The 63,833-nt window shown below is 42.2% G+C and overlaps 1 protein-coding gene across 1 annotated transcript; it reads right to left on the bottom strand.

Moving 5' to 3' along the window:
- Positions 1–3,373: 3,373 nt before the first annotated feature.
- Positions 3,374–32,968, bottom strand: LOC123067877 (nascent polypeptide-associated complex subunit alpha-like protein 1). The gene is made up of 5 exons (XM_044490479.1): positions 32,793–32,968; positions 28,826–28,913; positions 7,932–7,990; positions 3,809–3,935; positions 3,374–3,709 (listed from the first exon to the last, which is right to left on the bottom strand). The coding sequence occupies exons 1-5, from the start codon at positions 32,966–32,968 to the stop codon at positions 3,374–3,376; spliced, it is 786 nt and encodes a 261-aa protein (XP_044346414.1).
- Between the last annotated feature and the right edge of the window lie 30,865 nt (positions 32,969–63,833).

The raw sequence follows: 63,833 nt of genomic DNA, 5'->3' as shown, positions 1-63,833 counted from the left end.
CAGCAAAAACGGTTCTCGCCGTGACTATCGCAACATGGAAGTGGTCGGTTCCAGCATTTGGCTGGACGGTTGCAGCATCCATCTTTGCTGCAGCCGTCGCCGATTCCAGCCCGGTTTTAGCACGGCATCGCGACTCGCACTCCTGCACTCTTGTCAGCTGTAGCACAAATCATCACGGGCAGTAGCTTTTTGGTGCGCCTGTTGCACCATTTGCGGCGACTGCCATCACGGCTCGCACTCGGTTGTAGCACAAATTGCCGCCGGTTGTATCTTTTTGTGTCGTCGGTGATACCTATTTATGTTGTCGGTTGAAGATTTTGCGTGCCCCTGACGCTCACAGCCTTGACGGTGATGACGGTGGTTTGCAGCACCTAGCCTCGCCGCCCCCATGCCGGCTACAGGTTCACAGCTCACCGTCACCGGCGACAGCTTCAAGCCGCTTTGCACGCAGCATAATAAACGCCTCCTGTGGCTGCGGTCCCCCACAAGCGTCGCCGTCTGGCATGCTTCCTACGGAGACGCGAAAACCTTGGGTGAGACGCGTCCCATGGTGCTCGAGCACAGCTGGGAGGAGACACAAGCCATGGCTGGCTGGTATGTGGAGAGAAAAGGTGAGAGATGAGAGGAAAAAAGGGTACTACTATACGACTAAAACGAGTCGACCAGAAAAACTCGGGTGAAGATAAGGGAAGGAAAAGCGATGCGGAGTCGACCACAACGCGCGTGTGCGGGATGACCAGCCAAAAACTCAGCCGGTCGACCGGGCGCAATCATTTATCAAAGAAGAAACAACAAATTTGCATGAATCCATCGGACCAAAACACCCGAGTTTTTTTGGTCCACTTGTTAAGAGGATGGTGGTATTCCCAACCCACCAGGTTCAAGTCCTAGTGTTCACATTATATACTACATTTATTTCAGGATTTCCGCATGATGCGTGTTCAATGGGAGGAGACGTTCCTATCGACTACGAGGTGCCTCCGATGACTTCGTCAATCTCAAGATGATATGTCGGGTCGGTCTTTCGAAGGTACTCATATGGGTAGTGTGTGTGTTTATAGGGGTGAGTATACTTGCGTATATATGAGCGTTTGCGTTTGTACTATGTTCTAAAAAAAATTGTTACCGTTAAGTTAGAACATTGGTAGAAACACGAATTGCGGTCGACGTATTATTATGAGCGTGGCCGAAACACACTGAAGGACGGGTGGCCTAGTCGCGGGCGGGCGGGCGTGGCGTGCATTGGCAGTGGCCCAGGTTGGGCTGTTGGGAGCCGCGTGAAGCAAGGCACCGAGTGGGAAGTCGGCTGCGAGCAAATTTATCTGACAGGAGCAATGGAGTGTGAGATTTGTTTGAAAAACAAAAGAGTAGTCTGCACATGGTGATGGTATTTACGTGGCATGGATAGCAACATGAAAGGCAATGACATTGGGAGTTGTGAGGCACATGCTTGGTGAACCACGAGACTACCGGAAATTATTTTCTTTAGGATGTGTTGCTAATTGCACGTGTGTTTTCTATCAGTTTGCTGGCAGGTCTACGACGTGCGCATCAGGTTTCGGGAGCCTGGAGTGCGTGGCAGGGATTATGCATACACAGGGCGTCAAGCAATGCACGAAGATGTGCGGGCGGACAAGACGCAGGGTGGAGCATGGTTGCAGTCGGATAATTTCGGCTGGGTCGGACTGGATTGTCTAATGGATCGACGGGGATGTCGGTCAAAGCAGAAGACGACGGTGATTTCGGCAAGGACGACATAGGAGCGTGATGCTGATGGTGACCGACTTCTGGGGCGTGGAAACACGTGGTGCAGGCTTGAGGGCTTGTGCGGCTTCAACAAACTATTGCGCGGGGTTGATTCAAGACGGTGCACATGAGAGCTTGGAGTTGACAGGGCGCGGGAGGGTGGCACGTACAACCACCATGGAGTCATGTTGAAGGTGGAGCTGCAGTCCGGCGGAAGACTTCACTCTGTGCTGATGGAGGCGCTACGGTGTAAGAATTCAGAGAGTCGAAGCCTATTTCAGCGGGATAGCGAGAGACACGTGGATCAGACTGGGTACCAGTGGTCTGATGGAGACGTGATACTCGGCATCGGTCGGTGATGATCGGTGGTTCTCTGCAGTGGGGGTTGAGGCAGTGGGGGCTAGCTACCCGGGAGACTCGACCAGGACAGCAGAGGCTCGATGCGGTGATAGCGGCGAGGCGTGCAGTAAGCACGGGACACAGCGACAGACCAAGACACTGGTGGTCAAACATATGGTCAGACAAAGTGTGCAAGGGTGCTGAAGCAGTGTTGACGAGTACCAGATTCAAGTTGGTGACTCGGTCTATCGGTGCTAGTTGATGGACAGGAGTTGACCATGGAGAATCTGAGAAAGTGACGGAAAGCCTGAAATTGTCAAAAGCTGAGAGAGTACATGGCTGTATATTCTATGGTGTTCAGCGCACATGGCAAAGTGCGGATGACAAGTACAGAAGGAGGCGGAGTGCTATAGCTGTGGGACATGTCAGAGACTATCCGGGAAAAAGGATGAGACAACTGTGAATTTGACTCAGGGTGACACAGGGCGACGGTGAAATTCCTTCAAGTTTCAGACAGACGGTCAAGAAAGAGCGGTGATGTTGAGTTCAGGTAACTCTTGTATGTGACATCCAATATGTGAGTTGTTCATTTTCACACAGGTAAGTTATCGGTGTGTGATGGCGTTGAACGGAAACTCCGAAAGTTGGGAGCACAAAGTAGAGTAATGAAAAACTTAATTTTGCTCGTGTTGACTGTGGTCAAGAAGCACAAAGTAGAGTAATGAAAAACTTAATTTTGCTCGTGTTGACTGTGGTCAAGAAAAGGAGGGACTACAAGTTGCAGGTGGAGTTACATGGAGTTTGGGAGTAGCAGCGGTGCTCATGGCATATCTCAAGTCCAATGTACAAGGAGGTTCGATGCATGGATGAATTCAAGGTGGTGAAGAATATTCTACAAGGTGGAGTTTGTTAGAATTGTGTCGAATATTATTGTACAAGGTAGGTTACAGTTGGACTTGGTTTTGGACTGTGTGTAGACAGGGTAAGAGTTGTGTCATAATAGGACACCTATATCCTAGGCCTCTCATATATATCGGATGTAGACACACGATGTAACCTATACCAACACAATAGCACCGGAACGCAGGGGAGGCCAGCGACATGTGCCGGTGTCCAGGGCGACCGGGTGCGGTATTGTGACGGTGTCACGGGGAGGAGCGCCCGTAGTCAGGCCCCGGGGATGTAGCCATATCGGTGAACCTCGTTAACAAATCTCGGTGTCGTGCTTGTGTGATTGCTTGGTCCTCGGTAGATCGACGGGGCGCCTTGGATTTATTCTAACACCTACCTAGTTAGTCAACTCCATGATGGCGCTGACGATGTCGCCGCCCGCAGCCTTGAGCACCTTCACGGCCCTGGATCTCGGCATGGAGGCCTGCGTCATCATGAGCTCAACATCTTTCTTGTCGACACCAGTCTCATCGACCTCCTCGTCGTCATGGGCTGCTGCCACGGACGGCTCGCCCTTCGAGATGATGCTGCTCAGGCTCGGCGCCTTGAACTGCTCCGCCGCTTGTGTCTGCAGCTGAGTGCTCAGGTCCTCAATCTTGGCCTCCCCGAACATGACGTAGGTATCTGACTTTGAGCTCTTGAAGCCATCTGGCTTGGAGAGGACAAACATAACCTGCAATTGTGTGGAGAAGTTAAGAAAATGCAACAACCAACAGCATATAATTATGCTATGCTACAGGGAACAATGGCATGAAGTGGCAAAGATGCTCACGCTCTTGTTCTTCTTGATAGTTACACGGCTCACACCAGTAATGGCCTTCATGCCAAGCTTCTCCATGGCTTTCCTGCTTTTCTTCTCACTCCTACTCTGCCTAGATCTTCCACTAGCATCACCTCCTAGACCCAGAAAGCACAGATGCATAATGTCAGATTTTCAACATTTTGCACAAGACCAGAATTCTACAACTTAGACATAGTTCACTTCATGGATTTTTACCTGTAATCATTGGAAATGGCAACTGTAACATTCATACAACACTTAACTTTTCTCAAGCAAGACTAAACAAAAAATGTGACTGCAATCAAGCCTTCTTGTTGCACATTATCATTTTTTGAATTTTGAACAAGATATCCCTCTTAGGGTAAGGTACAAAGCATTAGCTACTTGTATAATGGAAATTCCAGCATCACTTCATACTTATGCATTGAAATGGTTTACCTAGTAAGATTATACTTGCAAAAGCAAGATTTTACATTCATGACTTGTTCCTATATCAAAGTAAATGCTATAGTTGAACATTCATGTGTATGTCATGCAGGTTGAAATTGATACAAAATTGATACAAGGTGCCACCTCAGCATGGTTTTCATGTCAATGGGTAGAGTGCAATATACTTGTGTTACAAACCTCTTCTTAAATGCTCTTCATGGGATAACTTCTGTTTCTTCATGATCAGTGCGCTCCTCACCAATTTCTCATCTTTCAGAGTTGATATGAGATTATGTATGTATTTGATGGTTGTTTTTGCATTGAAGAATTTGTTATTTTCTTCACCAAGCTAGACCCATCTCGATAGTAGCTACTTCTTTCCAATCAATCCTCTAGTGACCCAAGGGTTTAAATATGTTCTCTTTTCATATAGTTTTGTTGTTGTCTCCCACTGTATTGACGGGCCTATATTCTTAAGTGGTGTCATAGTAAAAGATCACGCTATTAGTATTTCGAATTGCTCCAGAGAGATTAGAGTGTCTTGGCCCACAGATTGATACTTTTTCTCGATCTTTTGAATTTTATCGTAATACTTTTGACATTGTCCCCTTGATTGGAAGGTTGATCCCATATATTCTTGATAGTCTACTAGATGTTGAAGCCAGTAGTTTTCTGAATAGAATTAAATTAGATATGAATGTGACTATCTAGATGAAATTAGGAGTATGATCAGAGGTGGTTTTGGCCAATGTGATAGCCCAGGTATTAGGGTAAGCAATAGTCCAAGCTTATGAAGAAAGGACAAATTCAAACGCTCAAACATAGGGATGTCTTGCATATTGCTCCAATTATAGCTTGTTCCCTTTGAAGGGATTTCGACAATGCTTAGGTGATTAATGGTAGCATTGAAGTACATCATGCCTTGAATGTTGCCCCTTCTCCATTTTTATTATCATGGTATCTGATGAACTTGAATTCTGTTGCAATGATCCAGCCTTTTGTCATCCAACTATTAAATGTTTTGGAACGAGTCCATAAATGCTTATCTTTCTTTCAATTGGAAGGGTCCATAAGCATTTGTTAAGATCGAAGGGTCTGCTAAGTTAATGGAAGTGAACGAAATAGATAAAAAAGAAATCATTCTGAAGAATCTTCTCCCTTGAAAATACTATCATTCCATACAATTACCAACCCCCTAAGGCCACTACTAAAGGCAAGATTTTTTGATCTCCAGGGACAGTTTCAACTATCTTTGGTAAAAGTTTTCTCTTTATTTCCTGATACACAAAATTACGCACCGTTTCTTCAATTTTATTTGATATAGCAGTTCACATTTTGTCATAGTTAGTTCCCCTAATATTCATCATTAATATTTTCCATTTGTATTTATTATACCGAGTGAAATCCATACACTACTAGGGAAAAGCCTAGTAGTAGCGCGGGGTCCGGCGCTACTGATAAGGCACTACTGCTAACATGTATCAGCAGCGCGTGTTGACCAACGCTACTGCTATACATGGCTAGCAGCAGCGAGCTTTAGCGCAACGCGCTACTGCTAATATTTGCAGCGCTTTTATCTAGGGCGCGCTACTGCTAAGTTTATTCCCCTCGCCACTGTTAGTTTTATTAGTTTTTGTTTTTTTCTACATATTTGTTTTATATTTGAACATGCTTTATACAATAATCTTTAGCATATCATACACATACAAATGTAATCATAGCATCAAATCATGTCATCATCATAATCATCATCCAACACAAAGTGGTCTCTTGTCATCATCTCGAAAATAGCAATACAAGTCTTGATTACTTGCAACTACATCGTCATCCATCTAAACAATGATATACGCGAGAAGATCTATCACTATGAGTGAGAGCAGAACTATGCAGTACATGAGTTTGTATCCCTCTCTCGCACTAGCGTGAACCTAAACTAACTATTGGTTGTCACTCGGAAATCGGAAACCGGTACACCTGGGCCTGACACTCTGGCCACTCGTCGTATACTCCTGGCATAACACTTCTTCGCCATCGATGATCTATGCACCTACATCGTCACATGAGTCGATGACAACATATATAGTTGAGCAACAGAAAGAGATAGATTTGGCAAAAATAGAAGCAACATATCATAAGCATAAATAACAAAGTTCATCGTACCCAAAATGCCCTAAATAGAGTGATCTTCGCTAGTCGAGGAGGACGGTTTAATTACATGATGAATAAAGTTTCGTCGTGCATAACTCAAAGTTTCGTCATACAGAAAGTATGGACTAAACGGACACATTGTCATATATCGACAATCACTCAAACATGTCGTGCCATCCATCCAAGTCGGGGAGATAGTCCCCGAGCTTAGTGAAAGGCTTCAGGTCGAGACACTAAGCGGCTACGCGTGTTCGGACGTCTTCCAGCGACATTTGCCCTTCCTCGTAGAACATCCCTATTTTTTCGAGGACCTCCTTCATGATGATTTGGACAAGTTCACACTGGATGTGATAGAACTCAGCTCGAAGTCGATGATCCGGGATATCTCCTACGTTCTTTGCCCGTTGCAGAATATGGGCATCCCCGGATGTAGGTGACATGTGAAGGTTCTGCTGATCCCGTCTGTACTCCAGCATGTGGTGTAGGACATAGAATCCATCACTAAGAGTATCACTTGGTTGCTGGATGCAGCAGAAGTCGGTCTTATGGCCGAAGGCGGGCCTGCCGTTCCTAGTCTTCTTGGTCTTGATCTCTCCACCCCGTACGCCATAGAAAAAGATAGCACTGTCGAGAACAGACTTGATGTGGGTATAATACTTTTTATTCATGTTCTTCGACGAGTCCAAGTAAAGAACGTGGGAGTATCGGGGGTAAAGGATAATGAGGACGGCGCGCCCGTGGTTGCGCAAAATAAGTACACCTCAAATTAATTAGCCTCCACCGTGCAAATGAATGATTGAAATCGAAGGAAGGATATCCGCGCGGATGACTTATAGGGGATGATAAGGCACGAGAATCGTCTCCTTGTACTTATTGGCGACCATGAAATCGACGATGTAGTCCCTCGCGTATTCACAGTGCTCTGCACAGACAACCAAGAAGCCCTCGTGCATGAAGTACGGGTCAGCGACACAGATATAAGGTATTTGCTCAATCCCGATGATGTAGTCCATGTACAAGGCATAAAGGCGAACAAACATAAAATCCATCTTCTTCAAGTGAAACATTTCGAAGATGTAATCGAATCGAAGGAAGAACTTCTCCGCGGGGAATGTGTCAACGTACAACCTTTGTCGCGGCACGTTAACCACGTAGAGTAGGTATCATGTATTTTCTGAGGCGATTAGGCTTTTCTCTCTCCGCATCACATCGCATGAAGTCTCCTTAGATTGTCATGTATGGCCTCTACCGATGCCTTAGGTAGGATTGGTTCACGGGGATATGGTATTTTGCCGCACCTGGGACAGGTATACGGTCTTCAACCCGAGGCTGCGGAGGCGGCTGGATCATAGAAGTAGCTTTATTGTTGCCTTTCCTCGCTCTCTTCCTATGCTTCTTTGGTGCAAGGTCGTCTACAGTATGTTCAGCCTCCGGAGGCGGCAATTCAGGCACCGACTCATGACGCTCAAACCTTGAGTAGTCATACTACTGATCCATCAATCCTCCGTCATCATAGGCGCCAGTATTGAGATACTGTTGAGTGTCATCCTCATCCTCAGCCTCATCTATGGTGACATCATCAGCGACTAATGGAGCCTCTTCCTCACCTTGTCCGCTATCACCCAGCACGACAGGCGACGCTAATTGGGTAGGTGGGGTGTTGATGCTCATACCTTGATGAGGCCACGTGGTCGTGGGTGTGCTCCCGGCCGCCTCCAGAAGAAGCAGACTCTTTTGCCACAACAGGACCCATGTCTTGCAATCGCCAAGCCACCTCGGGGTCTTGTCGTCATCCCCCCTAGTATCGATGGAGCCAAATTCTTGTGGCCTAGTTTGACACTGGCCACGGAAACCTTGAAGACGTCAGGGGGGGATTGGCCGGCTGTGGAACAATTGTTCCTTCGGCTTCATTATCGCCTTCCCCATGTTCACCTTCTGGCCGTTGATGTCGTACAATATGGTGCATGGGGCGTCGGACTGCAAAGACATGTCTGCGCATGAGACATCCGAAAGGCAATGGAAATGGGAGATTATGCATTTATTGAAGAGGGCCGGTGTGACAGGTACCATGAGGGCGTCGAGCTCGGCCAAAGACAAAGCACCGCCGAGCACGTCCGAGATGAAGGACGGGCTGCTATGAGCAGGTGCGGGAGCCGGTGCAGGAGAAGGTGTTGGTGTAGGAGCATGTGCTGGTGCAGGTGCTGGTGCAACGCTAGTCGAGCTGCTCCGAAAGAAGTTGGCAAGGGGAAAGTCCGCTGCATTTTTATTTGGATTTTGTCTGTTCCAACTAACGACAGCCAGAACCAAGACACCATACGAATCTGTAATCGCCTGTTTTGTGGCAGCTACCGCTGTTGCGACTGTCTCAGCTGATTTCTTCTCAGCCACAATCTCAACCTTCTTGTTGATGTTTTCTTCAGTTAACCTCCGTCTTTCCTTTCTCTCCTCCGTGGTCTCATGGTAGTACTTCTTCCACGTGGCGCCGTCTCCGACATCGTGCACGCGTCCATACGACGGCCGAGTGTCCATCGGGAGTCATTTCAATATGTTCAATGCCCAGTTGAATGGGGTGTCCCACTTGGGCCTCGCCAACGCCTCAGACGGCTAGTCGCTTTCGGCCGCAATCCTATGCTGCTCTCTCTGCAAAAGGAACAAGGATCATTTACAAATATGACTAAACATGCAATCGAATTGATCAGAAACTAAAATTACCAGCAGTCTCCTAAACTCCGTCGTGACCGGGTCCATCTCGAAAACCTTCTTGACTGGGTCCCAATGGTACCGGCCCCTGAGGACATAACGCTCCTGTGGGACGGTGAACTCCGCCAAGGGGTCTGGGATGCCCAGACTTTCGTGTTTCGCGTCCTCCTTGTCCCATATGGACCTCTTCCCCGTGTAACCATGGCCTCCAGGTGGTGGCATCCCAGGTTCCTCTCTTGAAGACCCTTGATGTACTTCGACTTTTCTTTTGCAGCTTCGGCATCGCAAGCCGCCTTGAATATTTCAAACTGCTCTTCCGTGATTGTCAGATTATCCTTTACAATCTTGGAGTAGGGTTCCTTTTTGTTGATGATCCGATGTTTCACCATTACTTTCCAGACGGCTAACGCGTCGCTAAACTTGGTCATGGCCCATTTTTTTATCTTCTTCATTGTCGGGTCTTTCTCTGGCTCAGTATATTGGATTTCATCCCGGCCCAGGAACAAGAATATCTGGTGCAGCAGGGTTAGGAGGGAGTGCTTCATATTTCGTATCTTCTTTAGTGCCTCATCGTTGATTGTGGCGCACGTCCGTATGATGCAGCCTATTTGATTGTCGTAGCACGAGCACGCTTCCACAGGCAGTTTTGGCTCAAAATTGCCGTCGTCCACCTCTGTGACCACTAGTCTAGTAGTGAGGAGCTGGTTTGAGCGTCCACATCTCCTCTTCTGTTTCGGTTCTTTGGCTTTGCCAGTCTCGGTGTTGGTATGGGTCTCAACGCCAGTATCGGCGCCGGTCTCGATGTCGGTCTCGGATATGATAAGTGGGCCCAGCAATAACAATCGTTGATCGTCAGCAAGGTTGAAAAATTTGACTGCCGCCAGGTAGACATCGTCGCGATCACCAGAACCCTGTCCTTCATTGTTGCTAGCCATGTTTCCTACGATTAAATCTAGTCAATTAATTCTAGACCTAATAAATTGAATAATGACATAAAAAGGGCCTATGTTTTGCAGGAACGTTGTTCCTTCACGGTGCGGCAAATCCCAGGCACTCGATATGTCCTAGTTTGTAGCACAAGTCATCCCGAAATTCACGGAAAATTTCGGCATGACCTTTGCTAAAAAGTGGACAAATCGAGCACCTGAAATTTGCCGGAACAGAAATGACAACATTCCGGCAAAACATAGGCCACCCGGCTTCATTCCCTAGAAACAACAAAAGGCCATTGGGACACAATCGAACCACTTCAATGTTGCATATAATAGGACCACTTAAGAACATGTGCATGAGCAACTACAATAGTAGATAAACATGAGCAAACACAATTGAGGAATTTTCATATATCGACCACTTCTAATTTGCCCAAATTACGAACCCTAGAACTCAAATTATGAACCTAGAACTCAAATTATGTCCTAAATTTTTGTCCTAATAAAAATTCACTAAAAATTAAGAACCTACTGGACTTGCAGCACTAATAGAAGTTTATATTTTTATATTGATTTTTCTCTAGACTAAATCCTACTACCCTAGTTAACATCTAGTTAAACCTTCCTTTCCTAACATTTGTAATTAAAAAGTACAGCCCTAACCCTACTGCCCTAGTCAAGCATATACAATTTTTTCCTAAAAATTATATTTAGTTAACTATTGAACTAAATTTTACTCTAAACTAAACCCTACTGCCCTAATTAACATCTAGTTAAACAAACTAAATTCAAAAACTAAACCCTACTAAACTAATTAACTTCTACATTATCTACTACTTAACATCTATTATTACCTTAACTAAAAAACATCTACTATTAACCCTACTGCCCTAGTTAACTAGTACCACCACAACTACTAATTAACATCTACCACTACTACTTAAAAACATTATCTATGAACCCTACTACTAATTAACATCTACTACTACTACTAATTAATATGGCAGGAAGAACAGACAGAGAGAGAGAGGAGAGGTGGGGGGCTTACAGAGAGGGGAGAGACGGTGGCGGGGAGGTGCTCGCCAACGGAGGCAGGGGCGGCGAGGGCGCGCGGCTCCATTGGCGGCAACGGAGGCAGTGGCGGGAAGGACCGGACGAGGGAAGCAGTGGCGGCGAGGGCGCATGGCTCCGGTGGCGGCGAGGATGCACGGCTCCGGTGGCGGCAACAACGACGAGCAAGCAGGGGCGGCGAGGGAGAGGCAGTGATGGAGGATATCGATGGGGAATTGGGGGAAGGATGCTACCTCTTGAGCACTGTGTTGGATTTCCTCGAAGAGGAGAGGATGATGCAGTAAAGTAGCGTAAGCATTTCCCTCAGTTTTTGAGAACCAAGGTATCAATCCAGTAGGAGACCACGCACAAGTCCCTCGTACCTACACAAAATGATAGCAACTCGCAACCAACGCTTAGGGGTTGTCAATCCGTTCAGGTCACTTACGAGAGTGAGATCTGATAGAGATAATATTTTTGGTATTTTTGATAGATAGATGCAAAGTAAAAAAGTAAAGGCAAAGTAAAAACAAAGCAAGTAAATAAAGTGATATCGATTGATATGATGAGAATAGACCCGGGGGCCATAGGTTTCACTAGTGGCTTCTCTCGAGAGCATAAGTATTCTACGGTGGGTGAACAAATTACTGTTGAGCAATTGACAGAATTGAGCATAGTTATGAGTATATCTAGGCGATGATCATGTATATAGGCATCACATCCAAAACAAGTAGATCGAAACGATTCTGCATCTACTACTATTACTCCACTCATCGACCGCTATCCAGCATGCATCTAGAGTATTAAGTAAAAAACAGAGTAACGCCGTAAGCAAGATGACATGATGTAGAGGGATAAATTCATGCAATATGATAAAAACCCCATCTTGTTATCCTCGATGGCAACAATACAATACGTGCCTTGCAACTCTTTCTGTCACCGAGTAAGGACACCGCAAGACTGAACCCAAAGCTAAGCACTTCTCCCATTGCAAGAACTACCAATCTAGTTGGCCAAACCAAATAAGATAATTCGAAGAGACTTGCAAAGATAACTCAATCATACATAAAAGAATTCAGAGAAGAATCAAATATTTTCCATAGATAATACTGGATCATAAACCCACAATTCATCGGTCTCAACAAACACACCGCAAAAAGAAGATTACATCAAATAGATCTCCACGAGAGAGGGGGAGAACATTGTATTGAGATCCAAAAAGAGAGAAGAAGCCATCTAGCTACTAGCTATGGACCCGAAGGTCTGAAGTAAACTACTCACACTTCATCGGAGGGGCTATGGTGATGATGTAGAAGCCCTCCGTGGTGGATGCCCCCTCCGGTGGAGCTCCGAAACAGGCCCCAAGATGGGATCTCGTGGATACAGAAAGTTGCGGCGGTGGAATTAGGTTTTTGGCTCCTGTTCTGATCGTTCGGGGATACGTAGGTATATATAGGAGGAAGGAGTACGTCGGTGAAGCTCTGAGGGGCCCACGAGGTAGGGGGGCGCGCCCTCCACCCTCGTGACCGCCTCTGGCGCTTCTTGGAGTAGGGTCCAAGTCTCCTGGGTCACGTTCGGTTGGAAAATCACGATCTCGAAGGTTTCATTCTGTTTGGACTCCGTTTGATATTCTGTTTCTTCGAAATACTAAAAAAAGGCAAAAAACAGCAATTCTGGGCTGGGCCTCCAGTTAATAGGTTAGTCCCAAAAATAATATAAAAGTGGAAAATAAAGCCTAATATAGTCCAAAATAGTAGATAAAGTAGCATGGAGCAATCAAAAAATATAGATACGTTGGAGACGTATCAAGCATCCCCAAGCTTAATTCCTGCTCGTCCTCGAGTAGGTAAATGATAAAAAAGAATTTTTGATGCGGAGTGATACTTTGGCATAATTTCAATGTAAATCTTCTTAATTGTGATATGAATATTCAGATCCGAAAGATTCAAGACAAAAGTTCATATTGACACAAAAATAATAATACTTCAAGCATACTAATCAAAGCAATCATGTCTTCTCAAAATAGCATGGCAAAAGAAAGTTCATCCCTACAAAATCATATAGTTAGGCTATGCTTCATTTTCGTCACACAAAGATGTTCCCAACTTCTATACCCCCGATGACAAGCCAAGCAATTGTTTCATACTTAAATAATCTCAAAAAAATTCAACCTTCACACAATACATGAGCGTGAGCCATGGATATAGCACTATGGGTGGAATAGAATATGATGATGGGGAGAAGACAAAAAAGGAGAAAGTCTCACGTTGACGAGGCTAATCAACGGGCTATGGAGATGCCCATCAATTGATATCAACATGAGGAGTAGGGATTGCCATGCAACGGATGCACTAGAGCTATCAATGCTCAACAAAAGAAAACTAGTGGGTGTGCATCCAACTTGCTTGCTCACGAAGACCTAGGGCATTTTGAGGAAGCCCATCGTAGGAATATACAAGCCAAGTTCTATAATGAAAAATTCCCACTAGTATATGAAAGTGATAACACATGAGACTCACTACATGAAAAGCATGGTGCTACTTTGAAGCACAATATATGAGACTCACTACATGAAGAACGAGGTGCTACTTTGAAGCACAATATATGAGACTCACTACATGAAGAACGAGGTGCTACTTTGAAGCACAAGTGTGGAAAAAGAGATAGTAGCATTGCCCTTCTCTTTTCTTTTTTTTGGGCCTTTTTTTGGCCTTTCTTTTTTTTATCTGAGCAATGCTCTAATCATGATGATCACCACACTTCTATAAATTACAACACAAGGATTACAACTCGAAACTTAGAACAAGATATGACTCTATATGAATGCCTCCGGCGGTGTACCGGGATGGTGCAATGAATCAAGAGAGACATGTATAAAAATAATGCTTGGTGGCTTTGCCACAAATACGATGTCAACTACAAGATCATGCAATGGCAATATGACAAAAGTAATGCATGTCATGATGATGATGGTGGAAGTTGCATGGCAATATATCTCGGAATGGCTATGGAAATGTCATAATAGGTAGGTATGGTGGCTGTTTTGAGGAAGATACAAGGAGGTTTATGTGTGATAGAGTGTATCGTATCACGGGGTTTGGATGCACCGGAGAAGTTTGCACCAACTCTCAAGGTGAGAAAGGGCAATGCACGGTACCGAAGAGGCTAGCAATGGCAGAAAATGAGAGTGCGTATAATCCATGGACTCAACATTAGTCAAAAGAACTCATATACTTATTGCAAAAATTTACAAGTCATCAAAAATTCAAGTACTACGCGCATGCTCCTAGGGGGGTAGATTTGTAGGAAAAGACCATCGCTCGTCCCCGACCGCCACTCATAAGGATGCACAAGCCAGGTACACTTCATGTTTCAAATTTGTTACATAACTTTAACCATACGTGCATGCTACGGGATTTGCAAACTTCAACACAAGTATTTCTCAAATTCATAATCACCCAACTAGCATGACTATGATATTATCACCTCCATATCTCAAAACAATTATCAAGCATCAAACTTATCTTAGTATTCAACGCACTCAAAAGAAAGTTTCACATATCTTGAACACCAAGTATATTAACATTAAGCAAATTACCATGCTATTAACGACCCTCAAAATAATCTAAGTGAAGCATGAGAGATCAAGTTTCTTTAAAACAAATCCACCACCGTGCTCTAAAAGATCTAAGTGAAGTACTAGAGCAAAAAATTATCACGCTCAAAAAGATATAAGTGAAGCACTATGAGCAAATTATCAAGCTCAAAAGATATAAGCGAAGCACATAGAGTATTCTATCAAATTCCAAATCATATATGGCTCTCTCAAAAAGGTGTGTACAGCAAGGATGATTGTGGTAAACTAACAAGAAAATACACAAATAATACAAGACGCTCCAAGCAAAACACATATCATGTTGGTGAATAAAAATATAGCTCCAAGTAAATTATCGATGGAAGTGGACGAAAGAGGGGATGCCTTCCGGGGCATCCCCAAGCTTTGAATTTTTGGTGACCTTGGATTATCTTGGGGGTGCCATGGTCATCCCCAAGCCTAGGCTCTTGCCACTCCTTGTTCCATAATCCATCAAAAGAATTCACCCAAAACTTGAAAACTTCACAACACAAAACTCAATAGAAATCTCGTGAGCTCCGTTAGAGAAAGAAAACAAAAGACTACTTCAAGGTACTGTAATGAACTCATTCTTTATTTGAATTGGTGTTAAACCTACTGTATACCAACTTCTTTATGGTTTATAAACTATTTTACTATCCACAGATTCATCAAAATAAGCAAACAACACACGCAAAACAGAATCTGTCAAAAACAGAACAGTCTGTAGTAATCTGTAACTAACGCAAACTTCTGGAACTCTAAAAATTCCAACCAAAATAGGAAGTACTGTACAATTTGTTTATTGATCAGCAGAAAAAAGAACCAATGCAAAATCATGCTCCTGTGATTTATTGAATTATTTCTCGGTAACGCAAAGTTTCGGTTTTTCAGCAGAATCAAATCAACTATCATCATAGCTTATCCTATAGGTTCTACTTGGCACAAACACTAATTAAAACATTAAACCACATCCAAACAGAAGGTAGATGGATTATTTATTGCTAACCAGCAAGGATAAATATTGGGTTGCCTCCCAACAAGCGCTTTTCTTTAAAGCCTTTTTAGCTAGGCATTGAGATTTCAATGATGCTCACAAGAAAGACAAGAATTGAGGCACAAAGAGAGCATCATAAAACATGTGACAAACACACTTAAGTCTAACATACTTCCTATGCATAGGCATCTTATAGGCAAACAAATTATCATGGCAAGCAAAAACTACCATATGCAAGGAAGTGGAAAGGAACAATAGCAATCTCAACATAACGAGAGGTAATTTAGTAACATGAAAATTTCTATAACCATATTTTCCTCTCTCATAATAATTACATGTGGGATCATAAGCAAATTCAACAAAATAGCTATCACAAAGTATATTCTCAACACGATCCCCATGCATGCAAAATTGACACTCTTCCAAAATAGTGGGATTAACATTAATTAAAGTCATGACCTTTCCGAACCCACTTTTATCAAAAATATCATAAGATTGAACATACTCCAAATATGTGGAATCTAAAGTTGACACTCTTCCAAACCCACTTTCAATATTATTGCAAACACTATTATCAATCTCATATTCATCATGGGGCTTAAATAAATTTTCAAGATCATAAGAAGAATCACCCCAATCATGATCATTGCAACAAGTAGTAGACATAGCAAAACTAGCATCCCCAACTTAGGGTTTTGCATCTTATTAGCACAATTGACATCAAAAGAATTTATAATAAAGTCATTGCAATCATGCTTTTTATTCAAAGATCTATCATGAGTCGCTTCACGGACTTTATTTAAAGATAATCTAGTGCATCCAAATCACTAGGAATTGGTTTATCATAATTGGATCTCTTAAAAAGATTGCCAAGCAGATCAGGATCCATAGATATTGGCTTCTTTATTTAGGAATAAATAAGCATCTAATCCAACACACGAGCAAACAAAAGGCAAAGGGAAAAGGAGGAGGAGATTGGGAAAGAGAGGGCAAATAAAACGGCAAGGGTGAAGTGGGGGAGAGGAAAACGAGAGGCAAATGGAAAATAATGTAATGCGAGAGATAGGGATTGTGATGGGTACTTGGTATGTTGACTTTTGCATAGGCCTCCCCAGCAACGGCGCCAGAAATTCTTCTTGCTACCTCTTGAGCACTGCGTTGGATTTCCCTGAAGAGGAGAGGATGATGTAGTAAAGTAGCATAAGTATTTCCCTCAGTTTTTGAGAACCAAGGTATCAATCCAATAGGATACCACGCACAAGTCCCTCGTACCTACACAAAACAATAGCAACTCGCAACCAATGCTTAGGGTTGTCAATCCCTTCACGGTCACTTACGAGAGTGAGATCTGATAGAGATAATATTTTTGGTATTTTTGATAGATAGATGCAAAGTAAAAAGTAAAGGCAAAGTAAAAACAAAGCAAGTAAATAAAGTGATATAGATTGATATGATGAGAATAGACCCGGGGGCCATAGGTTTCACTAGTGGCTTCTCTTGAGAGCATAAGTATTCTACGGTGGGTGAACAGATTACTGTTGAGCAATTGACAGAATTGAGCATAGTTATGAGTATATCTAGGCGATGATCATGTATATAGGCATCACGTCCAAAACAAGTAGATCGAAACGATTCTGCATCTACTACTATTACTCCACTCATCAACCGCTATCCAGCATGCATCTAGAGTATTAAGTAAAAACAGAGTAACGTCGTAAGCAAGATGACATGATGTAGAGGGATAAATTCATGCAATATGATAAAAACCCCATCTTGTTATCCTCGATGGCAACAATACAATACGTGCCTTGCAACTCTTTCTGTCACTGAGTAAGGACACCGCAAGATTGAACCCAAAGCTAAGCACTTCTCCCATTGCAAGAACTACCAATCTAGTTGGCCCAAACCAAATAAGATAATTCAAAGAGACTTGCAAAGATAACTCAATCATACATAAAAGAATTCAGAGAAGAATCAAATATTTTCCATAGATAATACTGGATCATAAACCCATAATTCATCGGTCTCAACAAACACACCGCAAAAAGAAGATTACATCAAATAGATCTCCATGAGAGAGGGGGAGAACATTGTATTGAGATCCAAAAAGAGAGAAGAAGCCATCTAGCTACTAGCTATGGACCCGAAGGTCTGAAGTAAACTACTCACACTTCATCGGAGGGGCTATGGTGATGATGTAGAAGCCCTCCGTGGTGGATGCCCCCTCGGGCGGAGCTCCGGAACAGGCCCCAAGATGGGATCTCGTGTCTACAGAAAGTTGCGGCGGTGGAATTAGGTTTTTGGCTCCTGTTCTGATCGTTCGGGTATACGTAGGTATATATAGGAGGAAGGAGTACGTCAGTGGAGCTCCGAGGGGCCCACGAGGTAGGGGGTGCGCCCTCCACCCTCGTGACCGCCTCTGGCGCTTCTTGGAGTAGGGTCCAAGTCTCCTGGGACACGTTCGGTTGGAAAATCACGATCCCGAAGGTTTCATTCCGTTTGGACTCCGTTTGATATTCTGTTTCTTCGAAATACTGAAAAAGGCAAAAAACAGCAATTCTGGTTGGGCCTCCGGTTAATAGGTTAGTCCCAAAAATAATATAAAAGTGGAAAATAAAGCCCAATATAGTCCAAAACAGTAGATAAAGTAGCATGGAGCAATCAAAAAATACAGATACGTTGGAGACGTATCAAGCATCCCCATGCTTAATTCCTGCTCGTCCTCGAGTAGGTAAATGATAAAAAAGAATTTTTGATGCGGAGTGATACTTTGGCATAATTTCAATGTAAATCTTCTTAATTGTGATATGAATATTCAGATCCGAAAGATTCAAGACAAAAGTTCATATTGACACAAAAATAATAATACTTCAAGCATACTAATCAAAGCAATCATATCTTCTCAAAATAGCATGGCAAAAGAAAGGTCATCCCTACAAAATCATATAGTTGGGCTATGCTTCATTTTCGTCACACAAAGATGTTCCCAACTTCTATACCCCCAATGACAAGCCAAGCAATTGTTTCATACTTAAATAATCTCAAACTTTGAAGCACAATAACACATGAGACTCACTACATGAAAAGCATGGTGCTATTTTGAAGCACAATATATGAGACTCACTACATGAAGAACGAGGAACGAGGCGCCCTCCACCCTCGTGACCGCCTCTGGCGCTTCTTGGAGTAGGGTCCAAGTCTCATGGGTCATGTTCGGTTGGAAAATCACGATTCCGAAGGTTTCATTCCGTTTGGACTGCATTTGATATTCTGTTTCTTCGAAATATTGAAAAAGGCAAAAAACAGCAATTCTGGGCTGGGCCTCCGGTTAATAGGTTAGTCCCAAAAATAATATAAAAGTGGAAAATAAAGCCCAATATAGTCCAAAACAGTAGATAAAGTAGCATGGAGCAATCAAAAATTATAGATACGTTGGAGACGAATCAAAGGACATAGCAAAATTTGGCGCCCGCGCGGGGTTAAGTCAAAGTATCAGTAGCGCTAGTAGGAAAAACATGCTATAGCTAAGTTAGCTATAGCGGTTTCTACCAGAGCGCGCGACTGCTATTGGAAGCAGTTATTTATTTTCCTTTTTCTTTTCCTTTTATCTATGGAACGTAGCTATAGCACGGGCTTATGGGACGCGCTACTGCTATGCCTTTCTCCTTTATTTTTCTTTTTTTTGTTTATCTTTACATTTTATTTTTTTCATTTCTCTTTTTTCTACTTCTTTCATTTCAATTATTTTTCTATTTGTTTCCATTTTATTTTCTTCTTTAGCAGTAGCGCTCTTTGCAAGAAACGCACTGCTACAACGCGCATAGTGGTAGCGCACTTTCTGCGGCATCGCTACTACTATTCCTAGCCTATCGCCAACAGGATGGGAACTATACTGGTAGCAACTTTCTAGCGGACGTGCTACTGCTATAACTATATTTATAGCGTGTTATACAGAAACGCGCTACTACCTTGAAACAGTAGCGCCCTGTTTTAACCTACGCTACTGCTATACCTCTGTATATATGTTTTCCCTAGTAGTGATACTTTCTCATAAACAACCATATAGTAGATAGTGTTGTCCAAAAAAAATTCCCATGCATTGCCCAGCTTAAAATTTTGCCATAAATTATCGATTAAAACATTTGATATAGTCCATATATTGATAACTAGCATTGCTGAATAATCAACCACATAATCATATAGGATCTAAAGAGTCTTGAGTTATTACAACCACGATAATACAAAATGAACAGACACAAACTAAGTTCTTAACGCAACTATGAACCTAAGAACTTGAGTCCTCATGTAGTCTTAAGTTCTCCCCCTTTTGTCCTAGTCCCCATCTTTCTACACCTTCATTTGCTTCCTGTGATTCATGTTCTTCAGTTGTGTCCTTGGGGGCATCTTGCAAAAGTAAGTGTTAAGTTTTTAGCTACTTTACATGGTAGGGGAGGGGGTCAACTAAGCAAGGCAGGCAGTTTCTATCCACACAACTCTTATGTCTGAAGCCTTTATTTTGAGACTTGATTCTTGAACTTCTTATTAATTCGGTATCAATTGGGGGGGCCTTGTTCCTTCTTGAGTTATTACAGCCACGATAATACAAAATGAACAGACACAAACTAAGTTCTTAACGCAACTATGAACCCAAGAACTTGAGTCCTCATGTAGTCTTCAGTTTTCCCCCCTTTTGACCTAGCTCCCATCTTTCTACACCTTCATTTGCTTCATGTGCTTCATGTTCAATTTCTCTACATTTGTGTCCTTGGGCAAAAGTAAGTGTTAAGAATTTTAGCCACTTTACATGGTAGGGGAGGGGGTCAACTGAGCAAGGCATGCAGATTCTATGCATGCAAATCTTATGTCTGAAGCCTTTATTTTGAGACTGGATTCTTGAACTTTTTCTTAACTCGATATCAATTAGGGGGGTGGGCATGGGCTTGTTCCCTCTTTTACAGTAAACATGAATGGTACTGGTGGAGGAAGCATGCTCAATTATGAGACCTTCAGGCATTGTTTTCTTCCCCCATGGGTTATAGAAGGGTTATATATCAACTTTATTAGGCTCCTTAGACAAAGACTAAAACTCATAGTATGGCTTCATTGTAAAGGACCATGAATTGAGTTTAACAAAATCATTGAAGTGGTTGTATTCTTGATTCCAACTATCATTTCCCATAATTTATTTTCCATGAATTTTTCGCATGGTCAAGCTTTTATGATCATAGGAGGGAAACTAAGAGAAAGTTTACTCATTCAAATGGTATTTTAATTACCTGATCAAATGGAGAAGACGTAGAAAAGTGATATTTCCAAAAAAAAATCATGTACTTTCCCCATCAAGACCCCCGCCATGGCCAGGAGACTAATATCTTCATAAAAATAAGAGCTAAATCAGTTTGGCTGTGTTAAGTGCTAATTGTGGTACAATTCTGAATTTTTGCAAGAAAGTAGTATCAAGCATATGTGCTTCTTGGACTTCCTGGGACACCTCAATTGTATTATCCAAATTTAAATGTTCAATCCAAGTTGTGGGGCCCTGTTGGACTAGCTTGTACTTGTTTGATCGGCTGAAACTGAAAAGTTGGCACTTCAGTTCGATTAAGTTCAGGTTGTTGAGAGTCGGACAGGGTATCTAGAGGAGTTAGAATTGGCTGAAATGATGGTTATGGGGGGGAATTAAGATCCAGTCCATCTGATATGACATGTTGAGTATTCAACTAGTCTTCTTCCAGTAGTTGTTAGAGAGATTCAATCAGTTGAAACAGTGGTTGAGGCATGTGCAATTTTCATGATGTATCTCTTTTGGATCAATCTCATGTTGCAAGTGAACCATTTGGAAGCATTGTTCAGGGGGGAGGAAGGACCAAGTTAAGATTTGGGAGCTCTTAGAAAAAGTGTTAGTTTCTTGTGGGGCACCTCCAACAATGGAACTAATAAATCCATTGCTAGCTTCAGTAAGAGCCGAAGATAGTGTCAAACTGCTATGGACCTCCCGGTCAAGCTATTAATCAATGTTGATGTCTAATGGTACCAAAAGATCATTCATCCATAGGAACTAACTATTATGTAGCTCTTGATTAATATTTTAATTCAGAGGCATAGCGCAATGTCCCCAGCTCATCCTCCTCCGTTTCTCCCTCGTCTCTTCCACTGTTTATACATTTGAAATTGGCTAGATCTGGTGTGATACATTGACATTATCAATTCCTTGTTGCTGAGGTGCATTAACTTGAGCCAAAGGTAGCATTTCAATCATATGATTCTCTTGATTGAGATGAAAATGAGCCTGATCTAGTCTTGGGCGAGGATTTCCATCAATTTGGATGGGATCTTTATTCGGTGGACCACCACCCATAATTTCTTCTTGCGTGATGACTAAAGGGCAGGTCCATGAGTCACTAATAACCATACCTCTCTCTAATAACTAGAATGGCGGGAATATCAGATAACTTTGCTACTGTGATTTTAACCAGTGCAAACCCAGTACTTTTTGCTCTATCCTAGAGAAGGAGATTCCAAAAGCTACGCAAAGAATGAGCCAGTTTGGATATGGCTTTCTTATCAAAAGGAAAACCAACTACTAGCCTACTACCAGCCAAGATTCCTTGTTTAGAGTTAAATTTATCAAGTTCAGGTCGATCTATTATGCTTCTCAAAGATGATAAAGACATCATCACACTGGTATCGTTTGTTCTGAAGGATTGTAACACTGGCTGGACATTTCCAAAGTTTTCTTATTGCGATTCGGATAGCAAATTCGACCAAAGACAAATCTGGATTGCAATCTAGGTAGATCAGGATCCGGGGACGAAGGAGATCTAATATTTTGATCCAACAGATATGATCGAGGAGATCTAATAGGTTCACCATAGGATTTTTTTGCAGGAAAATGACCTACCAGAGTCCATTCTTGATCTTGCTCTTGGAGATGTCAAGTATATTCCAGAATTCAACTCGGACCTTCATTTCCCAAAACCCAAAATCTGAGGCTGAATTCAGGATCGTGAATACTATCTCTGTTGCAGTTGGCGAAACCAACTTCCTTTGAAGAAACGAAGAATTTAGAAGTCCAATTTTGTAGTTGTGAAACATTGAACAAAGGAAAATGACCTCCAAAGAATGCAGGGAGAATTGTGCCAATCGATTCCTTGGTGAGTCTGATATTATATCTTTCAAACTCTACGATGCAGAAGAATTCTATGAGTCCTTCTACAACATAGTAGTTGACTAAGAGATGGAGATTGCGCTAGATGCGGTCCACAAAAGACTGGGCAATATTGACCTTGTGACCCAAGGGGGGCATGGCTATGTGGTGGGTGAGGAGAAGTGGAGTGGCTGCCCCAGAAGGCTGTGGTTATCGGTGTCGGAGTAGCAGGCGGCGAGGATGGTGGTCGTCATAGGCAAAAGTGGCCTATGGAGGGGGGTTATGTGGCGAGGGCTAGGCGAGGGCAAGGGCTTTGTTCCCAGTCGTCTCTTCTCGTGAACTTCTTTTTCTTTAAGATTTTTTATTGTTCTACCTAGTATATTAATTTCACTTTAAAGTTAATTAACCTAGGGATAAGTTTTACAACCTAGCAGGGTTTGAAAAGTGAGAACATAGGGTACAAAGAAGAAACAAAGAACTAGGCTATTATATCAATGGAAACAAGGGTGAATGTCATTTGTAATCTTGGATGCCACCTGTGACTCTAAGGAGTGGGAGGTGTTGTCGCTGAATATTCCAGCATTTCGCTCCTATAATATTCAGTGGGGTTATGTATTTTAGTATTGGCCGAATGCACCATCTCTTAAAAGCTTGGTAATTGAGTATTGAGTGTAGAGGCTAGGGTGATCAGGGACAATGAAATAAAGCACACATGTGTAGCCAAACCTCTTTGGACAAAGAGAAATAAATGTTCAGATACAAAGTAGACTCTAGGGCTTGGTCCCAATCATAATGGATGGGTAGCTAATGCAATCACCAACATACATACGTGTAAGCATGATTGGACCTTATAAAGGATGCACTACTCTCCTTAGTCTCCTTGTAGCCTCTAATTATGTTATCAGGTTAGTACAAGTACCCAAAGAAACACAAACAAGGTCGAGGATCCCGGGAGAGATAGTGGAGTGACAATAAAGATGGGTTGGATCAATGCAATCCACTATGAAATATGAATGGGGTGCATCTGGAAACACACAATCTCTAGAAAAACATATGGGCATAGAAGGATACAATATTCTCGTATTTGCGGGGAGGGTAGTTAGGGACAATAGTAATGTACTTGCTGAGGAGATAAGATATCAGTACATATCCGGCGAAACTACACCACCGTAGACCACACAGTAACTGAAAAAGGTGTACGAAGAGGAATTTCACTGTGTAAAAACTAGATCAATTTTGCCTCTTTTCCTCCTCAACTGGCTCAACTATAACCCACTCACCTCACGAGGAGCTAGGGTAGGACCTAGATTTTATATTACACAAGCGAAAGGGCCAAGGGAGAGACCGGAGACTTGGGAAATATACATACATCGCTAAAGGCCTTCGCATCACGGGTCACGAGGGGGTCACGGTGCCTAGCTGGCCGAGCCACTGGAGGCGAGACAAACGGGCATCGAGAGGGAAGATGTGAGAGGGCCAGAAGTGAACAAGCAAAGTCTGACAGAGTCACTCGTGTAGTCTCCGCATGTAGGAAGCGCCTCCCTGCACATCATGATGCCCTTTGATATCCAGTATGGATTGCAGAAGGTTCCCGTACTTTTTCCCTAAGGAGTGACCCTGGGTTATCGAACCCATGAGACGGTGTGCACTAGTCGAAGACTCTGATAAGTTACTGCTAACAAATTAAATTCCATTTTACCAATCGGACCTCTAAAAACCTTTTAGATGTAAGTACTAGTATTAAAAATGGCATGGGTACGAGGTCTTACTCACACAACCTTATATTTGTGCTCGGGATCTTAATTTTATTAAACCGTGCTCTGGAAGAAAACCTCTATGGTGTGCTTCAGACATGAAGATGCAGGGGTCTGTCCAAAGTATGTCTTGACCAGTGCGCGGCATGCATCAAGAGTCAGTTGTCCAACCGATGGCCCTTATTGCTGCATTAGGAATAAACATTAACATAAATGCCTTGGGAGTTTAGTGGCTACACCTCATTCATCCCCAAGTAATAGATTTCCTCTACCGTGCTAACCCCTTTTCTCACTTCTATTCAGGAAAGTGTTCCACGTACTCCTCGCTCTTTACCTTCTCCTTGATCGATCTACATGATCTTGGGTACATGTGGGGCCTTAGAATGAAAACAAGACAAGACACAATTCCATTGCAACTGGACACATACAAATAACGTCAATCATATGAAGTCATTCCCACGATCCTTGACACAAATACATTGGGTTGCGAGGCCGTGCTTAAACCCATTCGCCTACTAAATTCCTCACACATGGCGATCGAATCGCAAGATGAAGTTATTGAAGATGACATAAAGATGAATGATTGATAGATAATATGTCTTACAATAGTTGCCGGTTGCGATATGCCGGTTAAAAGTATGACTAACTCGGAGATGGATGAGTACAATGATGGTGGTGGTGGATATGAAGATGAGATGGAAAATGATGGCAACTAGGGGCGGAATGGAGGATCACCTCGATCTTGTGCTCCTCAAGCTAGGCGCGGAGCAGCTTCGCGTGTAGCTTAGCGACCATCATGGTGGGTTGCTCGTGGGTAAAACCTTGGCGGAGGGAAAAGTAAAACCCTAGCTAGGAGGGGGTTGGGAGAGGGAGAGGAGAGGACCAAGAGATACTGCGACGGGAGGAGGAAGGGAAAAGACCCACTTGACTTGTGTGGTGGTCGGGTGAGTGTCGATTGGGCCTAAACCATGTTGTTTAGGCTAGGGCCTAAACTATGTTTTTTAGGGTAGACTTTGTTGGTTCGAACTAGTTTGAAAATGTCCAATCCAATTCCCTAGGCACATCTTGGCGATCAAGAAATCGCATTGCACTAAAAAAATGTGTTTTTCGTGAGAGACACATATTTGTTTCTCATGGATGCACATATTTATTTTGGCAAGAGGCATAGGTTTTCCTCTCGAAAAAGAGGGAAAACATATTTTGTTTTTTGTTTCTTCCGCGGGGGGGCACATATTTGTTTCTCGTGGAGGCACGGAATTTGCTTCCGCGAGTGCCTGTCAGAAAAGAAAAAAAATGTGTTTTCTTTTCTTTGTGCTTCGCTAGAGGCACAGATTTGCTCCTCGTGAAGGCAGACGTTTGCTTCTCGCGGGAGACTCAAAAAAGAAAAGGTCGTGTTTTGTTTTCTCTTTTCTACTGCGAGGGCATAGGTGTGCTACCACTAGAGGCACAGTTGTGCCTCTTCGAAAAGGACAAAATAGTGGGGGGAAGCCGTTCTTTCAGCTCGGGCTTATTTTTCTAGTTTTCCTGGGTTTTTTGTGAAAAAAAAGTTCATCAAAACCTATTAACATAGGATCTAGTTTCGAAGATCTGGACACCAGAAATCCAACGGCGAAAACGGTTCAAGATTTAGACGCATGGTTTAAGAGATAAAACATTTTGAATAAACGAATCTAAAAAAGGAAACACCCGGTACATCATGTTCACCAGACCAGACCAGACCGCTCTCTACCACAGTATTGTTGATGCACTTCAGTACATCATGTTCACCAGACCAGACATTCAGTTTGCGGTGCAGCAAGTTTGCTTGCAGATGCACTCGCCGCGTGATGCTCACGGGTCTCTGGTCAAGCGAATTCTATGGTACATTCCCGGCACGCCGACCTATGCTCTTCCTCTCCGCGCCTTCGCCTCCATCGAGCTTCTTGCTTACACGGATGTGAATTGGCCTGGTTGTCCTGACACCCGGCGATCCACGTTTGGAAACTGTGTCTTCTTCGATGACTCCCTTGTCTCGTGGTCCTCTAAGCGGCAACCTACCGTCTCCCCACTACAAGAAATATGTCAACTTATGACCTTGACTATTGATCACTAAAAGGTCACTGTTTTTCATTTGTGACCTTTTTGTGACAAAAACAGAAGGTCAAAAGCTGGCGGTCGTAAACTAAAATTAACGACCTTCTCTGTGAGAAGGTCGTAGACGTTTACGACCAAAATATGCCTACTGTTCTGTTTTGGTCACTAGCAGCCTCCCTAGGCCACGTAGGCATCCGACGTGGCAACCTGATGTGGCACAAGAATCAGCCTGGTCCAATTCGGTGTTTATATGGGTCGAGCCCATTAATTTAGCCCATTTACATATATTTTTCCTATTATTTTTTTGTCAGCTTCATGGACCAAGCCCAACATTGCAGCCTTTTTATTTATATTTTTCCTGTTATTTTTTACTAGCTACATGGGCCTAGCCCAGCAATTCAACGTTTTTTTCTTGGCCATTGCCTTTTATTTTCCATTTTTTCGCCCTCAACCCTTTTATAGTCCATTACTGTTTTGGGCCTCTGCACTTTTACATTCCATATACTTTTTGGGCCTTGGCCTTTTCATTTGTCCCATTGGCCATCTTTCTATTTCTCACACTTCCACAATAAACAAATGAAAAATATTTCAAATGGCAAGAAAACATACTAAACTGTTAAAATGATAGCCAATATTAGCACCAAATATGCTGACTACTGTACAACATACAAGATTATAGTATTTACAATACAACCAGATATGCTAGCCACTGTACAACATAACTAGCACTACTAACTCGCTACTCTTTACTTTGTCGGGCTTCAAGCTTCTTCAAATTTCTTCAGCCCGGAGCTCCTGTAAAGAGAGGTAACACCACACTTTTAGATCTAGATCAAGGCACAAAATGTTTATTTGGTTGGCTCATGCTGCAACAACCACATAGAAGCATAATTATAAGCACAAATAAACCAACCATCTCAGTTCAAGCAAATGATCTATATTAGCAAAGCATGAAAAAGGAAGCAGCACATGACTTCAAATAGGAATAATGTATACAAGTATAATAGAAAAATATGAGAAACTATCACAGTACAAAAATGGTATCGCAGAATTATATAGCTAACTCAATGACAGATTAAAATGTTTTACTCAACATATGGAACTCAAAAGAACTTTTCTGGTTAGTCAAGAGCATCACTAGTAGAAAAACAACTTTTAGTACCGGTTCGTAAGGACCTTTAGTACCGGTTCTGGAACCGGTACTAAAGAGTGGGGACTAAAGGTCCCCCCCTTTAGTACCGGTTCAACACGAACCGGGACCAAAGTCCCACCACGTGGCATGAGGCGCGCCGTGGTCTGGGGGACCTTTAGTCCTGGTTGGTAAGGTTTTTTTTGAAATAAAGAAAAAAACAGCCCGCCTACTGGGCCGGCACCACCTGCATACGACTAGAATGCCAATCTCTAGTTGGGCCAGGATGCAGGCCCGTACGGCCCAGTAAGCCCCACAAGGAAGAAGACTTACAATAGGTCCACAAAGGCCTGCTTAGAGAGGAGCTCGACACGGTAGCCGCGGCGGGGCTTATAAACCGGTGCGAGCTCCTCTCAACTAGCGAGGTGGGACTAAACATTATGCACTACGGGTGGCAGCGTACCACCTTTAGTACCGGTTGGTGGCTCCAACCGGTACTAAAGGGGGGGTCTTTAGTACTGGTTGGAGCCACTAACCCGTACTAAAGGCCACCACCTTTAGTACCGGTTGGTGGCTCCAACCGGTACTAAAGGGGGGGGGTCTTAGTACCGGTTGGAGCCACCAACCCGTACTAAAGGCCACCACCTCTTTAATACCGGTTTGTGGCACGAACCAGTACTAAAGGTTCGCCACGAACCGGTACTAATGAGCGCCGCCCTCCTGGCCGTTTGAACCGGCACTAATGGTCACATTAGTGCCGGTTCAGTTGGAAACCGGGACTAATGAATTTCACATTAGACCTTTTTTCTACTAGTGCATCTTAACTGCAGAAATTAGATAGTATGAAGGCAATATTCTAATGATCAAAACAGATGAAGATGGCAACATAATATAAGCAGAGTAATAAGAATAGTATTGTTACTGGCCATGTTTAAGTCAAGCTAGCACTAGTTTGCAGTTGCCACAAAAATATATACACCGATCAAGGATGTACTTCATGTGTGTGGTGGAGAGAGAAGCGGCCATATGAAGATACCTGCTCCAGAAGGTGTATTTGCAGTAGGTGCCCTGAAGGCAGGAGATGAACACGCTGCCCCTGCCACAGCCACAACATGCTTTGCAGCCTGTGAGACAAAATACAAGCAAAAATTAACATCAGCATAGACAACGGCGACAGCAATCGCAACCCATATACATTAACATCAGTGACATCGATCTGAATCACAGGACAGACAGTGCTTTGCAGTTGCAGTTTCAGCATCGATAAACAGAAATCTGTATTGATATAAAAAAGAAGAAGACTTGTGTTCCTTTGGACAGGAACAACCTTCTGAACCCAAAGAAGTCAATTGTATCCACGCTTGACGGTGGACGCCATCGCTAACAGTACTGGATAATCCGTTGCTGCATATAAATACTGAATTACAACAGCAGACATGCTTCGAAAACTACATTACATATTACAGCAGCATGGTAAAAATGTACTCAAATATATTCACAGAAGCACACAGACTATATATAGTCCTTTCACAATTGGAGTAAGAAATGCAAGGATAGTTATAACTTGGAAGTTTCGCACTAATAGCCTAATAACAAATTTCAAATAAAAACAGTATTAATTCTAATATTATATGCCAAAGTAGAAAAGAAAGCCTCGCAGTTCTCTCAGTTATCACAAAAGTAATATGCCACTTTGCTCCAAGCTTCAGTGGGCGGAAAAGAGACAGCATGGGTCACATATGATATGTGCTAGCCATAGAGGCAAGCTCACAGAAACAAACAAAGGGAATGCTAGAATATGATGATACTGTTGTTCTCAGGCGAGGAAATAAAAAATTCAATAACAGAAGCTAATTTCAGGGACCATAATGGCGCTGCATCAAGTGCAGTTAAATTTCATGCCTGTATCAGATGAAATGAAGCAATAGCAAAGCTACGATTCACCTAAAACTATTCCTACTTAATTACTTATGCCAAGTGACACGACATCTAGAGGAATGAACAGACTTGTCACACAGCGAGCTCCACAATGGAAAGAAGCCAGCACAAAAAACTGAGTCTTCTCAGTGAATCAACTCATTACTGAATCTTCTCAGTGAATCAACTAGTACTACAACCAAATTCGGTGAATTAAGCTACTCCATTTTGAAGTACTACTCGAGTGCTCAAACATGCAGAGATACAAGTACTACAGGTTTCTCGAAGGCGTAGAATCGACCTAGCGTGCCACAAGAGACATATTAGTACATTTTGTTGGTGAGGCAAGGAAACATATAGCACTATGTACCTCATCTAGAGAATTATACCCAGTTCACTTTATTTGGAGTTAATAAACTCGATAAACTGTCACTGGCAGTAAGACACCACTACTACAAGTACTATTGTAGTAGTTGAGGAAGAAGATTATAGTACAGTACTACTACACATGTGTACTAACTAGTAAGTATTGGCTATTTAGAGTCTTGTAAAGCATTTAGTTACCTTGAAGAACTTGGCAGCTGGTTACTTGGTCCATCAATTTCGTTGGGATGGTGCTAATGCCCTGGACCTGCACCAGAGGAAATCATGGATACGAAGTTAGTATTAGTATGGTGGTGCTCGACCCCCCAGAAAAATGGAATTGGTAATTAACACAAACAGGTGGCATGCTTGGAGGACGGATGTTCATGCATTTTATTTTAGATAGCCGCCACATGAGAACATAAGGGTATGAAACTGTAAACCCGCTAAACTGAGCGCCTCTTGCTAAAAGGGGAAGGGTGTATGCTATGTGAGACATGCATAAAATCAAATTTCTCCATTAGGTGAAATGCTATGACTGGTGAGTCCATTCACTCACGCTGCCATTGCAATTAAGTTCAGTAGTAGGATGCACCTAAACTGTAATAACTTGACATAAGAACTGACACACAGGAGGGACTAGTGGTCAACAGTATTTACGCTGAAATACTACAGCATCCGATTCGAACAAACAAATTCCCTTAGGAATCTCCAGCCACCCATGTTCTCTAGAAAACACAACACTAAACAATTCCGCATGTTTTACATAAAAGTGACTGGATACTACAATACTCACTGAACAACCTTCATCAATGAAATTGACACGCGTGGCACAAGTTGTAAGTTGTAGCTAATTATTTCTGTATTATTAGGAATAATCTGTGTGTGGTAACACACTGACAGTAAACACTACCTGCTGCTTGTGCTGAAGGAAGGAGGCACACGTACCAAACGGAAGTTCCCCGACCTGTTTCGGTGGCACGCATACTGATCAGCAGCGGTACCCCAGCGGCGGCGACATGACGGCTCCCTTGCACAGACGGAGAGCTGACATGTGCGCTAAAGACACAGGATTCGACCAAAAAAAGTCAGACGTCGGAACCAAATCCAGCTATTTCGACGAGGGAATCATTGTTCTTTCAGCTGCAGACACAGGATTCGACGAGCAATGAGTTTACCGTGGGCTGCGAGGGATTTGGCCACCGACCTGTTTCGGGTCGCCTTGTCGTTCATGGCGGAGACGACCCAGTCGACTTGCTTGACCAGGTAGAAGTAGACGTCGGTCTACTCCGACAGGCCGTCGTTGATCAGCACAAGCAGCCCAAACGGGCCGAGCAAGCCCCGCCTCGCCGCGCTGGCGCTCGCGCTGAAAAAGAGAGGATCAATGAAACTGAGAAACTTGTCCAAGTAGAACTAGATAGAACAACACTGATTGCCTATCTAGGATAAATATATATATATATATATATATATATATATATATATATATATATATATATATATATATCACAACGATTTGAGCTGCATTTTAAGAACTGAGAAAGCTAAGAGCTAAGAAAGGGTAAGCTGCAGTTTGAGAGCTAAAGAAAAAACATGTGGATGTACTGAAGAAAAAGAAAGGTGCTCAGCTACAACACCAACTGTTGTACTATGTGAGCTACAATTTTCAAATCAAAGAACAAAAGTCTGTAGGAGTGATTCGACTACTCATAACAGAAATCTCATATTATACTGAAAATGGCAACTCTTGTTTGGATAGGAAAGTTCTAAGCAATTCAGTTCAGACAGCCACCCCTAAAAAAATTATGTGTTTTTTGAAAATTCTAGTGCAAAGAAACATGACTGAGTGCACCACACCAACGTAAGCAACTTACTACAGTGCCAACTAATCTGCCACTTTGCCCCTAAAAAAGAAACAATCAGCCACTTTGGCCCCTATTTTTGTAGCATTTCAGTTATAGAAACTGCAACTTTCATTGCTAAAACATGTCGCTAGTACATTGAAAACTGGTTTATACACAGGCAGTAACCATGGTGAATGTATACTTGAAGCTATACCAGGATGTAAAAGCCATGCCTCGCCTGTCTACTCGCAGCTAGTTGGGTAATCTACGAAGCAGTAAACTGAATTAGGCACCCACTCGCCTATCCACTTTGGCCCCTACTTTGATTTGTGTGACATAACGCTGAATGAAAAGAATTCATTAGGCACCCACATCATGCATCTAGTAGGCTTGTGTACAGTAAACTAAAGAAGTGGAGATGAGTTGAGAAGTAGCATTTTCTCACCAAAATCTAGCTAATTCCTATACGCAGGAAATCTAGCTACGACGTTCAAGAACGGAAACTTCCCCAAAAAACTCCAAGAGGGATTCTAGTCAGTTGAGTGATGCTCATGAATTTGCAAGAAGACACGCAGAGGGAAGGGAAGGACATTCAAGAAAGGATTACCGAAAGTAGAAGTAGAAAGAAAATTCTAGGATTTCATCTCAACACACAGATCACACCAAGCCGAGAAGTAGCACTAATTTGCTGGAGAATGTAACTGGTGGCAGGGGGAGGTGGATGATCGGCGACCTGAAGGCATGCCAGGCAGCGGAGCCGGGGCCGGGAGGTCTCCGCGATGATGACCATGGCGCTCTGCATGAGGAGGGAGGGAATCCATAGCGCTTCAGGTAAGGGAATGGAAGAGAAAGGAAGAGAAAATCGGGAGAATATATTACCTCGACGAGCAGCAGAAGGACGCGGACGGCCAAGCGGAAGCAGACAACACCATGGAGATGGAGCACCAGGTCAAACCCATGGGGGCGCGGATCTGGAAGCCGGCCCCATGGAGGAGACGGAACTCCAGGTCCAGGCCCATGGCGGACCTGTCAGCCGCAGCCACCGCCGCTGCCATGGGAATGGAGCTCCAGGTCCAAGCCCTTGCGGATCTGGGAGCCGCCGCTGCCGCCTGACCTGCTCGAGCGCACGATCTCTTCCGATGAGGTGAGGGGATGTGAGGGGAGGTGAGGGAGGAGGGAGAGGGCGGGAGCACTGGCGGCGAGGTCAGAGGGAGGTCGAAGGGAGACGCGGCAGCCAGGATCTGGCGCCGGAGGTGGCGGCGGCAAGGGAGGAGTGCAGCGCTAGGGTTAGCGCGAGAGAGTGGAGGGCTTGCTGCCGTGGGTGGGGTTCGCACGAGAGAGAAGGGTTGGGTGGGGTTCGCGAGAGAGGGGGGGTTTGCTGCCGTCGGATGGGATGGATCGATGAATGGATGGATGGACTGATGTTTGCCAGGTCATCGATCCAAGCCACTGGTGATTCCACCAATCAGAATTAAGCTTAGGTAGTTTTATTTTTTCTTTTGTTTCTCTTATAATTTTCACCCCCTAATTCAGGGTAAACATTCAACATTTTAACCACTTATAGTTTGCTGAAATGAACCAATAGAGTGCACATGTGTGTATCTTGGGATGACAAACAATGTTGATTTGGGGGGTTTTCACTTTCATTGCACAAAAGAGCCATTTTCCATTTTTCAAGTGTCCAAAATGAGTTCTTTTGTGAAGGACCTATCATATAATTATTGCAAAATTGGACCAAATCATTTTTCTAAAATACTAGGCCATATTTAATGCACAATTGACAAAATGGTTGGGTGTAAAAAGTTTTCATACACCTCTGGTGAAAAATACAAATTTACGCCGATTCAGTTGGAAGCGGGTCAAATTTGAACTGCAGCTGCCTCATAGTTTGCTCTTTATTTTTTCGAAAAATCATTTCTAGGTACATAAGTATATATTTAATCAGAGAAACACCAAAAAAATTCCAAGATACAACCACTAGCTAGGAACGGTCATTCTCGCCGTTTTGACTGCATTTTGAAACGGGCATAAAAAATTCAAAAAAACAAAAAATTGGAAAACCTTCGCATTGTGTCATTATATGTGACCAAGTTTCCAGGAAAAATAATAAACTTGTAATACGGAAATTATTTTTAAAAAGTGTTCTCAGAAATGAGCTATCATGCGTGAAGATTCACGGCTTTCAAGCCAAATGATCAGTCTTATGGCCACATTCATGGCATAGTTTGTTCAAATGATCTCATATTATGCACAAGGGTCCATCTTGGAATTTCAAACAATGTTGCCTAAGGGAGTTTTCACTTTCATTGCACAAAAGAGCCATTTTCCATTTTTCGAGTGCCCCAAATAAGCTTTTTTGTGAAGGACCTACCAAATAATTATTGCAAAATTGGACCAAATCATTTTTCTAAAATACTAGGCCATATTTAATGCACAATTGACCAAATGGTTGGGTGTAAAAAGTTTTGATCCACCTCTGGTGAAAAAGATAAATTCCCGCTAATTCAGTTGGAAGCGGGCCAAATTTGAACTGCAGTTGCCTCATAGTTTGCTCTTTATTTTTTCCAAAAATCATTTCTAGGTACATAAGTATCTATTTAATCAGAGAAACATCAAAAGTTTTCCAAGATTCAACCACTAGCTAGGAACGGTCAAGCCCGCCGTTTTGACCGCATTTTGAAACGGGCATAAAAAATTCAAAAAAAATCAAAAAATTGGAAAACCTTCGCATTGTGTCACTATATGTGACCAAGTTTCCAGGAAAAATAATAATACGGAAATTATTTTAAAAAAGTGTTCTCAGAAATGAGCTATCATGCGTGAAGATTCATGGCTTTCAAGCCAAATGATCAATCTTATGGCCACATTCATGGCATAGTTTGTTCAAATGATCTCATATTGTGCACAAGGGTGCATCTTGGAATGGCAAACAATGTTGCCTAAGGAACTTTTCGTTTTCTTTGCGCAGAAAATTCGTGCCTGAAATGAGTTTTTTTTATGAAGGACCTACCATATATTTGTTGCAAAATTGGACCAAATCAATTCTATAAAATACTAGGCCATATTTAATGCACAATTGACAAAATGGTTGGGTGTCAAAAGTTTTGATCCACCTCTGGTAAAAAAGACAAATTCCCGTCGATTCAGCTGGAAGCGGGTCAAATTTGAACTGCAGATGCCTCATAGTTTGCTATTTATTTTTTCCAAAAATCATTTCTAGTTACGTAAGTACCTATTTAATCATAAATACATGGTTTGGTGGCGATACGTCGAGGTTTGGAGGTGGCCGAGGGCCCCAACTCTAGAGCGCGTAAACTCGCATGCTCGCCGCGTGGTCACCACGTGACCGTGGCGTTGCCATGTGTTCTGGGCTGCCTAGACATGTCTAGTGGGTTGGGCACTCCCTAGGTAGGTGCTAGGAAGAAAATCACAATATAATATTCTCACGAGGAGATCGATCGATGCTCAAACATGAATAAGCAGCCAAGTGTTAGATTAACGGTACGGGAAATGCACATGGCTAATGGGTATGAGTTTTGGCTGAGGATGATCAATTAATAAGAAGACCGTCTTCACAAATTTTCAGCTCAAAAGGAGGAGCCTAGCTGGTACTTGCTTTGCAAAGTACCACACTAGACATAAATACAAATGTTGAAGCCGGGCTCAAAATAATGAAAGGATTGAGCTAGAATTTGGTGGAGGATGGTTATTTGGGTACAGGAAAGCGCTGTAGAAAATGGATACCATTTGGACATGCCAAAGTGGTACTTTCTTTAGAAAGTGTTTTTCTGAACAGAATAGGAAAATGAATATTTTTGAATTATTTTTGAACTACGCAAGGAAGGTTTTTTACATATTTGACGAAGATATGACCAAAAGAATTTATGAGATTTTTTGGGGAATTTTGGGAATGACAGAAATATAGGTTGCTTCACAACCTAGGGCAAAAACTGCCACATGGACATGACACATAGGCAAAACTGATGCGGTGGCACCTAGTCATAGCAACCCACCACAATTTACAAGGTTATGACCATCTATATTGGTCATGTTCAACTAGAAATAAGGCAGCGGACCTATGCTATCTGCTTTATGACCATTTCGTGCAAGGAAATTACGACCTTTCTGACCAAAATGGTCGCTATTGTTTAGGGTTTGGAGCCCCCCGAATAGCTTTTGACCAATTGGTCTGAAATGGTCATAGATCTATGACCAATTCTTCCAGGGTCACTGACAGAAGGTCACTAGTTGACATATTTCTTGTAGTGCCCGCTCGAGTGCCAAGGTTGCGTACCATGTTGTTGCCAACATCGTTGCCGAGACTTGTTGGTTGTGTCACCTGCTTGGTGAACTTCTGGTTTTACTTCCGAAGGCTACAGTGATCTTTTGTTATAATGTGTCGGCCACCTATCTTGCGGCGAATCAGGTGCAACACAAGCGCACCAAACACATTGAACTGGATGTTCACTTTGTGTGCGAGAAAGTTCAGTTGAGTCAGCTTCGTGTCCTTCACGTATCGACGACTCAACAGTTCGCCAACATTATGTCCAAGGGGTTGCCAACCGCTGCATTCCAGGATTTTCATTCTAGTCTTTGCATAACTGACTCCGATGCTTCGGCTGTGGGGGGTGTTGAACGTGACATATCTGTACTTATCTCTGATTGATTTTCCAATGATCTCTAGCCTTGTATAGATTAACTACTAGAGATAGTGTACGGTTAGTTGGCTTGTCAAGCAAGACATCACCTGTATATATTGTAACAGACTCCGATGAATACAATGAGTTGCATCCTATAATCTTCTACACACACTAATAAGCTCACCAACCTTCCCTCGTGTAAGCATGACACGCCCTAGCAAATACTATGTATGTAGCCTTGGCAATCTATCCCCTTACCTAGTATGTTGGCAGGATTGTGATAGTAGCCAAACAAACATGAACCGGGATGGTGCAATGAATCAAGAGAGACATGTATAAAAATAATGCTTGGTGGCTTTGCCACAAATACGATGTCAACTACAAGATCATGCAATGGCAATATGACAAAAGTAATGCATGTCATGATGATGATGGTGGAAGTTGCATGGCAATATATCTCGGAATGGCTATGGAAATGTCATAATAGGTAGGTATGGTGGCTGTTTTGAGGAAGATACAAGGAGGTTTATGTGTGATAGAGTGTATCGTATCACGGGGTTTGGATGCACCGGAGAAGTTTGCACCAACTCTCAAGGTGAGAAAGGGCAATGCACGGTACCGAAGAGGCTAGCAATGGCAGAAAATGAGAGTGCGTATAATCCATGGACTCAACATTAGTCAAAAGAACTCATATACTTATTGCAAAAATTTACAAGTCATCAAAAATTCAAGTACTACGCGCATGCTCCTAGGGGGGTAGATTTGTAGGAAAAGACCATCGCTCGTCCCCGACCGCCACTCATAAGGATGCACAAGCCAGGTACACTTCATGTTTCAAATTTGTTACATAACTTTAACCATACGTGCATGCTACGGGATTTGCAAACTTCAACACAAGTATTTCTCAAATTCATAATCACCCAACTAGCATGACTATGATATTATCACCTCCATATCTCAAAACAATTATCAAGCATCAAACTTATCTTAGTATTCAACGCACTCAAAAGAAAGTTTCACATATCTTGAACACCAAGTATATTAACATTAAGCAAATTACCATGCTATTAACGACCCTCAAAATAATCTAAGTGAAGCATGAGAGATCAAGTTTCTTTAAAACAAATCCACCACCGTGCTCTAAAAGATCTAAGTGAAGTACTAGAGCAAAAAATTATCATGCTCAAAAAGATATAAGTGAAGCACTATGAGCAAATTATCAAGCTCAAAAGATATAAGCGAAGCACATAGAGTATTCTATCAAATTCCAAATCATATATGGCTCTCTCAAAAAGGTGTGTACAGCAAGGATGATTGTGGTAAACTAACAAGAAAATACACAAATAATACAAGACGCTCCAAACAAAACACATATCATGTTGGTGAATAAAAATATAGCTCCAAGTAAATTACCGATGGAAGTGGACGAAAGAGGGGATGCCTTCCGGGGCATCCCCAAGCTTTGAATTTTTGGTGACCTTGGATTATCTTGGGGGTGCCATGGTCATCCCCAAGCTTAGGCTCTTGCCACTCCTTGTTCCATAATCCATCAAAAGAATTCACCCAAAACTTGAAAACTTCACAACACAAAACTCAATAGAAATCTCGTGAGCTCCGTTAGAGAAAGAAAACAAAAGACTACTTCAAGGTACTGTAATGAACTCATTCTTTATTTGAATTGGTGTTAAACCTACTGTATACAAACTTCTTTATGGTTTATAAACTATTTTACTATCCACAGATTCATCAAAATAAGCAAACAACACATGCAAAACAGAATCTGTCAAAAACAGAACAGTCTGTAGTAATCTGTAACTAACGCAAACTTCTGGAACTCTAAAAATTCCAACCAAAATAGGAAGTACTGTACAATTTGTTTATTGATCAGCAGAAAAAAGAATCAATGCAAAATCATGTTCCTGTGATTTATTGAATTATTTCTTGGTAACGCAAAGTTTCTGTTTTTCAGCAGAATCAAATCAACTATCATCATAGCTTATCCTATAGGTTCTACTTGGAAAAACACTAATTAAAACATTAAACCACATCCAAACAGAAGGTAGATGGATTATTTATTGCTAACCAGCAAGGATAAATATTGGGTTGCCTCCCAACAAGCGCTTTTCTTTAAAGCCTTTTTAGCTAGGCATTGAGATTTCAATGATGCTCACAAGAAAGACAAGAATTGAGGCACAAAGAGAGCATCATAAAACATGTGACAAACACACTTAAGTCTAACATACTTCCTATGCATAGGCATCTTATAGGAAAACAAATTATCATGGCAAGCAAAAACTACCATATGCAAGGAAGTGGAAAGGAACAATAGCAATCTCAACATAACGAGAGGTAATTTAGTAACATGAAAATTTCTATAACCATATTTTCCTCTCTCATAATAATTACATGTGGGATCATAAGCAAATTCAACAAAATAGCTATCACAAAGTATATTCTCAACATGATCCCCATGAATGCAAAATTGACACTCTTCCAAAATAGTGGGATTGACATTAATTAAAGTCATGACCTTTCCGAACCCACTTTTATCAAAAATATCATAAGATTGAACATACTCCAAATATGTGGAATCTAAAGTTGACACTCTTCCAAACCCACTTTCAATATTATTGCAAACACTATTATCAATCTCATATTCATCATGGGGCTTAAATAAATTTTCAAGATCATAAGAAGAATCACCCCAATCATGATCATTGCAACAAGTAGTAGACATAGCAAAACTAGCATCCCCAACTTAGGGTTTTGCATCTTATTAGCACAATTGACATCAAAAGAATTTATAATAAAGTCATTGCAATCATGCTTTTTATTCAAAGATCTATCATGAGTCGCTTCACGGACTTTATTTAAAGATAATCTAGTGCATCCAAATCACTAGGAATTGGTTTATCATAATTGGATCTCTTAAAAAGATTGCCAAGCAGATCAGGATCCATAGATATTGGCTTCTTTATTTAGGAATAAATAAGCATCTAATCCAACACACGAGCAAAAAAAAGGCAAAGGGAAAAGGAGGAGGAGATTGGGAAAGAGAGGGCAAATAAAACGGCAAGGGTGAAGTGGGGGAGAGGAAAACGAGAGGCAAATGGCAAATAATGTAATGCGAGAGATAGGGATTGTGATGGGTACTTGGTATGTTGACTTTTGCATAGGCCTCCCCAGCAACGGCGCCAGAAATTCTTCTTGCTACCTCTTGAGCACTGCGTTGGATTTCCCTGAAGAGGAGAGGATGATGTAGTAAAGTAGCGTAAGTATTTCCCTCAGTTTTTGAGAACCAAGGTATCAATCCAATAGGATACCACGCACAAGTCCCTCGTACCTACACAAAACAATAGCAACTCGCAACCAATGCTTAGGGTTGTCAATCCCTTCACGGTCACTTACGAGAGTGAGATCTGATAGAGATAATATTTTTGGTATTTTTGATAGATAGATGCAAAGTAAAAAGTAAAGGCAAAGTAAAAACAAAGCAAGTAAATAAAGTGATATAGATTGATATGATGAGAATAGACCCGGGGGCCATAGGTTTCACTAGTGGCTTCTCTTGAGAGCATAAGTATTCTACGGTGGGTGAACAGATTACTGTTGAGCAATTGACAGAATTGAGCACAGTTATGAGTATATCTAGGCGATGATCATGTATATAGGCATCACGTCCAAAACAAGTAGACCGAAACGATTCTGCATCTACTACTATTACTCCACTCATCAACCGCTATCCAGCATGCATCTAGAGTATTAAGTAAAAACAGAGTAACGTCGTAAGCAAGATGACATGATGTAGAGGGATAAATTCATGCAATATGATAAAAACCCCATCTTGTTATCCTCGATGGCAACAATACAATACGTGCCTTGCAACTCTTTCTGTCACTGAGTAAGGACACCGCAAGATTGAACCCAAAGCTAAGCACTTCTCCCATTGCAAGAACTACCAATCTAGTTGGCCCAAACCAAATAAGATAATTCAAAGAGACTTGCAAAGATAACTCAATCATACATAAAAGAATTCAGAGAAGAATCAAATATTTTCCATAGATAATACTGGATCATAAACCCACAATTCATCGGTCTCAACAAACACACCGCAAAAAGAAGATTACATCAAATAGATCTCCATGAGAGAGGGGGAGAACATTGTATTGAGATCCAAAAAGAGAGAAGAAGCCATCTAGCTACTAGCTATGGACCCGAAGGTCTGAAGTAAACTACTCACACTTCATCGGAGGGGCTATGGTGATGATGTAGAAGCCCTCCATGGTGGATGCCCCCTCGGGCGGAGCTCCAGAACAGGCCCCAAGATGGGATCTCGTGTCTACAGAAAGTTGCGGCGGTGGAATTAGGTTTTTGGCTCCTGTTCTGATCGTTCGGGTATACGTAGGTATATATAGGAGGAAGGAGTACGTCAGTGGAGCTCCGAGGGGCCCACGAGGTAGGGGGTGCGCCCTCCACCCTCGTGACCGCCTCTGGCGCTTCTTGGAGTAGGGTCCAAGTCTCCTGGGACACGTTCGGTTGGAAAATCACGATCCCGAAGGTTTCATTCCGTTTGGACTCCGTTTGATATTCTGTTTCTTCGAAATACTGAAAAAGGCAAAAAAACAGCAATTCTGGGTTGGGCCTCTGGTTAATAGGTTAGTCCCAAAAATAATGTAAAAGTGGAAAATAAAGCCCAATATAGTCCAAAACAGTAGATAAAGTAGCATGGAGCAATCAGAAAATACAGATACGTTGGAGACGTATCAAGCATCCCCATGCTTAATTCCTGCTCGTCCTCGAGTAGGTAAATGATAAAAAAGAATTTTTGATGCGGAGTGATACTTTGGCATAATTTCAATGTAAATCTTCTTAATTGTGATATGAATATTCAAATCCGAAAGATTCAAGACAAAAGTTCATATTGACACAAAAATAATAATACTTCAAGCATACTAATCAAAGCAATCATATCTTCTCAAAATAGCATGGCAAAAGAAAGGTCATCCCTACAAAATCATATAGTTGGGCTATGCTTCATTTTCATCACACAAAGATGTTCCCAACTTCTATACCCCCAATGACAAGCCAAGCAATTGTTTCATACTTAAATAATCTCAAACATTTTCAACCTTCATGCAATACATGAGCGTGAGCCATGGATATAGGACTATAGGTGGAATAGAATATGATGATGGGGATTGTGTGGAGAAGACAAAAAAGGAGAAAGTCTCACGTTGACGAGGCTAATCAACGGGCTATGGAGATGCCCATCAATTGATATCAACATGAGGAGTAGGGATTGCCATGCAACGGATGCACTAGAGCTATGAATGCTCAACAAAAGAAAGCTAGTGAGTGTGCATCCAACTTGCTTGCTCACGAAGACCTAGGGCATTTTGAGGAAGCCCATCGTAGGAATATACAAGCCAAGTGCTATAATGAAAAATTCCCACTAGTTTATGAAAGTGATAACACATGAGACTCACTACATGAAAAGCATGGTGCTATTTTGAAGCACAATATATGAGACTCCCTACATGAAGAACGAGGAACGAGGCGCCCTCCACCCTCGTGACCGCCTCTGGCGCTTCTTGGAGTAGGGTCCAAGTCTTATGGGTCATGTTCGGTTGGAAAATCACGATTCCGAAGGTTTCATTCCGTTTGGACTGCGTTTGATATTCTGTTTCTTCGAAATATTGAAAAAGGCAAAAAACAGCAATTCTGGGCTGGGCCTCCGGTTAATAGGTTAGCCCCAAAAATAATATAAAAGTGGAAAATAAAGCCCAATATAGTCCAAAACAGTAGATAAAGTAGCATGGAGCAATCAAAAATTATAGATACGTTGGAGACAAATCAAAGGACTTAGCAAAATTTGGCGCCCGCGCGGGGTTAAGTCAAAGTATCAGTAGCGCTAGTAGGAAAAACATGCTATAGCTAAGTTAGCTATAGCGGTTTCTACCAGAGCGCGCTACTGCTATTGGAAGCAGTTATTTATTTTCCTTTTTCTTTTCCTTTTATCTATGGAACGTAGCTATAGCACGGGCTTATGGGACGCGCTACTGCTATGCCTTTCTCCTTTATTTTTCTTTTTTTTTGTTTATCTTTACATTTTATTTTTTTCATTTCTCTTTTTTCTACTTCTTTCATTTCAATTATTTTTCTATTTTTTCCATTTTATTTTCTTCTTTAGCAGTAGCGCTCTTTGCAAGAAACGCACTGCTACAACACGCATAGTGGTAGCGCACTTTCTGCGGCATCGCTACTACTATTCCTAGCCTATCGCCAACAGGATGGGAACTATACTGGTAGCAACTTTCCAGCGGATGCGCTACTGCTATAACTATATTTATAGCGTGTTATACAGAAACGCGCTACTACCTTGAAACAGTAGCGCCCTGTTTTAACCTACGCTACTGCTATACCTCTGTATATATGGTTTTCCCTAGTAGTGATACTTTCTCATAAACAACCATATAGTAGATAGTGTTGTCCAAAAAAAATTCCCATGCATTGCCCAGCTTAAAATTTTGCCATAAATTATCGATTAAAACATTTGATATAGTCCATATATTGATAACTAGCATTGCTGAATAATCAACCACATAATCATATAGGATCTAAAGAGTCTTGAGTTATTACAACCACGATAATACAAAATGAACAGACACAAACTAAGTTCTTAACGCAACTATGAACCTAAGAACTTGAGTCCTCATGTAGTCTTAAGTTCTCCCCCTTTTGTCCTAGTCCCCATCTTTCTACACCTTCATTTGCTTCCTGTGATTCATGTTCTTCAGTTGTGTCCTTGGGGGCATCTTGCAAAAGTAAGTGTTAAGTTTTTAGCTACTTTACATGGTAGGGGAGGGGGTCAACTAAGCAAGGCAGGCAGTTTCTATCCACACAACTCTTATGTCTGAAGCCTTTATTTTGAGACTTGATTCTTGAACTTCTTATTAATTTGGTATCAATTGGGGGGGGGGGCTTGTTCCTTCTTGAGTTATTACAGCCACGATAATACAAAATGAACAGACACAAACTAAGTTCTTAACGCAACTATGAACCCAAGAACTTGAGTCCTCATGTAGTCTTCAGTTTCCCCCCCCCCCTTTTGACCTAGCTCCCATCTTTCTACACCTTCATTTGCTTCTCGTGCTTCATGTTCAATTTCTCCACATTTGTGTCCTTGGGCAAAAGTAAGTGTTAAGAATTTTAGCCACTTTACATGGTAGGGGAGGGGGTCAACTGAGCAAGGCATGCAGATTCTATGCATGCAAATCTTATGTCTGGAGCCTTTATTTTGAGACTGGATTCTTGAACTTTTTCTTAACTCGATATCAATTAGGGGGGTGGGCATGGGCTTGTTCCCTCTTTTACAGTAAACATGAATGGTACTGGTGGAGGAAGCATGCTCAATTATGAGACCTTCAGGCATTGTTTTCTTCCCCGATGGGTTATAGAAGGGTTATATATCAACTTTATTAGGCTCCTTAGACAAAGACTAAAACTCATAGTATGGCTTCATTGTAAAGGACCATGAATTGAGTTTAACAAAATCATTGAAGTGGTTGTATTCTTGATTCCAACTATCATTTCCCATAATTTATTTTCCATGAATTTTTCGCCTAGTCAAGCTTTTATGATCATAGGAGGGAAACTAAGAGAAAGTTTACTCATTCAAATGGTATTTGAATTACCTGATCAAATGGAGAAGACGTAGAAAAGTGATATTTCCCAAAAAAAATCATGTACTTTCCCCATCAAGACCCCCGCCATGGCCAGGAGACTAATATCTTCATAAAAATAAGAGCTAAATCAGTTTGGCTGTGTTAAGTGCTAATTGTGGTACAATTCTGAATTTTTGCAAGAAAGTAGTATCAAGCATATGTGCTTCTTGGACTTCCTGGGACACCTCAATTGTATTATCCAAATTTAAATGTTCAATCCAAGTTGTAGGGCCCTATTGGACTAGCTTGTACTTGTTTGATCGGCTGAAACTGAAAAGTTGGCACTTCAGTTCGATTAAGTTCAGGTTGTTGAGAGTCAGACAGGGTATCTAGAGGAGTTAGAATTGGCTGAAATGATGGTTATGGGGGGAATTAAGATCCAGTCCATGTGATATGACATGTTGAGTATTCAACTAGTCTTCTTCCAGTAGTTGTTAGAGAGATTCAATTAGTTGAAACAGTGGTTGAGGCATGTGCAATTTTCATGATGTATCTCTTTTGGATCAATCTCATGTTGCAAGTGAACCATTTGGAAGCATTGTTCAGGGGGGAGGAAGGACCAAGTTAAGATTTGGGAGCTCTTAGAAAAAGTGTTAGTTTCTTGTGGGGCACCTCCAACAATGGAACTAATAAATCCATTGCTAGCTTCAGTAAGAGCCGAAGATAGTGTCAAACTGCTATGGACCTCCCGGTCAAGCTATTAATCAGTGTTGATGTCTAATGGTACCAAAAGATCATTCATCCATAGGAACTAACTATTATGTAGCTCTTGATTAATATTTTAATTCAGAGGCATAGCGCAATGTCCCCAGCTCATCCTCCTCCGTTTCTCCCTCGTCTCTTCCACTGTTTATACATTTGAAATTGGCTGGATCTGGTGTGATACATTGACATTATCAATTCCTTGTTGCTGAGGTGCATTAACTTGAGCCAAAGGTAGCATTTCAATCATATGATTCTCTTGATTGAGATGAAAATGAGCCTGATCTAGTCTTGGGCGAGGATTTCCATCAATTTGGATGGGATCTTTATTCGGTGGACCACCACCCATAATTTCTTCTTGCGTGATGACTAAAGGGCAGGTCCATGAGTCACTAATAACCATACCTCTCTCTAATAACTAGAATGGCGGGAATATCAGATAACTTTGCTACTGTGATTTTAACCAGTGCAAACCCAGTACTTTTTGCTCTATCCTAGAGAAGGAGATTCCAAAAGCTACGCAAAGAATGAGCCAGTTTGGATATGGCTTTCTTATCAAAAGGAAAATCAACTACTAGCCTACTACCAGCCAAGATTCCTTGTTTAGAGTTAAATTTATCAAGTTCAGGTCGATCTATTATGCTTCTCAAAGATGATAAAGACATCATCACACTAGTATCGTTTGTTCTGAAGGATTGTAACACTGGCTGGACATTTCCAAAGTTTTCTTATTGCAATTCGGATAGCAAATTCGACCAAAGACAAATCTGGATTGCAATCTAGGTAGATCAGGATCCGGGGACGAAGGAGATCTAATATTTTGATCCAACGGATATGATCGAGGAGATCTAATAGGTTCACCATAGGATTTTTTTGCAGGAAAATGACCTACCAGAGTCCATTCTTGATCTTGCTCTTGGAGATGTCAAGTATATTCCAGAATTCAACTCGGACCTTCATTTCCCAAAACCCAAAATCTGAGGCTGAATTCAGGATCGTGAATACTATCTCTGTTGCAGTTGGCGAAACCAACTTCCTTTGAAGAAACGAAGAATTTAGAAGTCCAATTTTGTAGTTGTGAAACATTGAACAAAGGAAAATGACCTCCAAAGAATGCAGGGAGAATTGTGCCAATCGATTCCTTGGTGAGTCTGATATTATATCTTTCAAACTCTACGATGCAGAAGAATTCTATGAGTCCTTCTACAACATAGTAGTTGACTAAGAGATGGAGATTGCGCTAGATGCGGTCCACAAAAGACTGGGCAATATTGAACTTGTGACCCAAGGGGGGCATGGCTATGTGGTGGGTGAGGAGAAGTGGAGTGGCTGCCCCAGAAGGCTGTGGTTATCGGTGTCGGAGTAGCAGGCGGCGAGGATGGTGGTCGTCATAGGCAAAAGTGGCCTATGGAGGGGGGTTATGTGGCGAGGGCTAGGCGAGGGTAAGGGCTTTGTTCCCAGTCGTCTCTTCTCGTGAACTTCTTTTTCTTTCAGAATTTTTATTGTTCTACCTAGTATATTAATTTCACTTTAAAGTTAATTAACCTAGGGATAAGTTTTACAACCTAGCAGGGTTTGAAAAGTGAGAACATAGGGTACAAAGAAGAAACAAAGAACTAGGCTATTATATCAATGGAAACAAGGGTGAATGTCATTTGTAATCTTGGATGCCACATGTGACTCTAAGGAGTGGGAGGTGTTGTCGCTGAATATTCCAGCATTTCGCTCCTATAATATTCAGTGGGGTTATGTATTTTAGTATTGGCCGAATGCACCATCTCCTAAAAGCTTGGTAATTGAGTATTGAGTGTAGAGGCTAGGGTGATTAGGGACAATGAAATAAAGCACACATGTGTAGCCAAACCTCTTTGGACAAAGAGAAATAAATGTTCAGATACAAAGTAGACTCTAGGGCTTGGTCCCAATCATAATGGATGGGTAGCTAATGCACTCACCAACATACATAAGTGTAAGCATGATTGGACCTTATAAAGGATGCACTACTCTCCTTAGTCTCCTTGTAGCCTCTAATTATGTTATCAGGTTAGTACAAGTACCCAAAGAAACACAAACAAGGTCGAGGATCCTGGGAGAGATAGTGGAGTGACAATAAAGATGGGTTGGATCAATGCAATCCACTATGAAATATGAATGGGGTGCATCTAGAAACACACCATCTCTAGAAAAACATATGGGCATAGAAGGATACAATATTCTCGTATTTGCAGGGAGGGTAGTTAGGGACAATAGTAATGTACTTGCTGAGGAGATAAGATATCAGTACATATCCGGCGAAACTACACCACCGTAGACCACACAGTAACTGAAAAAGGTGTACGAAGAGGAATTTCACTGTGTAAAAACTAGATCATTTTTGCATCTTTTCCTCCTCAACTGGCTCAACTATAACCCACTCACCTCACGAGGAGCTAGCGCAGGACCTAGATTTTATATTACACAAGCGAAAGGGCCAAGGGAGAGACCGGAGACTTGGGAAATATACATACATCGCTAAAGGCCTTCGCATCACGGGTCACGAGGGGGTCACGGTGCCTAGCTGGCCAAGCCACTGGAGGCGAGACAAACGGGCATCGAGAGGGAAGATGTGAGAGGGCCAGAAGTGAACAAGCAAAGCTGATAGAGTCACTCGTGTAGTCTCCGCATGTAGGAAGCGCCTCCCTGCACATCATGATGCCCTTTGATATCCAGTATGGATTGCAGAAGGTTCCCGTACTTTTTCCCTAAGGAGTGACCCTGGGTTATCGAACCCATGAGACGGTGTGCACTAGTCGAAGACTCTGATAAGTTACTGCTAACAAATTAAATTCCATTTTACCAATCGGACCTCTAAAAACCTTTTAGATGTAAGCACTAGTATTAAAAATGGCATGGGTACGAGGTCTTACTCACACAACCTTATATTTGTGCTCGGGATCTTAATTTTATTAAACCGTGCTCTGGAAGAAAACCTCTATGGTGTGCTTCCGACATGAAGATGCAGGGGTCTGTCCAAAGTATGTCTTGACCAGTGCGCGGCATGCATCAAGAGTCAGTTGTCCAACCGATGGCCCTTATTGCTGCATTAGGAATAAACATTCACATAAATGCATTGGGAGTTTAGTGGCTACACCTCATTCATCCTCAAGTAATAGATTTCATCTACCGTGCTAACCCCTTTTCTCACTTCTATTCAGGAAAGTGTTCCACGTACTCCTCGCTCTTTACCTTCTCCTTGATCGATCTACATGATCTTGGGTACATGTGGGGCCTTAGAATGAAAACAAGACAAGACACAATTCCATTGCAACTAGACACATACAAATAATGTCAATCATATGAAGTCATTCCCACGATCCTTGACACAAATACATCGGGTTGCGAGGCCGTGCTTAAACCCATTCCCTTACTAAATTCCTCACACATGGCGATCGAATCGCAAGATGAAGTTATTGAAGATGACATAAAGATGAATGATTGATAGATAATATGTCTTACAATAGTTGCCGGTTGCGATATGCCGGTTAAAAGTATGACTAACTCGGAGATGGATGAGTACAATGATGGTGGTGGTGGCTATGAAGATGAGATGGAAAATGATGGCAACTAGGGGCGGAATGGAGGATCACCTTGATCTTGTGCTCCTCAAGCTAGGCGCGGAGCAGCTTCGCGTGCAGCTTAGCGACCATCATGGTGGGTTGCTCGTGGGTAAAACCTTGGCGGAGGGAAAAGTAAAACCCTAGCCAGGAGGGGGTTGGGAGAGGGAGAGGAGAGGACCAAGAGATACTGCGACGGGAGGAGGAAGGGAAAAGACCCACTTGACTTGTGTGGTGGTCGGGTGAGTGTCGATTGGGCCTAAACCATGTTGTTTAGGCTAGGGCCTAAACTATGTTTTTTAGGGTAGACTTTGTTGGTTCGAACTAGTTTGAAAATGTCCAATCCAATTCCCTAGGCACATCTTGGCGATCAAGAAATCGCATTGCACTAAAAAAATGTGTTTTTCGTGAGAGACACATATTTGTTTCTCGTGGATGCACATATTTATTTTGGCAAGAGGCATAGGTTTTCCTCTCGAGAAAGAGGGAAAACATATTTTGTTTTTTGTTTCTTCCGCGGGGGGGCACATATTTGTTTCTCGTGGAGGCACGGAATTTGCTTCCGCGAGTGCCTGTCAGAAAAGAAAAAAAATGTGTTTTCTTTTCTTTGTGCTTCGCTAGAGGCACAGATTTGCTCCTCGTGGAGGCAGACGTTTGCTTCTCGCGGGAGACTCAAAAAAGAAAAGGTCGTGTTTTGTTTTCTCTTTTCTACTGCGAGGGCATAGGTGTGCTACCACTAGAGGCATAGTTGTGCCTCTTCGAAAAGGACAAAATAGTGGGGGGAAGCCGTTCTTTCAGCTCGGGCTTATTTTTCTAGTTTTCCTGGGTTTTTTGTGAAAAAAAAGTTCATCAAAACCTATTAATATAGGATCTAGTTTCGAAGATCTGGACACCAGAAATCCAACGGCGAAAACGGTTCAAGATTTAGACGCATGGTTTAAGAGATAAAACATTTTGAATAAACGAATCTAAAAAAGGAAACACCCGGTTTGTGACAAATGGCGCACCTGCAGTGCGCCACTTCTCGCAATCCGAAAAGATGGAAGTGACCTTTGCAAGGGATACTCTTTAACTAGCGATTTTGCTAATTGGCGCCCACTATGCTAGTTATAGTGTATTCTCCTAATTGGCGCCCACCTGTGTTCTAAATGGGCCAGCCCATAACATGATCCCACTATAGGTTTTGGGAATCTTTTGGTTTCTGGGCTGGTTTTTGGGTTTGTTTATTACCAAATTTTCACTAGGTATTTTCAGTTTCCTTCTTTTCTTTTCTTTTCTTTCTAAATTGGTGAACTTTTACCAACTTCAAAAACATTTTTTGAATTGAAGAATTTTTTTAATCCATCAACTTTTCTCAAATTCCTGAATGTTTTATCAAAATCGTGAACTTTTTCCAAATTTTGAATTTTTTATGAATTCTTGAACTTTCTTACTTATATGATGTTGTATAACACTTTTTCCCTAAAAATCGCACCTTTTTCAAATTTTGACCTTATTCAGACCCAATGAACTTTGTATAAGAAATTATGAACTTTTTCTTAAATTTGTTAACATTTCTCAAATTCATGAATTGCTTTTGAAATCATGAACTTTTTTAAAAATTCACATTCATGAATTGTTGAATTAAGCAAACATATGTTTTACATTGTATAATTAAAATTTAGGATTTCTTCTTCGGCATAATGTGCAACGCGATGCCTCCGGGTTCTTCCTCCATCAAGGGCAATATGCTCTTGACCTGTTGGACCGTGCTGGCATGACCGACTACAAGCTGGCCACCATGCCTGCTAAGGTGAAGCCGAAGCTCTCTGCCACAGCTGGACAACCTGCCACCGTGCCGCTCTCTACCACAGTATTGTTGATGCACTTCAGTACATCATGCTCACCAGACCAGACATTCAGTTTGCGGTGCAGCAAGTTTGCTTGCAGATGCACTCGCCGCGTGATGCTCACGGGTCTCTGGTCAAGCGAATTCTATGGTACATTCCCGGCACGCCGACCTATGCTCTTCCTCTCCGCGCCTTCGCCTCCATCGAGCTTCTTGCTTCCACGGATGTGAATTGGCCTGGTTGTCCGGACACCCGGCGATCCACGTTTGGAAATTGTGTCTTCTTCGATGACTCCCTTGTCTCGTGGTCCTCTAAGCGGCAACCTACCGTCTCCCCACTACAAGAAATATGTCAACTTATGACCTTGACTATTGATCACTAAAAGGTCACTGTTTTTCATTTGTGACCTTTTTGTGACAAAAACAGAAGGTCAAAAGCTGGCGGTCGTAAACTAAAATTAACGACCTTCTCTGTGAGAAGGTCGTAGACGTTTACGACCAAAATATGCCTACTGTTCTGTTTTGGTCACTAGCAGCCTCCCTAGGCCACGTAGGCATCCGACGTGGCAATCTGATGTGGCACAAGAATCAGCCCGGTCCAATTCGGTGTTTATATGGGTCGAGCCCATTAATTCAGCCCATTTACATATATTTTTCCTATTATTTTTTTGTCAGCTTCATGGACCAAGCCCAACATTGCAGCCTTTTTATTTATATTTTTCCTGTTATTTTTTACTAGCTACATGGGCCTAGCCCAGCAATTCAATGTTTTTTCTTGGCCATTGCCTTTTATTTTCCATTTTTTCGCCCTCAACCCTTTTATAGTCCATTACTGTTTTGGGCCTTTGCATTTTTACATTCCATATACTTTTTGGGCCTTGGCCTTTTCGTTTGTCCCATTGGCCATCTTTCTATTTCTCACACTTCCACAATAAACAAATGAAAAATATTTCAAATGGCAAGAAAACATACTAAACTGTTAAAATGATAGCCAATATTAGCACCAAATATGCTGACTACTGTACAACATACAAGATTACAGTATTTACAATACAACCAGATATGCTAGCCACTGTACAACATAACTAGCACTACTAACTCGCTACTCTTTACTTTGTCGGGCTTCAAGCTTCTTCAAATTTCTTCAGCCCGGAGCTCCTGTAAAGAGAGGTAACACCACACTTTTAGATCTAGATCAAGGCACAAAATGTTTATTTGGTTGGCTCATGCTGCAACAACCACATAGAAGCATAATTATAAGCACAAATAAACCAACCATCTCAGTTCAAGCAAATGATCTATATTAGCAAAGCATGAAAAAGGAAGCAGCACATGACTTCAAATAGGAATAATGTATACAAGTATAATAGAAAAATATGAGAAACTATCACAGTACAAAAATGGTATCGCAGAATTATATAGCTAACTCAATGACAGATTAAAATGTTTTACTCAACATATGGAACTCAAAAGAACTTTTCTGGTTAGTCAAGAGCATCACTAGTAGAAAAACGACTTTTAGTACCGGTTCATAAGGACCTTTAGTACCGGTTCTGGAATCGGTACTAAAGAGTGGGGACTAAAGGTCCCCCCCCCCTTTAGTACCGGTTCAACATGAACCGGGACCAAAGTCCCACCACGTGGCATGAGGCGCGCCGTGGTCTGGGGGACCTTTAGTCCTGGTTGGTAAGGTTTTTTTTAAATAAAGAAAAAAACATCCCGCCTACTGGGCCGGCACCACCTGCATACGACTAGAATGCCAATCTCTAGTTGGGCCAGGATGCAGGCCCGTACGGCCCAGTAAGCCCCACAGGGAAGAAGACTTACAATAGGCCCACAAAGGCCTGCTTAGAGAGGAGCTCGACACGGTAGCCGCGGCGGGGCTTATAAACCGGTGCGAGCTCCTCTCAACTAGCGAGGTGGGACTAAACATTATGCACTACGGGTGGCAGCGTACCACCTTTAGTACCGGTTGGTGGCTCCAACCGGTACTAAAGGGGGGGTCTTTAGTACTGGTTGGAGCCACTAACCCGTACTAAAGGCCACCACCTTTAGTACCGGTTGGTGGCTCCAACCGGTACTAAAGGGGGGGGGGGGGGGTCTTAGTACCGGTTGGAGCCACCAACCCGTACTAAAGGCCACCACCTCTTTAATACCGGTTTGTGGCACGAACCGGTACTAAAGGTTCGCCACGAACCGGTACTAATGAGCGCCGCCCTCCTGGCCGTTGGAACCGGCACTAATGGTCACATTAGTGCCGGTTCAGTTGCAAACCGGGACTAATGAGTTTCACATTAGACCCTTTTTCTACTAGTGCATCTTAACTACAGAAATTAGATAGTATGAAGGCAATATTCTAATGATCAAAACAGATGAAGATGGCAACATAATATAAGCAGAGTAATAAGAATAGTATTGTTACTGGCCATGTTTAAGTCAAGCTAGCACTAGTTTGCAGTTGCCACAAAAATATATACACCGATCAAGGATGTAGTTCATGTGTGTGGTGTAGAGAGAAGCGGCCATATGAAGATACCTGCTCCAGAAGGTGTATTTGCAGTAGGTGCCCTGAAGGCAGGAGATGAACACGCTGCCCCTGCCACAGCCACAACATGCTTTGCAGCCTGTGAGACAAAATACAAGCAAAAATTAACATCAGCATAGACAACGGCGACAGCAATCGCAACCCATATACATTAACATCAGTGACATCGATCTGAATCACAGGACAGACAGTGCTTTGCAGTTGCAGTTTCAGCATCGATAAACAGAAATCTGTATTGATATAAAAAAGAAGAAGACTTGTGTTCCTTTGGACAGGAACAACCTTCTGAACCCAAAGAAGTCAATTGTATCCATGCTTGACGGTGGACGCCATCGCTAACAGTACTGGATAATCCGTTGCTGCATATAAATACTGAATTACAACAGCAGACATGCTTCGAAAACTACATTACATATTACAGCAGCATGGTAAAAATGTACTCAAATATATTCACAGAAGCACACAGACTATATATAGTCCTTTCACAATTGGAGTAAGAAATGCAAGGATAGTTATAACTTGGAAGTTTCGCACTAATAGCCTAATAACAAATTTCAAATAAAAACAGTATTAATTCTAATATTATATGCCAAAGTAGAAAAGAAAGCCTTGCAGTTCTCTCAGTTATCACAAAAGTAATATGCCACTTTGCTCCAAGCTTCAGTGGGCAGAAAAGAGACAGCATGGGTCACATATGATATGTGCTAGCCACAGAGGCAAGCTCACAGAAACAAACAAAGGGAATGCTAGAATATGATGATACTGTTGTTCTCAGGCGAGGAAATAAAAAATTCAATAACAGAAGCTAATTTCAGGGACCATAATGGCGCTGCATCAAGTGCAGTTAAATTTCATGCCTGTATCAGATGAAATGAAGCAATAGCAAAGCTACGATTCACCTAAAACTATTCCTACTTAATTACTTATGCCAAGTGACACGACATCTAGAGGAATGAACAGACTTGTCACACAGCGAGCTCCACAATGGAAAGAAGCCAGCACAAAAAACTGAGTCTTCTCAGTGAATCAACTCATTACTGAATCTTCTCAGTGAATCAACTAGTACTACAACCAAATTCGGTGAATTAAGCTACTCCATTTTGAAGTACTGCTCGAGTGCTCAAACATGCAGAGATACAAGTACTACAGGTTTCTCGAAGGCGTAGAATCGACCTAGTGTGTCACAAGAGACATATTAGTACATTTTGTTGGTGAGGCAAGGAAACATATAGCACTATGTACCTCATCTAGAGAATTATACCCAGTTCACTTTATTTGGAGTTAATAAACTCGATAAACTGTCACTGGCAGTAAGACACCACTACTACAAGTACTATTGTAGTAGTTGAGGAAGAAGATTATAGTACAGTACTACTACACATGTGTACTAACTAGTAAGTATTGGCTATTTAGAGTCTTGTAAAGCATTTAGTTACCTTGAAGAACTTGTTAGCTGGTTACTTGGTCCATCAATTTCGTTGGGATGGTGCTAATGCCCTGGACCTGCACCAGAGGAAATCATGGATACGAAGTTAGTATTAGTATGGTGGTGCTCGACCCCCCAGAAAAATGGAATTGGTAATTAACACAAACAGGTGGCATGCTTGGAGGACGGATGTTCAGGCATTTTATTTTAGATAGCCGCCACATGAGAACATAAGGGTATGAAACTGTAAACCCGCTAAACTGAGCGCCTCTTGCTAAAAGGGGAAGGGTGTATGCTATGTGAGACATGCATAAAATCAATTTTCTCCATTAGGTGAAATGCTATGACTGGTGAGTCCATTCACTCACGCTGCCATTGCAATTAAGTTCAGTAGTAGGATGCACCTAAACTGTAATAACTTGACATCAGAACTGACACACAGGAGGGACTAGTGGTCAACAGTATTTACGCTGAAATACTACAGCATCCGATTCGAACAAACAAATTCCCTTAGGAATCTCCAGCCACCCATGTTCTCTAGAAAACACAACACTAAACAATTCCGCATGTTTTACATAAAAGTGACTGGATACTACAATACTCACTGATCAACCTTCATCAATGAAATTGACACGCGTGGCACAAGTTGTAAGTTGTAGCTAATTATTTCTGTATTATTAGGAATAATCTGTGTGTGGTAACACACTGACAGTAAGCACTACCTGCTGCTTGTGCTGAAGGAAGGAGGCACACGTACCAAACGGAAGTTCCCCGACCTGTTTCGGTGGCACGCATACTGACCAGCAGCGGCACCCCAGCGGCGGTGACTGGACGGCTCCCTTGCACAGACGGAGAGCTGACATGTGCGCTACAGACACAGGATTCGACCAAAAAAAGTCAGACGTCGGAACCAAATCCAGCTATTTCGACGAGGGAATCATTGTTCTTTCAGCTGCAGACACAGGATTCGACGAGAAATGAGTTTACCGTGGGCTGCGAGGGATTTGGCCACCGCCCTGTTTCGGGTCGCCTTGTCGTTCATGGCGGAGACGACCCAGTCGACTTGCTTGACCAGGTAGAAGTAGATGTCGGTCTACTCCGACAGGCCGTCGTTGATCAGCACAAGCAGCCCAAACGGGCCGAGCAAGCCCCGCCCCGCCGCGCTGGCGCTCGCGCTGAAAAAGAGAGGATCAATGAAACTGAGAAACTTGTCCAAGTAGAACTAGATAGAACAACACTGATTGCCTATCTAGGATAAATATATATATATATATATATATATATATATCACAACGATTTGAGCTGCATTTTAAGAACTGAGAAAGCTAAGAGCTAAGAAAGGGTAAGCTGCAGTTTGAGAGCTAAAGAAAAAACATGTGGCTGTACTGAAGAAAAAGAAAGGTGCTCAGCTACAACACCAACTGTTGTACTATGTGAGCTACAATTTTCAAATCAAAGAACAAAAGTCTGTAGGAGTGATTCGACTACTCATAACAGAAATCTCATATTATACTGAAAATGGCAACTCTTGTTTGGATAGGAAAGTTCTAAGCAATTCAGTTCAGACAGCCACCCCTAAAAAAATTATGTGTTTTTTGAAAATTCTAGTGCAAAGAAACATGACTGAGTGCACCACACCAACGTAAGCAACTTACTACAGTGCCAACTAATCTGCCACTTTGCCCCTAAAAAAGAAACAATCAGCCACTTTGGCCCCTATTTTTGTAGCATTTCAGTTATAGAAACTGCAACTTTCATTGCTAAAACATGTCGCTAGTACATTGAAAACTGGTTTATACACAGGCAGTAACCGTGGTGAATGTATACTTGAAGCTATACCAGGATGTAAAAGCCATGCCTCGCCTATCTACTCGCAGCTAGTTGGGTAATCTACGAAGCAGTAAACTAAATTAGGAACCCACTCGCCTATCCACTTTGGCCCCTACTTTGATTTGTGTGAGATAACGCTGAATGAAAAGAATTCATTAGGCACCCACATCATGCATCTAGTAGGCTTGTGTACAGTAAACTAAAGAAGTGGAGATGAGTTGAGAAGTAGCATTTTCTCACCAAAATCTAGCTAATTCCTATACGCAGGAAATCTAGCTACGACGTTCAAGAAAGGAAACTTCCCCAAAAAACTCCAAGAGGGATTCTAGTCAGTTGAGTGATGCTCATCAATTTGCAAGAAGACACGCAGAGGGAAGGGAAGGACATTCAAGAAAGGATTACCGAAAGTAGAAGTAGAAAGAAAATTCTAGGATTTCATCTAACACACAGATCACACCAAGCCGAGAAGTAGCACTAATTTGCTGGAGAATGTAACTGGTGGCAGGGGGAGGTGGATGATCGGCGACCTGAAGGCATGCCAGGCAGCGGAGCCGGGGCCGGGAGGTCTCCGCGATGACGACCATGGCGCTCTGCATGAGGAGGGAGGGAATCCACAGCGCTTCAAGTAAGGGAATGGAAGAGAAAGGAAGAGAAAATCGGGAGAATATCTTACCTCGACAAGCAGCAGAAGGACGCGGACGGCCAAGCGGAAGCAGACAACACCATGGAGATGGAGCACCAGGTCCAACCCATGGGGGAGCGGATCTGGAAGCCGGCCCCATGGAGGAGACGGAACTCCATGTCCTGACCTGCTCGAGCGCACGATCTCTTCCGATGAGGTGAGGGGATGTGAGGGGAGGTGAGGGAGGAGGGAGAGGGCGGGAGCACTGGCGGCGAGGTCAGAGGGAGGTCGAAGGGAGACGCGGCAGCCAGGATCTGGCGCCGAAGGTGGCGGCAGCAAGGGAGGAGTGCAGCGCTAGGGTTAGCGCGAGAGAGGGGACGGCTTGCTGCCGTGGGTGGGGTTCGCGCGAGAGAGAAGGGTTGGGTGGGGTTCACGAGAGAGGGGGGGTTTGCTACCGTCGGATGGGATGGATCGATGAATGGATGGATGGACTGATGTTTGCCAGGTCAACGATCCAAGCCACTGGTGATTCCACCAATCAGAATTAAGCTTAGGTACTTTTATTTTTTCTTTTGTTTCTCTTATAATTTTCACCCCCTAATTCAGGGTAAACATTCAACATTTTAACCACTTATAGTTTGCTGAAATGAACCAATAGAGTGCACATGTGTGTATCCTCGGATGACAAACAATGTTGATTTGGGGGGTTTTCACTTTCATTGCACAAAAGAGCCATTTTCCATTTTTCAAGTGTCCAAAATGAGTTCTTTTGTGAAGGACCTATCATATAATTATTGCAAAATTGGACCAAATCATTTTTCTAAAATACTAGGCCATATTTAATGCACAATTGACAAAATGGTTGGGTGTAAAAAGTTTTCATCCACCTCTCGTGAAAAATACAAATTTCCGCCGATTCAGTTGGAAGCGGGTCAAATTTGAACTGCAGCTGCCTCATAGTTTGCTCTTTATTTTTTCGAAAAATCATTTCTAGGTACATAAGTATATATTTAATCAGAGAAACACCAAAAAAATTCCAAGATACAACCACTAGCTAGGAACGGTCATTCTCGCCGTTTTGACTGCATTTTGAAACGGGCATAAAAAATTCAAAAAAAAACAAAAAATTGGAAAACCTTCGCATTGTGTCATTATATGTGACCAAGTTTCCAGGAAAAATAATAAACTTGTAATACGGAAATTATTTTTAAAAAGTGTTCTCAGAAATGAGCTATCATGCGTGAAGATTCACGGCTTTCAAGCCAAATGATCAGTCTTATGGGCACATTCATGGCATAGTTTGTTCAAATGATCTCATATTATGCACAAGGGTGCATCTTGGAATTCCAAACAATGTTGCCTAAGGGAGTTTTCACTTTCATTGCACAAAAGAGCCATTTTCCATTTTTCGAGTGCCCCAAATAAGCTTTTTTGTGAAGGACCTACCAAATAATTATTGCAAAATTGGACCAAATCATTTTTCTAAAATACTAGGCCATATTTAATGCACAATTGACCAAATGTTTGGGTGTAAAAAGTTTTGATCCACCTCTGGTGAAAAAGATAAATTCCCGCTGATTCAGTTGGAAGCGGGCCAAATTTGAACTGCAGTTGCCTCATAGTTTGCTCTTTATTTTTTCCAAAAATCATTTCTAGGTACATAAGTATCTATTTAATCAGAGAAACATCAAAAGTTTTCCAAGATTCAACCACTAGCTAGGAACGGTCAAGCCCGCCGTTTTGACCGCATTTTGAAACGGGCATAAAAAATTCAAAAAAAATCAAAAAATTGGAAAACCTTCGCATTGTGTCACTATATGTGACCAAGTTTCCAGGAAAAATAATAATACGGAAATTATTTTAAAAAAGTGTTCTCAGAAATGAGCTATCATGCGTGAAGATTCATGGCTTTCAAGCCAAATGATCAATCTTATGGCCACATTCATGGCATAGTTTGTTCAAATGATCTCATATTGTGCACAAGGGTGCATCTTGGAATGGAAAACAATGTTGCCTAAGGAACTTTTCGTTTTCTTTGCGCAGAAAATTCGTGCCTGAAATGAGTTTTTTTATGAAGGACCTACCATATATTTGTTGCAAAATTGGACCAAATCAATTCTATAAAATACTAGGCCATATTTAATGCACAATTGACAAAATGGTTGGGTGTCAAAAGTTTTGATCCACCTCTGGTAAAAAAGAAAAATTCCCGTCGATTCAGCTGGAAGCGGGTCAAATTTGAACTGCAGATGCCTCATAGTTTGCTATTTATGTTTTCCAAAAATCATTTCTAGTTACATAAGTACCTATTTAATCATAAATACATGGTTTGGTGGCGATACGTCGAGGTTTGGAGGTGGCCGAGGGCCCCAACTCTAGAGTGTGCTCGCCGCGTGGTCACCGCGTGACCGTGGCGTTGCCATGTGTTTTGGGCTGCCTAGACATGTCTAGTGGGTTGGGCACTCCCCAGGTAGGTGCTAGGAAGAAAATCACAATATAATATTCTCACGAGGAGATCGATCGATGCTCAAACATGAATAAGCAGCCAAGTGTTAGATTAACGGTACGGGAAATGCACATGGCTAATGGGTATGAGTTTTGGCTGAGGATGATCAATTAATAAGAAGACCGTCTTCACAAATTTTCAGCTCAAAAGGAGGAGCCTAGCTGGTACTTGCTTTGCAAAGTACCACACTGGACATAAATACAAATGTTGAAGCCGGGCTCAAAATAATGAAAGGATTGAGCTAGAATTTGGTGGAGGATGGTTATTTGGGTAGAGGAAAGCGCTGTAGAAAATGGATACCATTTGGACATGCCAAAGTGGTACTTTCTTTAGAAAGTGTTTTTCTGAACAGAATAGGAAAATGAATATTTTTGAATTATTTTTGAACTACGCAAGGAAGGTTTTTTACATATTTGACGAAGATATGACCCAAAGAATTTATGAGATTTTTTGGGGAATTTTGGGAATGACAGAAATATAGGTTGCTTCACAACCTAGGGCAAAAACTGCCACATGGACATGACACATAGGCAAAACTGATGCGGTGGCACCTAGTCATAGCAACCCACCACAATTTACAAGGTTATGACCATCTATATTGGTCATGTTCAACTAGAAATAAGGCAGCGGACCTATGCTATCTGCTTTATGACCATTTCGTGCAAGGAAATTACGACCTTTCTGACCAAAATGGTCGCTATTGTTTAGGGTTTGGAGCCCCCCGAATAGCTTTTGACCAATTGGTCTGAAATGGTCATAGATCTATGACCAATTCTTCCAGGGTCACTGACAGAAGGTCACTAGTTGACATATTTCTTGTAGTGCCCGCTCGAGTGCCAAGGTTGAGTACCATGTTGTTGCCAACATCGTTGCCGAGACTTGTTGGTTGTCACCTGCTTGGTGAACTTCTGGTTTTACTTCCGAAGGCTACAGTGATCTTTTGTGATAATGTGTCGGCCACCTATCTTGCGGCCAATCAGGTGCAACACAAGCGCACCAAACACATTGAACTGGATGTTCACTTTGTGTGCGAGAAAGTTCAGTTGAGTCAGCTTCGTGTCCTTCACGTATCGACGACTCGATAGTTCGCCAACATTATGTCCAAGGGGTTGCCAACCGCTGCATTCCAGGATTTTCATTCTAGTCTTTGCATCACTGACTCCGACGCTTCGGCTGTGGGGGGTGTTGAACGTGACATATCTGTACTTATCTCTGATTGATTTTCCAATGATCTCTAGCCTTGTATAGATTAACTACTAGAGATAGTGTACGGTTAGTTGGCTTGTCAAGAAAGACATCACCTGTATATATTGTACCAGACTCCGATGAATACAATGAGTTGCATCCTATAATCTTTTACACACACTAATAAGCTCACCAACCTTCCCTCGTGTAAGCATGACACGCCTTAGCAAATACTATGTATGTAGCCTTGGCCATCTATCCCCTTACCTAGTATGTTGGCAGGATTGTGATAGCAGCCAAACAAACATGAACAGGGTCGTGGATCTAGAGAGAGAGAGAGAGAGAGAGAGAGAGAGAGAGATAGAGAGAGAGATAGATAGAGAGTGAGAGAGAGAGAGACTACAATGGCTTAAAGCAGTGCAATCTGTTGTGAATGGGAGGCATGTGTAAGCACCTCATCCGCCACAAATGGAATGGCCGTACAGATAGCTCAACTCCATCGGTTTCCTATAAGACGGAAGGTAGCCTAAATTTGAGGTGACTGCAGAGGGACCAGCGGAATAGAGCAGTGCATGTTAGATCAAAACTAGCACCATGATGAAGGTGCACAGAGAATTAAAGAATAAACAGAGCAAGTTTATCGTGTACAAAATGGATCCATGTCTGCCTCTCTACCTCCTCAGCCCTGACCTCAAGTGCATACCGCGTTAATCTCACACATAACATCTAGTCCACGCAAATTCGTAGTCACAACCAAGGGCTTAGAACCTGAGAAAAACGTTCATGAATGGAGAGTTTCACCTTGCTTCGGGCCGCCGCATCTGTCATTGTGTTGTACGTGAGCCTGAAGGGGGTGGCCATATGGCCATGCTCTTGAGCATAGACGGGTGGATAGAGAGCAAGCACGATAGGGGAGGCACTTGAGAGTGACAAACTAAAAACTGAAAACTGAATTATAGCTGCATACAGGCAGCTTCACAGCTATTCCTCCACGTCCCCGCTCTATTTTTTGGCCCGGCCATAGAAACACTATTTCGAACATTTAGTTCTCTCTCTATCTCAGGGTGCATCCCCTCACAATGCACTGGTCAGGGGTAATGTCAAAAATGAACTTGATTGGCAAGTTGGCATGCCCATGCTAGCAACATTCCACAAAAGGATAAAAAAAGTCACTGTAAAAAAACCGAAAAGGTAATATTACATACTATGTCGAACACATAGTGACATGCAGTTCATTTGGAGATAAAATTTGGAACAAAGTTGTAGCGTACCCCAAGTAGCACGGAACCGCGGCTAGACTAGACTCACCGCAACACTCTGGTGTCACACCCGCCAGCGACACCGACACCTCATTGGCCATCAACAATCACTAACTTACTTTTTTGTGTCGCTATATCATTAACTCCCTCCGTTCCTAAATGTAATTCTTTTTAGAGATTTCAATACAAACTACATACGGATGTATATAGACATAGTTTAGAGTGTAGATTCACTCATTTTGCTCTGTATGTAGTCTCTTGTTGGAATCTCTAAAAAGACTTATATTTAGGAACAGAGGGAGTAGAAGATAGCTCTCCTATATTTCCATTAGATGCGGAACCATCAACTTGAGGCACCTTAACATTGAGATTGTCAATTGTACTGGTTAATAAATATTTTTCGTATGGGGTTAATGGATGGATAGCTAACGCGCTCACCAACCTTGCAGATGTAAGCATGACCTACCCTTATAAAGGATGCACTACCTCTATAGCATCATGCCTATCTTATCAGGATAGTACTAGCACCCAAACTAAGTTGAACACGGTCGAGGCTCTTGGGATAGCAAGAAAACATCACTTACGACAATCAACATGGGTGTAGAATAAGCTCAACACCACATTTCCGTGACACTAGGAAATATTAGCGCAATACTGAGACGAGTGGAACAACCATTGGAGGGGTTATGTTGCTAAGGTTAGTAGGGTAGACAAAGTGAGGGGGCAACTGGGGGGAGAGATATAGAGTGCGGGTGTCGGCTTCCCACAATCTTGTCACCATACATGCAGATTACAAGGCTCCTTGACTTTTCAAAGACTACTCAGAGAAAATCCTCGATTTTCCTATCATTCTATGTAAATTTCCATAATGAAAAATATAGTATATGATTATCAAGTATTCTGCACATTTAGGATTTTGAAGGGAGGAGGGTACTGAAAAGTTGTCTTGGCATACAACAATACTTGAAGTTGGGAAGAAATTCAAAAGGTAAAATGACATTTTCAAACACATGGAGAAGCAATGTAACCTGGATTTCAAAACAGGTCATAAAGTTATGAAACTGCAAATTTACATTTCCATTAGAACACATTGTCAGACATTAAAAGGCCTATAAAACCTACATGCCAATAGTTTGAAACGAAACACGAATAAAACCTCCAATTGAAGATGAGAATCAAGTAAGCATTCTTGATACAACTCTACCCTTCTACCATTGCACCAAATGCTGATGAAACTCTCTTGAAGATTGGTGGGTTCGATCTAGAGGCTTGCTGGCCAATACTAGTATTAACATAAAAAGTTGTCGCATGCTCGTGATCTCGGTTGCATGGATTCTTTAGAAACAGAGGAACGCTTGAGTGGTTGGTAATATGCATCAACATGTCAATGAGGTCACCTCACTCTCCCATTTCTTGGATTGATTCCAGCAATAGAAGTTGGCCATGGAGGTGGGGAGTCAAATCTTAAAGAGTAATTAGTGCATGTGTGTGTGTGCGCACACACTATAGCCTATTGACGATAATGGGGATGAGCTTCTTGTAAAAACATTTTGCTTCCTTCTATTAAAATATGTTACAGCAATGGCAACACTAAAAACATGATGACAGGACTGAAGACTCCAGACCCTCCAACGACAAATGCTAACTACAAGTTTCACCTAGCAAGCACCATCATGTTAAGATTTTCTGTTGTGCAAGATGGTATGTTGAATTCAGCTTGGAGTTAATTGATATGGGGATAAGATTTACAAAGGAAAATAGAGGCTACAAACAAGAAGGAATGCATTAGGCTATTCTATCATGCAAAGATGGATGGCATGTCATTTCCAACCTCCACCTGCCACTGAAATTAAGGCCTGGGAACCAAGTAGACTCTAGGACTTGGGCACAAAATTAATGGATGGGTAGCTAATGTGCTCACCAACCTTCCTCTGTGTAAGCATGCGCTTATAAAGGATGCACTGCTCTCTATATTCCCTTTCTAGCCTCCAACTATGTTATCGAGATAGTGCTAGCAGCCGAACAAACGCGAACAAGGTCAAGGCTCCCGGTGAGAGAGT

Source organism: Triticum aestivum, chromosome 3B (genome assembly GCF_018294505.1).
Source record: "Triticum aestivum cultivar Chinese Spring chromosome 3B, IWGSC CS RefSeq v2.1, whole genome shotgun sequence".
NCBI lineage: Eukaryota > Viridiplantae > Streptophyta > Magnoliopsida > Poales > Poaceae > Triticum > Triticum aestivum.
The sequence above is the reverse complement of the archived record's forward strand: the minus strand, read 5'-3'. Positions and strand labels throughout refer to the sequence as shown.

Bases quoted from the DNA above. Each gene is read 5' to 3' on its own strand.
- LOC123067877 (XM_044490479.1), bottom strand. From the start codon at position 32,968: ATGGCAGCGGCGGTGGCTGCGGCTGACAGGTCCGCCATGGGCCTGGAC. The intron at 28,914-32,792 runs GTAATATATTCT...TTTGTCTCACAG, and splicing joins TCCTTCTGCTGCTCGTCGAG to GCTGCAAAGCATGTTGTGGC. The intron at 3,936-7,931 runs ACAGTATCTCAA...CTTTCTGGGTCT, and splicing joins GAGGATGAGGATGACACTCA to AGGAGGTGATGCTAGTGGAA.